The 72,089-nt window shown below is 36.8% G+C and overlaps 5 protein-coding genes and 1 pseudogene across 5 annotated transcripts; 1 reads left to right on the top strand and 5 right to left on the bottom strand.

The window, feature by feature from the left end:
- Window positions 1–1,048: 1,048 nt before the first annotated feature.
- Window positions 1,049–2,540, bottom strand: LOC126789805 (EG45-like domain containing protein). The gene is made up of 3 exons (XM_050515861.1): window positions 2,427–2,540; window positions 1,350–1,626; window positions 1,049–1,258 (listed from the first exon to the last, which is right to left on the bottom strand). The coding sequence occupies exons 1-3, from the start codon at window positions 2,536–2,538 to the stop codon at window positions 1,252–1,254; spliced, it is 396 nt and encodes a 131-aa protein (XP_050371818.1). The 5' UTR covers window positions 2,539–2,540; the 3' UTR covers window positions 1,049–1,251.
- A 1,609-nt stretch (window positions 2,541–4,149) lies between these two features.
- On the top strand, window positions 4,150–4,621 carry LOC126789807 (putative EG45-like domain containing protein 1). The gene is made up of 2 exons (XM_050515864.1): window positions 4,150–4,252; window positions 4,350–4,621. Exons 1-2 carry the CDS (start codon window positions 4,150–4,152, stop codon window positions 4,619–4,621), a joined length of 375 nt encoding a protein of 124 aa, XP_050371821.1.
- A 3,507-nt stretch (window positions 4,622–8,128) lies between these two features.
- Window positions 8,129–8,611, bottom strand: LOC126789806 (EG45-like domain containing protein). The gene is made up of 2 exons (XM_050515863.1): window positions 8,497–8,611; window positions 8,129–8,409 (listed from the first exon to the last, which is right to left on the bottom strand). Exons 1-2 carry the CDS (start codon window positions 8,609–8,611, stop codon window positions 8,129–8,131), a joined length of 396 nt encoding a protein of 131 aa, XP_050371820.1.
- A 3,477-nt stretch (window positions 8,612–12,088) lies between these two features.
- Window positions 12,089–25,750, bottom strand: LOC126789792 (probable linoleate 9S-lipoxygenase 5). The gene is made up of 10 exons (XM_050515844.1): window positions 25,509–25,750; window positions 24,911–25,200; window positions 24,566–24,806; window positions 24,106–24,456; window positions 23,919–24,004; window positions 23,676–23,783; window positions 23,290–23,597; window positions 22,944–23,207; window positions 22,035–22,573; window positions 12,089–12,303 (listed from the first exon to the last, which is right to left on the bottom strand). Exons 1-10 carry the CDS (start codon window positions 25,702–25,704, stop codon window positions 12,089–12,091), a joined length of 2,598 nt encoding a protein of 865 aa, XP_050371801.1. The 5' UTR covers window positions 25,705–25,750.
- A 12,466-nt stretch (window positions 25,751–38,216) lies between these two features.
- Window positions 38,217–42,183, bottom strand: LOC126789791 (probable linoleate 9S-lipoxygenase 4). The gene is made up of 9 exons (XM_050515843.1): window positions 41,948–42,183; window positions 41,435–41,724; window positions 41,082–41,322; window positions 40,640–40,984; window positions 40,441–40,526; window positions 40,211–40,318; window positions 39,785–40,089; window positions 39,421–39,684; window positions 38,217–39,200 (listed from the first exon to the last, which is right to left on the bottom strand). The coding sequence occupies exons 1-9, from the start codon at window positions 42,141–42,143 to the stop codon at window positions 38,447–38,449; spliced, it is 2,589 nt and encodes an 862-aa protein (XP_050371800.1). The 5' UTR covers window positions 42,144–42,183; the 3' UTR covers window positions 38,217–38,446.
- Window positions 42,184–54,917: 12,734 nt separating this feature from the next.
- On the bottom strand, window positions 54,918–64,036 carry LOC126792126 (probable linoleate 9S-lipoxygenase 5; annotated as a pseudogene).
- Window positions 64,037–72,089: the final 8,053 nt, after the last annotated feature.

Raw genomic sequence — 72,089 nt, 5'->3', positions numbered from 1 at the left:
GGTTGTTGTGGTCTTGTTTTTGATTGAGTGATGCGATGGGCCTGTGTGTGAAGTATCAGAGTTACTATATTATTGTGTTGACTGCTTCTATTTTTGAGAGCGAGGGTGGTAATTATTAGTCATTGTCTGACCTCATATTTGATTGTGTTCCTTGGAGAGAATCCTTGGGAGTGATACTTTAAATTTCGTATTTATAACCTTAAATCGTATGCATCAGTATTTCATAGTATAAAAAATTGGGGAAGTAATTTTAATCGATAACTTTATTTCGGTATTGATTATTCGTCCACTCACTCTAACAGAGTTTTTGTTTTTAAATTACTTTCCCCTGGACCATTTGTTTTGAACCGCCCAGATTGTAGGAAAAGGTTGAGGAGGTCAAGGGTACTTGGAGTGAGGCATAGTCATCCTTATAGCTTCCGTTAAATTTAGTTGTGAGATTTTAGTACTCTTATGAGAACCGTAAGTTATTTAGTATCGTGAATTCTGATTATTTGTTGTGGTTGTGGAGTTTGTGGATTTATAGGAAACATGGTGGCTCCAGAGTAGAGGTTGGACTTGAGATTATAGAAGTGTCGCTTTTATGTATGTATGGTTGGCTACTTTCAAGAGAAGCTATGCTGAAAATTTAGTATACTTCATGAGATAGTGGTCTTCACACGACTTACCCTAGATATAGATTGTTATTTAGGGCGAGTCGTGTCAATTTCTCAAAGACTTCACGTACTTTAGATAATTTGTAACATGTTACAAATTTAGATTTTTTTTATTTTTGAAAGAGATTTACAGCTTTCTATGGTTTCTATGTTGTTGCACTTTGTTCCTCGAGATTCCTTGTCCCTTAAATTTTCATTAGCTTCCCTACATATATATTCAAGTGGATGATTATCACTAGGCATTCCACATTTTTTTATCATCCTCTTGTTCTGCTGTGAATTGAATTGGAATCGATGTACATTTTTATTATAATATTTTATTAGTTTTTACAATTGTTTGCTTGTCACATAGATGATAAGTACATGTATGCATGCAATAGTCACTAGGAAAAGTAAGGGCCAACTTTATTTAATAACAATAATGAAGTAAACACATACGGTAACATCAGCTAGCTTGTGAAATGTGAAACATGGAGTTCCAAACTTCTAATGCACTGAGTTGCCAAAAAAAAAATAAAACTTCTAATGCACTGCTGGTTTTTCCATTGCAAGTGGCCTCTGGATGACATCATTATAATGGCTTAGAAAACTAGCTTCAAACCCTACACAGAAAAAGAGAAACAAATAAAAGACTTAGAGCAGAGAAGGAAATTGAATAACTGGGATAACATTTATTGATTTCTATATGCTTACTCAGTGAATTCAATTTTGATTTTGCCAGCATCAGGGTTAGCAATTGCAGCAAAGGCTTCTTGAGAGAGATCGATGGTTCCTCGACATCCGGGAGGACAGAAATCTACGATTTTGACCACAACGCTGTTACCTTTGCAAGGTTTTGGCACACCTTGGTTTGTGGCTCCTGTACATTTCACTCTATACCTTCTTCCACAAGCACCTCTGTTGTCCCAAATGGCACTGCTTGCTGCAGCTATCATCACACCGTCATTTTTTAACCCGTTGCACGAGGAGGCTGCAAGTAAACCAAGAATTCACTTACGTACTGTTCCAAGTAGATAGTGAGTTCTGTGTTTTTCATTTTTTCTTTCAAGAAATTTAAAAAGGTGGTTTTCAACTCTGGATCAATATTCAGACCGATAAAGGGAGTGGTTAATTACTACTATCACTTGGTTTGAGTTCATTTATTAAGTACCTGAAGGTCATTCGGTCAATAATTATTTCCTAAGCATTCCTACAACTAAAATACTCACCTCACTCACCAGAGAACATACAGTATTAGAAACTTACACTCCATGCTTTCAGTGGTATATATATATAGGGCTTCCATTTTCTGTTGCATGTGTTTATAATCGACTTCAGGTAAGAATGGCCTAACCGCCTAAGGGTCATTTTGTAAACAATGATTAACAAATATTGCTTTCTCGAGTAACAGTTGACACGCAAACAAGGAGCCGGATCATCATTGTTAATCAGTAGTTAACTAGTTATGTTTTTCTTTGCTCATTACTAGCTTCTATAACTCTATAAGCTAACACCAACTTCATTGTAATCACTTTCAGTGCGTATGCTTTCATCCCCAAACTTTGAGTCGCCATTCAATATATATATTTTACATCTTTGTTGACAGTATGTTCCACACTGCAAAGATATAACAAACTCATATATATATATATATATATATATATATATATAGCGTCGGGAAAGGCAAAGATATAAATAACTCATAGAGTCGACGATGATCGTATAACTGGACATTACATATATCACACACTTTAACGTAGGAGAAATATTCAAAACGGAGCATGTACTTACGAACGTAAGGAGGTGTATAAAAAGTTGCAGTCCCCTCGTCCGCATACGCGACTAAGGGAAGGCATGCAACCATGGCCACTACCACACACACCAATTGCATTTCAACTCCCATAATTTTACTGAAGTCGATGCTCTGCAATGTTTTTTGTATGCAGCAAACTGAAGACCCCTCCTTCCATTTTATAGTGAAAGATAACCAGCTAAACAAGAAAGACTGCCCCTACATAGTTTTCACAAGCAGTACGCAACTGTCTTGTTGTGCCCCGCTTCACAATGTAGCTCCAAAACCATGGATTTGGGATATTCCATCATCCACCCCGCAAATAACAGTGCAATTTGAATTATTGTTTAGTCTGCATGAGTTTCTCTTGGGTAAAAACAATTAGCGCCAACTTATATCACGCCTTTGCACCCCTGGGGTGTTTGTTTATAATTTTGGCAGATCTTCCTAAACACATAACGTCAAGAAAGTCGACGATACTTCGGCACAAGAAGCAGCCAGTTCAGAATCAAAACAAAAGAAACCAGCGCAGAGCCGTATCAGCTAGAACAACCAAATGAAAATTGTTTGTAGCATATGATAACTGCCACTAACTACTGCCATTAACTAGCAAACATCCTGTCAATCTTCTACTGACGCTCTGACGGTAACAACTTCAACTCCTGTAGATAATTAGTTGCAATTTGCGAATGATAAGTTGTTAATTGACCATATTCCCGAACCCACAATCAGATCACACAATCCTTCATACAATTGTATACACATGCTTGAGGAACGGGTAAGATTCAATAACAAGTTATAGTCATAAAAGAACAAAAAATAGATCGATGAGAGGCCATAGATCATAAACAAAGTCTTCTCTACCTGGTTGCGATTTAGGATCTGAAAATAAATATCAGCCTTATTTTAAATGTAGATAAATTAAGCAGTGAAACTAATTAAGAAGATATCAAGTTATGCTTATTCCCATTATAAAGCAGAAATTTTGTGGCAGACCGCCTAGCTTAATTATTATTAAGCTCATTGCTCTTATTCTTCGTACACTATGTCGGTTTGGATTCAGTGTCTTCCCTTTTCTTTATCCTCAGCATTCCAGTTGGATTAGCGGGGAAGGTAGCAGATTGTGGTTTCACGTTGTAGTCTTTCAACCTTTCTTTTTTTGGAAACAAATACATAATGGTCAGATTGTATTTCGCAGTGAACTTTTGCCCCCATTAAATAATGACCGGAGCGGGACCTATCTTGGAATCAATATTCGAGTGAGAAGAGGAATTACCTACACAAAATGAGTATAATGACACGAAAATCCCAATTTGATTAGAGGTTATGTTACTTATGTATAGTGTCATCCTAACGTAAATCTATTAATGAAATATAACATCCAAATTCAAAAGGAATTTAAATTCATTTGGCAAAGCAAAATTTCTTGTAACGGAATATATAGTCCCTAATTATTTCTTTCCAAAAGTTGTGGAATTTACACCTGATAATTTAGTCTTGGTCAGAATTAATATGTGTGATTGAAGCAAAGGATTTATTACTATTCCATAATTAAAATATGTCTTTGACCATATACAGTGAAGCTACGAGGAATTTTACTAATTTTTTAGTACTGTATAAAAAGGGATGAAGGAAGCCGATATGACCATATCTCTGAAGTTTCACAATAAACATATATTCATATAACCTCTCTCATAGTAATCATACAAGATAAAAAAACAAATGGGGTTGGAGAAGATTGTGCTCACCTTGAGCATCGTCGCCTGCCTTGTCTCGATCTCTACGGCCAAACCAGGAATTGCTACTTTCTACACAAACTATGTTCGTGAGTACTTATTTGCCCATGGCTTGCTATGAACTTCATTTCGTCGTTAAGTCACCTCAACATTCTCAAAGGTTAACCTCGATGTTTTTGTTGGCAGCTTCAGCATGCTACGGTAGCACCCAAGAGGGCGTGATGATTGCAGCAGCAGGGGACGCCATATGGAACAATGGTGCAGCGTGTGGGAAATATGTCACTGTGAAATGCACAGGTCCGAGGAATCCAGTACCACATCCTTGCACTGGTGAGAGCGTTAAAGTAAAAATTGTGGATCATTGTCCAGGATGCCCATCAACTCTCGACCTTTCTAAAGAGGCTTTCACCAAAATTGCCAACCCTGTTGCTGGAATTATTAACATTGATTATTGGTAGTAAGCTTCACAATCACCGATTAGATCATTACAAATCAAGAAATTTGGCCAGGTTTACTATGCAGAATATGATGATCTGTCTCACCAGATCAATTGAATTGGTAGAGTAATAGTTAATGTAAGACTTTCAAAAATAACGGTGACAAATTTTATGTTGTCCTTTCAATTTTAAAGGTGTACATCATTTTTTTTATCAAATAGGATGCATGTATATTATATTTTTTCCATACGACAAACTTATTAGGGTAAACTAGAGAAGTACGAAAACATTTCATCACATTCATTGCTCAACAAGCTACACTAGTAGCCTAAAGAAGGTGGTGCAAAATTTGAAATCAATATTGAAGGAAAATGCAAAAACTATAGCCCAAAAAGTCACACATATCACTGAATTTGTTCTATGCACAACCCTAACACCATATTTACGTAATGCACCTTAATTATTTTAGGGCCTTAAGACCTTCTTGATGTACCCACAACCCGTCAATGCACTGAATAACCTTAAATTACTAAAATTAGGGTCATGTAACAGTCAAAATCACGTCCAGCCCAAATGAGAGTGGAGAAAAGAAAGTTACGCCAAGAAGCCCAATTTGGCAGGTTACAATGTTTACATTCAACTTAACCTAACAGTGGGCCTAAGCTAAACAGTTGCCGAAGACCCATTGTCAACTGTCATCTGGAACTTTGGAGATAAATTATTGTGGGAGAGATAATCTATCTCTATTAATTAAGGTAATTCTCCATATGGAACCACCAAACATCTCTTTCCTTAATTGCCCTTATTTAATTAAATCACTCTAACTGTAAATAAATCATGATGCATGGACATTACGGTAAACATAAAAGTAAAATAATTTTGTTTAATTGGCTAAAAACTGAAGTCAAATAACCGATGCGCATATATTGATACTGATCGACAACCGTCGTGCGCATGATTGGAGACGGCATGAGAGATGATGTTTCGGAGAAGTGGCAGAGCGAATTACAGAACCCATACATATGATCACTTTGATTTTTACAACTGAATATTACGATCTGCTACCCACCACCAACCTCATTTTGTGTATAGTTTTTCGTTTGCAATTTATTAGGCAAAGATCAATGGTTTCGTTGGTTAAACATAGTTGGGCTATAAAGTAGGCAATTAATTTTCATTTTTATTGATTGTAAATGTCACATAAGGGGTTTAAAGGTGATTTACTTTTTGCAGGCAATTGAAGAAGAAATTTTTGCATCAAAATCTCAACCTCTTTATGTTGGACATCTAATTTTTAATGGTGTTTCTATGATCACTTATGTTGTTTTCAATCTTGGTTATGAACTATGTTGCAAATATAAGTGATCAAGACAATACAATTACAATAGAGAGCTAGGAAGGAAACTCATAGTTCAAGTTTCAATTTGTACATTTATGTGTGTATGATTTCATTGCTATTTTGGCAAGGGCTTACAATGCAAAGAAGTAGTAAACATTTTATAGTGGTATGTGTAGTCTTTGCTAGCTTTTAGGCATTCATCGCTTCATGCTAATTCAATTGGTTTTTTTCTCACTTTTATTGGATTTTTAGTTCTGCCTATGGTAAAAGTTATCAATCTCCTTGTAATAACCCGAAAATTCGATTCTCAACTCTTGTAATTTCTCAAAAATTAGTGGAACGGTGTTTTGAATAATTTATGATTTTACACATTCGATTTCGATCTTGTTCGAAGTCGGATCAATTCCGAGAAATCAAAAACTTGAAAAATGTTTAATCTTAAGGGCTCAAGAGCTGGCTTTTGACTCGTCGCTTATCTCTGAAAATTTTCTTCATGAAAATCGTAGAGCTCGTCAATATGAGTTCTAAACATGCAGCATGCGTAAAACGGATGTTGTGCGAAAAAGTTATGAATCAAATACGATAAAGGACATTTTAAGAAGGAGTAAAATATGGGTAGAAAAAAAGAAACCCTAAAGTGCAAAAAAATCAGAAATCAAAAACAAATCGCGTGCCTCTCCTTTCTCTCTCTTCCTACGTCCTTCTCTCTCTCCTCCGTATCAAATTCTTCAGCCTATTTCTCCACCGTCCGACAACCAAAACCACTGTCATCAGTCACGTTAGACACATCTCTTCATTCTCTTTCACCCCATACCAGTTTCAGGCGCCGCCAACAGCTGTGTGAGGAGCTGTGACGCCCGCAAGGTTCGGCCACCGTGGAAGACATGGCTACGGCATTTTCTAGTGCTGGCTCGGCCTAAGGTCACTCCTTACCGACCTTAATCCTCCCTCTGTGCATCTTTCCATCAGTGGTAGGACTCGATTGGGCCTAAAATTTCTCAATCAAAATTCAAGACCACCGTCGGCGTCATCGTCGTTTTTTTGCCACATCCGACCGACTTGAGTTTTGCTCCAAGTATAAATGTTGTCTAACTCTTCATGATCTATAAGTTTCGTGTTTGGGTTGTGGCTTTTTTAGGAGGTTTGAAAATTTTGATTTCAATAATTACATTTTGGATTAACTGATGTAATTACAATTCGGACAAATAAAGATTATTTTGGATGAGAATGTTTGAATAGTTTGCCATAAAAAAGTTTTTTTTTTATAACTGTGAATGAGTTTTCAATGGTTCGTGGTGAATGAATATTACATTTGTATATTAGATGTCGAGACCTAATGTTAAAAACCAACACCGAAAAATAAATAATCACACGCGCGAGCATAGCCTTTACGCTTGCGCATGCGTGCAGAAAGTCTAGTACTATTATAATAAAAACATGTCTTGCTAGCGAAAATGCCACATAGGGTCGCCTCTATATGTCTAACTGCCTCCAACTGTTAAGCAAAAAACTTTCTCCAACTTTTTCGTCTTCTTCCGGTGAACATGAACCTGGCAAAGCTGAGAATGGGAGATGAGAATATCCACCATGAAAGTCAACTTCCAAATACGTAGATAACTTGATTGATTAGGGAATTGCGACAAACTAGAACCATGGCAGAGCCCTAAATCACCTTGCACTACATCACCATGATCAAACATAAACACAAGGGAGAAAACCATATCTCGAACCTCAAATCAGCCGGATATTATTGGAACATAAGTTTTTCGTATATGGTATATTATTGGAAAAGTAAAAGATAAGAATATTAAAAGTGAATGGAATAGGAAATTACCGTAAATTGTTTTTATAATTTTAAAAAAAAATTATTGAAAACTATTAGAGAACATCTCGTACCATACAACTACGTTAAGGCCTCTCCATTTATTTCATCATTCAGAAAATTTTATTATTAAAATTCAGTAACTGTGAAACATGACATTTCCCAAGTGTACTCTGTTTTCTTATTATTTGTTGGCCCCTGATCGACGTCAAGATACTAGAAGGGCTGCCTTCAAACCCTGCATGAAATAAAATGGTGAAACCATTAAACTCTCTGTCTCTCTACTAATTACTTCAGCGTTCTATTAAGTGATTTAAGTCACATACTCAGAGTTCAAACCATTAAAGCAAAGGTGATAGGCTGGTGCTTACCTAGTATACTCGATCTTGATTTTACCAGCATCAGTATTAGCAATTTTAGCAAAGGCTTCCTTGGAGAGATCTATAGTTCCATGGCATCCAGGAGGGCAGTAGTCGACGATCTTCACGACAACGCTGGTACCCTTGCAAGGTTGTGGTATACCTTGGTTAGTGGCACCAATGCATTTCACTCTATACATTCTTCCACAAGCTGCTCTTTTATCCCAAATGGCATCGCTCGCTGCAGCTATCATCACCCCATCGTTCTTGTATCCGTAGCATGACGAAGCTGGACAGATACGAATATTTCATTTCTTGAATGTTATATTTGTATTGCGCATTCTCATAAAAAAGAAAAGAAAACTCGTATACTTACGAACATATGGAGGTGTATAGAAGGTGGCAGTTCCATGGACAGCAAACGTGACTGTGGGAAGGCATACAACCGTGGCCACCATCACCACCATGAGAACACGGAATTCGAATCCCATTCTTTCTCTAACAGATGGTTGAGTAATTGATATATAGGCAGTAGTACTTCAATCTCTAGTGAAAATAATGGAACGGTTTTTCCATATTATATAGGAAACCAAGATAGTTGAGTACATCATGTTGCCTTCATTATACTGAATATTTGGCTAGATGAATCATGAATGAAATGGTTTAATTTTTTTCTTATACGAAAAAGACTAAAACAAACTATACAGACGATCATCTGTTGAAAAATAGCCAAAAAAATATCCTTATGACTTGGAAATGTAAGAATTCTTTACCTCCGTATTACGTTGTTTGATAATTACATGCACAAAAGTCAAGTCTAAACCCTAGAGTCGTCATAGGGTTGGCAACATGCCAATAAAAAGTAAAATCAGTAAGCTAAAAACTAAATTGTTAAGCCAAACTAGATGATTACCTTCGTCATCTTTCAATAACTAAGGACTCGTTTAGTTCAAGGAAAGGAACATAATGAAAACGAATTATTTCGAGCAAATTTTCATGAACATGAGAAATTTTAATACATCAATTTTCGGTTCACGTGTTCGGAAAGGCTAAGCAAAAACAAATCCTATTAATTTCCCTATAATACCCTCATATTCATGAAAAAACCAATAGGGCTGCTTTAATCCAAAATTTTAGTAAGAGTAGGAATTCCAACGTCATTCCATGGAAAGCACAAGAGCAATGGTAGTCAAATTCTATTTAGAAAAAGCCGCTATGACTATTTAGAATTAAATTTTATTAAAGCATACCTAATCTATACTATTAAGTAAATTATGGTGTTATGTCAGTAAAATAATAATAATAATAATAATAATAATCTTATGCCAGTAAATTGATCACAACATGCACACCATGTTAGCGCCTGTAAACTCTTATTTAAGGGTTTAGAATAATAAAAGAATTATTAGAAAATATTTTAAAAAAATAACAAATAAATTCTAATTTTCAAATATTATCGATCGACACCAATAGATGTGATCAATATATATATTTAGGGACCCTGTAAAGAATTCGTCCGTTTATAACATGGTTTGACCGTCCGTACCTACGGTCAACAAAAAAAGAGGCGTTTTGACATAATAAAACGTCATTGACCAGGGCTTTGTCAAATGGGTTTCTTTGTTGTGACCACGTACGATCGGTGACAAATATTAGGTGATTTCAAATATGTAAACAGCTTTCGGCATTCACATCTTGGTAATATGTCCTCCCTTATGGCATATTAGTGGTGTTTTTGGTTTACCAGAAATTTTAACGGTCAAACAAAATCCGAATTAAATGAAATTTTAAATTGATCACTAAATATATATACCGATCACATCGGATTGTGTCGATTGATTCCGAGAAGTTTCTTTCATATAGTCGCTTCATAATGCGATAGTTTTATTATAAACCTAATATAAAGGTTATGATATATTAGTGGATACTTAGGCGATCAACAACTCCAGTTCGAAATATGGTTGATTAACACTAGCAGATGTGATCGGTATGTATATTTAGAGAACCCGTAAAAATTTCATCTGTTTTGGACATGGTTTGACCGTCCGTACCTACGGTCTACAAAAAAAGGTGTTTTGACATATTAAAACCCCAATTGATCGGAGATTTGTCAAATGGGTTATCTCGATGCAACCGCGCACGATCGATGACAAAAATTATGTGATTTTCATATGTGCAAACGGCTTTCGGTGTTCACATCTTGGTAATATGTCTTTTCTTATGACATATTAGTGGTGTTTTTAGTTTACGCAACATGTCGATGGTCAAACGAGGTCCGAATTGGATGAATTTTTTACAAGGTCACTAAATATATATACCGATTACATCGGCTTGTGTCGATTGATCCCGAGAAGTTTCCTTCATATATTTGTTTCATAATACGATAGTTTTATTATAAACCTAATATAAAAGTTATGATACATTAGTGGACACTTAAGCGATCGACAACTCCAGCTCAAAATATGATCGATCGACACCACCAGATATGATCGGTATATATATTTAGGGACCCTGTAAAAATTTCGTCTGTTTTGGATATGGTTTGACCGTTCGTGCCTACGGTCAACCAAAAAAGAGTCATTTTTGACATATTGAAACCTCATTAACCGGGGCTTTGCTAAATGAGTTTCCTCAGTGTGATCACGTACGATAAGTGACAAAAATTAGGTGATTGCAAATATGCAAACGGCTTTTGACATTCGCATCTTTATAATGGGTCATCCCTTGGAGCATATTAGTGGTGTTTTCGGTTTACCGGAAATTCCGACAGTTAAACGAGATCCTAATTGTGATGAGGTTTCCTTATATTTAGTATCCCTTAGGGCATACTAAATATAAGTACCGATCACATCGGCGGTGTCGATTAATCCCGAGAAGTTTCCTTCATATAGTCACTTCATAATGCGATAGTTTTATTTTAAACCTAGTATGAAGGTTATGATACATTAGTGGACAATTTGGCGATCGACAACTCTGGTTCAAAATACGGTCGATCGACACCAGTAGATGTAATCGGTATATATATTTAGGAATCCCGTAAAAATTTCGTCCATTTTGGATATAGTTTGACTGTCCGTACCTACGGTCAACAAAATTATAGGCATTTTGATATATTAAAACCCCATTGACCGAGACTTTGACAAATGAGTTTGCTCGGTGCAACCGCGCACGATCGGTGATAAAAATTAGATGATTTCATATATGCAAACGATTTTCGAAGTTCGCATCCTGGTAATGGGTCATCCCTTAGGGCATATTAGTGGTGTTTTCGGTTTACCGGAAATTCTAACGGTCAGACGAGGTCCGAATTAGATGAAGTTTTTATAAGGTCCCTAAATATTAGTACCGATAACATCAGTTCGTGTTGATTAATCCCGAGAAGTTTACTTCATATACTTTATATAGTTGATTCATAATGCTATAATTTTATTTTAAATATAGTATAAAGTTATAATATAAAAAATATAAAATTTTAAATCTAGTATTATTAACATATATAATATTTTATGTATAATATTATAAAAAACATATAATTGATAGATGTATAATATATTATATGCATGTATAATATTTTATTTCTTGCCGGGATTTTACGGGTCTGGCCTTGCGGGCTTTTGGCGGGTTGGGGCCATGGGCCGGGCCGGGTTTTACACCTATAAACTAAGCCTGGCCCTCTACCCATGGAAACGGGATTTGTCGGGTTTTCTTGCGGGTTGGGCCGGGTAAAAGCCCATCAGACTTGCAGGCCTCCACGGACTTTTCGGATTCGGGAGCTAAATGATAAGGCCTACACCATGTACTCTTTGTCATCTATTAAAAAACTTCAAGCAGTATTTTTATTTTGAGAGGAGGGAGTAATTTAAGCAAAATAACCCTCAATTAAAGCAGAGAAAAACAACGACGACAGCAACAACAACGTACAGCAGCAAGAACAACAACAACCATAGAGAAGTAAAATACATGCTTAATTAGATCGAGATACTATTAGGGATTCCTTTGCCAGAAAGTCCAGCTTCACTGGTGGGATAGAGCAAAGTATAAGGCACCTTAACCGGTCCAACTCGGTTCTTCAGCTTCCCGTCATTGTTCATTCGCATAATACCATCCTCAATTCCAGCTAGTCTCTTTCCGAACCTTTCGAAGGCTTCCAAGACTTTTGTGTCCGATGTCCATCCAGGTGTGTCTCTCTTGTAATAACCCTAAATTTCAAATACATTATTTGAGTTAATTTGAGTTCTATAAAGACTTGAATTTTAGTTTAAATGAATGTGATTGTTTGCGATGTTTCGAAACGAAAAACGGAAACGTTTTCAGAACGTTTATTAAGAAAAACGTTACGTTTCCGAACGTAATTATCGACTTTTATTCCGTCGATCGGTTGCGAAAACTTCCTTCATGAAAGTTGTAGAGCTCATCGATACGAGTTCGGGGGTATGTGACGCGTTCGAAACGGACATCGTACGTAAAAGTTATTCACGTCGGAAGTTAGTTTCCGATTTGGAAACTAGTATAAAAAGGAATGGTTTTCTTTCTAGGGTTTCCATAACAGGAAACCCTTCATTTTCCGCCGCTCACTCTCTCTCTCTCTCTCTCTCTCTCTCTCTCTCTCTCTCTCTCGGCCCGACTCTCCTTCTCCCCCTTCGAATTTCCTCTCGCCGATCTACCACCCCAGCCCTCCGTGGTCCTCACCGCCGCTTCACACGACACCGCAAGGACCTCCGCGTCGGACCCCGAGCCAATGAAGCCATACCTCGTCGTCGTGAAGCAGTGAGCCACTACCGAACCTTCTGCAGATTTCCTCCGCCGCTGCCAAGCTACTCCGGCGCTCCCCACGGCTCGATCGAGGTAAGGGATGATGGAATATGGTTGTGGTGATGATTTTGTTTGGTTTTTGATTTGATTTGAGGGAGTTTGTGGTGGAATGGGAGAGAGGGTCACCGCCGCCTAGAGGCGGCGCGTGAAGGGGAATGGGGCAGCCTAGGGGTGGTCTGCGACCATAGAGAGAAAGAGGAGGAGGAGAGGATGGGTTTCGGGCCGGCGGTGGCGTGATACGCGCCGTGGTTAGCCTCGGCGCGTGGGGCCCACGCGCAGCCCGCCGGAGGTGGCGCGTGTGCCACACGCGCCGCCACGTGCGGCGGTGGGACAAGTTTTGACAGAAGGGTATTTTTGTAATTTACTGTGTACGGTAAAAGTAAATGTAATTTTTATTTACTGCGGTAAATGTAATTAAATTTTACCTTCGGTAAATGTAATTATAAATTACTTTCGGTAAATGTAAAAAGTAAATTGTAAAAGGGTAATTTAGTAAATTTTATTTACTGAGTTGTATTTACATTTAAATCGTACGTATACGTACAAAATACGTATTAATATTTATACGTACAGAAATACGTATATAATATTTATACGTACAGAAATACGTATCTAATATTTATACGTACAGAAATACGTATATAATATTTATACGTACAGAAATACGTATTTAATATTTATACGTACATAAATACGTATTAATGTTTATACGTACAGAAATACGTATTAATATTTATACGTACAGAAATACGTATTAATAGTTATACGTACAGAAGTACGTATTAATATTTATACGTACAGAAGTACATATTTAATATCTATACGTACAAAAATACGTATATAATATTTATACGTACAGAAATACGTATATAATATTTATACGTACAGAAATACGTATTAATTGAGTATTGTACAGTAACCGTGAACAGTGAACAGTAACTTCGTATAAACCAAAATTGCTGAACAGTAACCGTATATTACTGTTTTGGCATTTAAAGGTTTACGAAACGATTCTAAATTCTTTTCTTATTCTTTTAAGGTGATCGTTAAATCGAGGAAAGGAATTAGCATCGCGAATTGTGGAATTACGCTCAAGTCAATAAGGTGAGTAAAATCTCACTGAATTACGAATCTACCCTCGTGGTGATTCAACATTTTTGCAAGTGTGTTTATTAAATGAATTACAACATGTATATAATTTAGTGAGCTACATATATACAGTATAATGGTAATAAGTACATATATATATATAGTTCATTAAATTACTTACTGTTATTAATTCATTGAAAATAGTCATTTCGGTGACAGAAAAAAATGGGCATGTGTATGTGATTTCAATGGTACGATATGATGTGAGATTATCGTACGTAATTTTTCAGGTGTTTATGAAATATGACATGTATAGGATATAGTGGACTATGTATATATTGTATAAATGGTAAATAAATACGAATGTATATAGTTTGCTATATAATATACTGTTATGATTTTTATTGTGGATATATCGTGAAAGTTTTAAAACGTACAATATGATGTGTGATTATTGTACGTGATTTTATCACGAAAAATGTGAACTATTGTGATTTGTCTTCGGACGTGATGTGTGGTACAATATGATGTGAGATTATTGTACATGTGAGGCAAGTCGGAACCTAGCCTTTGGCCGGGCGAAAGTTACGATACAGTTAGAGCTCTAGTCTGTCTGCCATAGTACTGCATGAGGTAACGGGTGGTTATCTGATCATGGGTACTCAGCTTGTTTTGGATGTTGGGTGGCGGGTGGTTACCCAACATCAGCGGTATACTAAGTGAGGGGTAACAGATGTGTACCAGCGCTCATTAGTTACCATTTTGTGAAAGTATTAGAGTAACCAGATGGGTTGCTCGTTTTCTCATGATTTTCATTATACTGTGTTGATGTGGAGTTGTGTCTTTTATGAGACGAGAGTTATTTTAATATTTTACTCATACGAGCTGTAAAGCTTACCGGGTTTGTGTTGCAATCCCGGTGCACCAATTTCAATGGTGTAGGGAATACTTCCGCAGGTGCTGAGTAGTGGTGATTGAGTGACGACTCCGAAAACTCGAAGTCGATCGCATCCAGTCGTGGTGAGGTTCCAGCGTGGATTGTGTGTGAGATTTGGTGTGATTTTATTTGTGAGGTTGTTGTGAGGATTATACAATTCCATTTGTTATATGTTGAATTATCATTTGGGTTTGTAATAATCGGCTTGACTGAGTTATATTTTAAACTCAGATGTGATCCGCTGCGACATTAAAATGATTTCGATTTCATTGAGATTATTTTTGTGTTTAACGATTCTAAGATTTTGAGTTTTGAAGCTCGAAATTTTAGGGTCGTTACAGTTGGTATCAGAGCCTAAGTGCGTATTTGGCGATTATCTATACCATCCGGGAGCGATGATCCGACTGCAGGCGGGCACCCATCACATGCTCCTCGGTATTGATATGTTGTCGGGTACGCGAGAGTGTTAGGAGCCACACCTTATGGTTTGGTCCTGTAGAGAGTATTGTGACGATACTCCGATGATTCACCTTCTTCTGAAATTTCATGATTGATATTGGTTGGATCTATTTTATTGAATTCGAGACTTCACATGTATGACTGAGTGTTAATTGTTGAATGGTGATGAATTTAGAAAATGGACGTGGTCAGGGTCGATGACGGACGAGAGGTTGAGGCCGAGTTAGGGCTGCAAGCCGAGTCCGCAATGTGGAGAACCTTTATGAGGAGGCTGCTCCACTGGAAAGACGAGTTGATCTTGTTGCTATCGTTATAAACGATAGTCGTGGGTTGAGGTTGATCGAGGACATGAGTGAGCTGCTAGTGCTGTCATTTCATGACGCTTGGATCATGTGGTAGGGGACCATCGGATCGAGAGTATTGGGACTTACTTGGTAATGATTGAGTACTCTGAGTTAGAGAAGACGATGATAGCCACATTCATTTATTGATAGTTGGCAGTGGAGGGGTTAAGATTGATTCCTACGCCCATGGGAAACTCTTTATGTGTCACTTCACTTTTGGAGTGTCCCTCGAAATTGGAGACAATGAAAGGCTTATCCTATTGTGATTGGAAGTAGAGAGTTCTCTGCTTATTTGATAGTGATTCCGGACCACACCATGATGTGATCTGAGGAATCGATTGGTTGAGGCTGCAGTACGCGGTGATTGATTGTTTTGACATGGGGGTTCTTTCGTAGACCCAGGAAACCAGAGTTTCGTATCTCTGACTCGAGTCGGATAATGCCATGAGAGTTTGAGTCATAGCATATGTTGAGTATGGGGATCTGAAGCAGCTATCACAGACATCGTTGTGATGTCTGAGTAAAGTGAGACGTTTCCGGAGATACTGTGTTATCGCACCTATAACGAAGACGCCGTATGGATGGGACAAATGAATTCAAAGACTTAATGACTGGTGATCAGTTTAGAGAGGCTACAATACTCTCTGAGTTTGACATGCGATCCAGATACTGGAATGCCAACAGGTTGGAGTATATAGTTTCCTATCAGGGCAGAGAACTGTCAAGGAGACTTGATGGAGAGCGTTGACCCTATGTTGAGGGATGTTCAGTGTTTAAATGTTGAGGACTAGATTTTAGTTATGCAACTAATCTAGAGTTGTGTAGACCATAGGTTGGGAGTGGTTAACGAAAATTTTCGTGACTAGCATCTCTAACGCTATTGGTAACAGAGTGGTAGGGCGTATGATACGTCCATAAAGTGGTAATGCAATTATTGAATTGAGATTCACTTTTTGTCGACGTGACATTCCAAACTTGTTTTGGTTCGACTATAGACAATTGATGTTACACAGTGTTCTTGGCTGAGCGAGAAATATAAGGTGATGGAGAAATCTCAATGTGGCGATATGAATTAATTATTTGCTAGATGAGCATTTAAATGAGAACGCCGGTCTTTCAGGATTTAATTATTTTGGTGTTGGGGATTGGAACTTCACAATGCCATAGGTCCAAATGAGACGCAATGGCGGTGAAGTAACTCTGTTGAAGGTAAGGTATGAGATGACCTTAGCTTAGTGGTGTTTTAACGAATTGGTCGTGACAAGTACCTTCTAACTGGTAAGGAAATGGTTGAGGACTAAATTTTCTTTTCAACTGTAAGTAGCGTCAGTGTTGGAGACTTAGAGGTTCTTTTCCTCTATGCATCAGATTGTTTATTTTTGGATAAGGGGAAGTTGACTGAAGTGTTCAACAAGGAATACATTTTACAATAAAGAGTAATCAATTATATTGCTGTTTGCGGAGAAGTTATGTTGGCCGAATGTGTCGACCATGAGAGTTCTTAATGAAAGTAAAGAAACAACTGTTTATAGTGGTGGTGTAGCAACCATTTTTGGGTTGATTTTGAGGAGACAATAGACCCAATAACCAGCTTCTGTTGTTGAATTAATTGCAGAACTTATTAGTACTACGACGGTGGGGGAAATCAATATGTTAGATGATGCCACTGGGGCGTTTGTGTGGGACCGTATGTCATGAATTTGAGGCATGTATGAACCAGGGGGTAAAGTATATCTCGGTCGCGGTCTTGTAGGTTTTTGCGCTGTAAATTCGCTTAATTTTCATGTTTCACCGTTGTGGGATAAATACCACCTTGGTCTAACTTGTAAATTGTGGCACACCACTCAGGGAAGCAAGAAGCATAAATTAATTTTCGATGGTAAGTTTTGATGAGAGGGGTAGGATGCGTGATGCATCTCTCTTGTGGTGGTGGTAGAATTTTCTACAGCCTTTTGCGTATATTAGTCGATTCTCTGGTGAACTGTTTGAGAGTAATTCATAGTCCAAGATGGTGTTCTGTGATGGTTGTGAACTCGATGAGTTAAGATTTCCTTATAGTGATACCGATACAAATAGGGTACTTGGGTGGGTATCATGCACGACAACTTTTATGGTTATAATAAGATGATCTTGAAATGAGATTATTTTGTTGATTGGAAGGATTGGGATATTCGTTATTCTAGCGATGCATTGTGGTGAAGTCATGAAGTTATTGTCGTGATAAAGCGTGTTTATTTGAAAATCACTATGTGTAATGTAAGTAGGAGGCATGTGTTAACCATTGATTTGACTCATGTTAGATGTTGAGAGTTTTGACCCTGCTCAGTGGTAGGAGCTACCTCTTGACGTGAGGATAGTCTGTCAAATCGCAAGAGAGGGGTGAACTAGACAAAATAGGGCGTCAACGCCTCCATGCTGAAAACATCATTACGTTTCGAGAGGATGATTATATTTTGAGTAGCTCACTTGCAACTATTATTGTTAGGACATGTGACAAATTGTCTAATGGAGGAAGTTTGAGGTAACAGCAGATAGGTTGAGAGCTCGTATGCTGGATTGTAAGGTAGCTGTGAAATCATTTGAGATTGATTGAGTTTGCCTACAACAACAGCTACCATTCTAGCATTGGCATGGCACCGTATGAGGCACTTTATGGTAGGCCATGTCGATCTCCGATCTGTTGGGCCGAAGTTGGTGATGAGGCACTGATGGGCCCAGAGGTGGTTCAGGAAACCACTGAGAAGATCTCGATCATTCGGGATAGAATCCGGACCGCTCAGAGTAGACAGAAGAGCTATGCAGACCTGAAGAGGAGACATGTGGAGTTCGAGATTGGTGATCATGTGTTCTTGAAAGTTTCACCTATGAGGGGTGTAGTGAGATTCGGCAAGAAGGGAAAGTTGGCACCGAGGTATGTTGGGCCTTTTGAAATACTTGAGAAAGTGGGCGAACTAGCATATCGACTAGCCTTGCCTACTAGCATGTCGGGCGTTCACAACGTCTTCCACATTTCCATGCTGAGGAAGTATGTACCAGATGAGTCACATGTGATCGATCATAGCACCATTGAAGTGAAGGAAAATGCCACTTTTGTTGTCGAACCGGTTCGTATCCTGGATAGATCCACTAAGAAGCTACGGAGGAGAGAAGTTGGGCTAGTCAAGGTGTTGTGGAGTCACCATGATGAGGGTGATGCATCTTGGGAGCTAGAGTCAGATATGATGATCAGATATCCGCAGTTATTTGTTGAGTGAGCTTGAATTTCGGGGCGAAATTCCTTTAAGGGGGATAGATTGTAATAACCCTAAATTTCAAATACATTATTTGAGTTAATTTGAGTTCTATAAAGACTTGAATTTTAGTTTAAATGAATGTGATTGTTTGCGATGTTTCGAAACGAAAAACGGAAACGTTTTCGGAACGTTTATTAAGAAAAACGTTACGTTTCCGAACGTAATTATCGACTTTTATTCCGTCGATCGGTTGCGAAAACTTCCTTCATGAAAGTTGTAGAGCTCATCGATACGAGTTCGGGGGTATGTGACGCGTTCGAAACGGACATCGTACGTAAAAGTTATTCACGTCGGAAGTTAGTTTCCGATTTGGAAACTAGTATAAAAAGGAATGGTTTTCTTTCTAGGGTTTCCATAACAGGAAACCCTTCATTTTCCGCCGCTCACTCTCTCTCTCTCTCTCTCTCTCTCTCTCTCTCGGCCCGACTCTCCTTCTCCCCCTTCGAATTTCCTCTCGCCGATCTACCACCCCAGCCCTCCGTGGTCCTCACCGCCGCTTCACACGACACCGCAAGGACCTCCGCGTCGGACCCCGAGCCAATGAAGCCATACCTCGTCGTCGTGAAGCAGTGAGCCACTACCGAACCTTCTGCAGATTTCCTCCGCCGCTGCCAAGCTACTCCGGCGCTCCCCACGGCTCGATCGAGGTAAGGGATGATGGAATATGGTTGTGGTGATGATTTTGTTTGGTTTTTGATTTGATTTGAGGGAGTTTGTGGTGGAATGGGAGAGAGGGTCACCGCCGCCTAGAGGCGGCGCGTGAAGGGGAATGGGGCAGCCTAGGGGTGGTCTGCGACCATAGAGAGAAAGAGGAGGAGGAGAGGATGGGTTTCGGGCCGGCGGTGGCGTGATACGCGCCGTGGTTAGCCTCGGCGCGTGGGGCCCACGCGCAGCCCGCCGGAGGTGGCGCGTGTGCCACACGCGCCGCCACGTGCGGCGGTGGGACAAGTTTTGACAGAAGGGTATTTTTGTAATTTACTGTGTACGGTAAAAGTAAATGTAATTTTTATTTACTGCGGTAAATGTAATTAAATTTTACCTTCGGTAAATGTAATTATAAATTACTTTCGGTAAATGTAAAAAGTAAATTGTAAAAGGGTAATTTAGTAAATTTTATTTACTGAGTTGTATTTACATTTAAATCGTACGTATACGTACAAAATACGTATTAATATTTATACGTACAGAAATACGTATATAATATTTATACGTACAGAAATACGTATCTAATATTTATACGTACAGAAATACGTATATAATATTTATACGTACAGAAATACGTATTTAATATTTATACGTACATAAATACGTATTAATGTTTATACGTACAGAAATACGTATTAATATTTATACGTACAGAAATACGTATTAATAGTTATACGTACAGAAGTACGTATTAATATTTATACGTACAGAAGTACATATTTAATATCTATACGTACAAAAATACGTATATAATATTTATACGTACAGAAATACGTATATAATATTTATACGTACAGAAATACGTATTAATTGAGTATTGTACAGTAACCGTGAACAGTGAACAGTAACTTCGTATAAACCAAAATTGCTGAACAGTAACCGTATATTACTGTTTTGGCATTTAAAGGTTTACGAAACGATTCTAAATTCTTTTCTTATTCTTTTAAGGTGATCGTTAAATCGAGGAAAGGAATTAGCATCGCGAATTGTGGAATTACGCTCAAGTCAATAAGGTGAGTAAAATCTCACTGAATTACGAATCTACCCTCGTGGTGATTCAACATTTTTGCAAGTGTGTTTATTAAATGAATTACAACATGTATATAATTTAGTGAGCTACATATATACAGTATAATGGTAATAAGTACATATATATATATAGTTCATTAAATTACTTACTGTTATTAATTCATTGAAAATAGTCATTTCGGTGACAGAAAAAAATGGGGCATGTGTATGTGATTTCAATGGTACGATATGATGTGAGATTATCGTACGTAATTTTTCAGGTGTTTATGAAATATGACATGTATAGGATATAGTGGACTATGTATATATTGTATAAATGGTAAATAAATACGAATGTATATAGTTTGCTATATAATATACTGTTATGATTTTTATTGTGGATATATCGTGAAAGTTTTAAAACGTACAATATGATGTGTGATTATTGTACGTGATTTTATCACGAAAAATGTGAACTATTGTGATTTGTCTTCGGACGTGATGTGTGGTACAATATGATGTGAGATTATTGTACATGTGAGGCAAGTCGGAACCTAGCCTTTGGCCGGGCGAAAGTTACGATACAGTTAGAGCTCTAGTCTGTCTGCCATAGTACTGCATGAGGTAACGGGTGGTTATCTGATCATGGGTACTCAGCTTGTTTTGGATGTTGGGTGGCGGGTGGTTACCCAACATCAGCGGTATACTAAGTGAGGGGTAACAGATGTGTACCAGCGCTCATTAGTTACCATTTTGTGAAAGTATTAGAGTAACCAGATGGGTTGCTCGTTTTCTCATGATTTTCATTATACTGTGTTGATGTGGAGTTGTGTCTTTTATGAGACGAGAGTTATTTTAATATTTTACTCATACGAGCTGTAAAGCTTACCGGGTTTGTGTTGCAATCCCGGTGCACCAATTTCAATGGTGTAGGGAATACTTCCGCAGGTGCTGAGTAGTGGTGATTGAGTGACGACTCCGAAAACTCGAAGTCGATCGCATCCAGTCGTGGTGAGGTTCCAGCGTGGATTGTGTGTGAGATTTGGTGTGATTTTATTTGTGAGGTTGTTGTGAGGATTATACAATTCCATTTGTTATATGTTGAATTATCATTTGGGTTTGTAATAATCGGCTTGACTGAGTTATATTTTAAACTCAGATGTGATCCGCTGCGACATTAAAATGATTTCGATTTCATTGAGATTATTTTTGTGTTTAACGATTCTAAGATTTTGAGTTTTGAAGCTCGAAATTTTAGGGTCGTTACATCTCTGCCCCAAATAAACTTCGTCGCTAGCATGCTTAGATAAAATTTCCAGCAACGAAACACCAAGTAGAGTATGAAGCTGATCAGTGATAGTTTTCAAGAAAGCCAAATCAGGGTTGGTCTTGAGCTCTTCAAATTCTGGGGTTCCAATCTCAGGCATGAATCTTCTGCTTATAGTTGGCCGGTTCGGATTGTATCCTGCCAAAGGAAACTGTCCGAAGTTGACGGCTGCATGGAGAGCCGAAGAAGTCCAAATGACAATAGTGCATGTTTCGATGAGCTCGTCAAGAGTTTGCATTTTAGGCCACCAAGGTTCATTCTTTTTGTCACCATGACCCTTCTCCACAAGTTCCTTCCACCATGACTGAAGTTCAATATCTTGTTGGACCATATCATCAGTCTTGTAGTAGAAGGAGCAATAATCTGTCACCCAAGTTTTTATTGCAGACCAAATATTCAATCCATCAACAGCAAATGGGTAGTCCTCTATCAGTAGGCGAATACCGTGTGGAGAATTGGCGTCTTCAACAGCCACCCCTCTGTATATAGCCGATGTATACGCATGGTTAGAGAATGGTAGCAAACCCCATAAAAAAAAGGCATCTTTGAACTATGTTTCATCTTTGAACTAGCTAGTTGCATGTAGTGATCCAAATACTTGAGAGTTATCAATATCTAGGATAGTTACGTAATTTTTTATCTATTCATGTGCATGTAAATTAATACTATACTTGAGGTGTTCTTTCAAGAGCCAAAATATTTCGTAACATGGTAAGTGAGAGTGTATCCTATATATATATATATATATATATATATATATATCATGTTTAGGAGCGCATATATCATATCTTGTTAGATATGATGAATGTGTTCTTTTCGTTTTTTGTTGTTGTATCAATTGTATCGTACCTCTTGATTAGATCTGCAGGTAGAGCTTGGTCTGGGAAAATCCAATTCTTATAAGCTGTAGCTGAAAATTCCAAGGCATACTTATCTGCAAAGATTGTAGCCTCCAGAACGCCACCAGCATTAACGAGAACTTGCCTAGCCTGTGCATTTATATTCATGGTGTCACGGAAGTGAGGATGCAGAAGTTTGTGAACTGGATGAAGCACGCTCAGCTGCCTGTTGGTGGCTATTATAAACGGCTCAACGACAGCATGGGTATTCAACCTGTGACCGAAAGACAAAGCATATATCATGAACATATTCTCTATGCTATTATTCTTTGACAAGCTAGAGTGAACTAGTATACCAGTGACTGACAAGTTGATGAGATCCAGTGTCATTTACAGCCACATAGGCCTTAGCTAGTTGCCATATCGAGCTCTGAACACCATGTTCAGCTTGTGTGTACACTTTACTAGTGCAGCCAAATTGATCTCCTTCGGGATGAGGCAAGCTCAGTTCGATCACCAATGGCTTCAAAGTCCCATCTTTTTTCAAGAAAAGGAGGGTTCTACTGCCATAGATCCTATTATCTGTTGATGAGTTTACCTTCCTCAGGTAAGGCATGAAGGCATCATGATGGTCTAGTATGAATAACCTGTTGTCTTTGAGTGCCTATGTACCCAAACGAATTCAAATATATATACGTGATATGCCTTTTTAAATTTGTAGAAAATTAATCTGAAATATTACCTGGTGCACCGTTAGCCCATCCAAGTTATGCTTGATGTGTTCTTCTGTTATGGTACTTCTGTGATCACCATAAACTCTTGGGTCTAGTTTGCTCGCTGGTGGAAACACCTGTGGTAACATAAGTTGTATATAAAATGATTAATGAACATAAATTAGGACTGACTAGCCTTGACCATCTTTGATGCTACTATTTTTTTTCTCTCAATAATTATAGACAAGACAAATGCATGGTATAAAGTTTACTTGGAGTCGACGGATATTGATAGGGTTGACCCCAGCCAACATTTCTCTAGCAAATTCTTCGTCCGTCCTCCAAGCAGTCTTATCCTCTGTTCCAAATCAATAACTCATCACAGTTATATTAATTCATGAATGAAGGATTATATGAAAAAGAAATTAGTTTAATTTGCTCATATATATAGTTATATACCTTTGATCACACTAGGCACTGGAAATTTAAGGAATCGTTCACCGTCAGTTCGGAAAATTTCCTTGATCATTGGCAAAGGAATGTTGTCCCTAATATTCTTCAGAAAACCTTCAGGTAATGGAAACCCTCCTTCATACAGGTTGAGAACCTCTTCAAAGCTATCAAACTCATTGGGAGTTAACTTTAAATCGAACATAGCTTGTAGTGCTGGTCTAACGGAGTGAGCCAAAGCTTTCAGTGCATAAGCAAGGAAGTCGGACATCTTCAAATGTCCAAATCTTTCATCTCTTGGCACATAAATGTTTAAGCGCATCGTATCAACTAGAGGCAGCTTACTCTCACTGTTGGGATCTGTTAACAACGATTTGCGTATATCACTAATGTCTTGAAACTTCACCTTTTATCAGTTTATGTACAAATTTGATCAGATGATATAAATTCGAAAGGCCATCTAATGTACCTGTTCTTGTTGGTGGTCGACTAGTTCTTCCTCGACGCGGGTAAGGGAACTGGCTAGACCCTCCAAGAATTGGACGGACATATTTTGAACCCTTGTCTGGGTCACCGAGATCATTGTACAAAGCATAGTCGTAAACCCTGTCCCATTCCTTAAGCTCTCCTTTTCCGTTTCCTCTTAACTGTTCAAGTTCCTGTTGTCTGTATTGACGCAGCGGCAATGGAGTGTCACTTGGAAGATACGTCTGCAAAAGTTTCATAGATCCCTCATTTTCATTTTTAAGTATTAATTCACAAAACTGCATGTTCTTATAAGAATTCTAATTAAGTACATAACATCAGTATTTACCTTGTTAGCAAAGAAAATACGGTCCTTCTTGTACTTGGAAGCAGGGTATACCCATGAGTTGCATACAAAGAGGATCTGACCAGCACCAGGAACCTCATCGAGTGTGACTGTCTTAAGGAAGAACTCACTGTTATGATTGTTTCTTATTATGAATGCTCCTGGAACTCCAATTTCTCCTTCAACGTCAAAGGTAACCTTGAATGCAGTCTCTCCTGCTGTTACGGGACCGAGTGTAGTAATCCAGTTTTCCAAATATGCTACTTTTCCGAGTTTCCCTTGCGATCCATATGCTGCAACAATTTACAGAGCATAGTGTATGAGAAAAACATAGAACAAAACAAGAAACAGACGATCCGCAAAAAACTGTATATTGATGATTACAAACATGTTTACTTTTTTGCAGTGTGTAGTCTATATTAATTCTAGCAAGACTATCAAGAGTTTAAAACCATTTGTTCGGTTAGTGTGCTGTCTGACTTCAAAGTTCGGCAACATCATAAAATCTTTATAGAAGTTACTGCACTTGCGAGTGTGAAAGAACATCGATCAACCAGTACATATATAGGCCTGGGATTGAGATGGGATTAGAAAAACTCACAAGAATCACCACTAATGAGTTGCAAAGAAACGCCTTGACCCAACAACTCATGCACACGGTCGACAACAGAAGCATGAAAGTCGTTGAAATCCAACACATTATTCTTCATCAGCACCACGGTTCCTTTGATCTTCTTACTGGAACCATTTTTGAGGTTGTCAATGATGTTTGGGACAATATGGGGGATTTGAAACATCTTGTATATGCGGAAATATAGCTAAACCAAGGTTATGGAAAAGGAGTTGGGGAGAGTTGGTTTGTGAAGAGGGAGAGAGGGGCGCTCGGGTATTTATAGGGAAGCAAGTGATGAAGGAGGTTCTATTATGAGAAGCGAACTCTTACAGTAACGTACGTGCATTGTCCATAAAAAATTAATTAATTAATTAAATTTTGTTTTTTGTGTTTTTGTTTTTTGCTGAACCTGTTCCATGAAACTGTGAAACACATGTAGGAGGTGTACGGGGGAAGAGATAAAGAATGGTTGATGGAGAAAAACACATGTAAAAAGAAACTCAGAGAAAGATAACATTATATGGAAGTCCATTTCGTTCAATCGAGTAAAGATAATATTGATTAATTGACATGTTAATATACATGTATGCAACGCTTGAAACCATGTATGAGTTTCTTTAATCCTATTTGTTACGATCCATTCTTGAGTATTTATCTAAGAAAGAACAACTTTTATATTCGTTCTACGTAATAATTTATCTCAAAAGTAAAATTCTTCGTATAGATTTTTAAACTAATTAACTACAATAAGAAAAACAAAACATGTAATGATACAAATGACCAGGGCGAAACCAGAAACAAATAGTGGGTATGACTGGTTTTAGAGGCCTAAAAAAATTGTTGCAGAAAACGAATAAATTAAAACAAACCTAAACGTAAAGAAGATGTTGCGGTAAGGTCATATATGAATACAAGTATATGGTACATAATTACGTTAAGCCGTATTCACACACACACACACACATATATATATATATACTTGCCCGATTTATTAGAGTAGTGACTACTGTAACTATAAGGTCATTTTGTTTTTATTTAACTAGTTATACGTTTGATTACAAACATTCTTAGTGTGTGTAAATAACTTCAAAACTAGCTACCTATTATGTTCTAGTTTGGTTCTATCGATATATCTTCATTTGGTCCGACTCTCATAACTTAACTTCGCACAAATATGCAGATGTTTTTTGTAATATCTTGACACGAGTAGGGACCAAGTCTCATATGAACAAGGATCGCACATATGACATCCTATGCCCGCAATACAATTGACTCCTTCAAAATCTTTATTAAAAACCCAGATTGTGAAACACATGCATGCTTGGTCGCCACCATCGTTTAGCATCTATGATAAAAATCATAAAAAAATTAAAATGCTGGCCTCTTTCGGTTCAAAAATGAAAGAAAATGGTTTAGTTAATTACTCTAGCTAGATTGAGCCTTTTGATTTGGCCCTCACAGTACAGTTTTAATTATCACCTTATGACAAGATTACTATTATAGCATCTTAATTGAGGCATCTAGTAATTAATTTTCTTCATGTATATGTGAGTTTTGTAATTGTGTCGAGCAGGGGACCAAGGTCGTATATGAACAAAGGGTAGCTTTCAAGCTCGTTAATTTCATCAAAAATTTCACACGTACATAAGGTTATGACTATTTTGTGAAACACATGGTTGTAACAATATTATCGTTTCAACTAATAAGTATATAAATTATTTTATATACTCGGTACATAGTTCATGTGGCGTACCCATTTAATATTATTGGTCAATTTTTTCACTGTGTATTGTTTTTTTATTGGTTACTCATATTTAAATGGGCTGACATTTGTTTAGCCTATATACTTTTGGTCAGTTGTCTATTTAGTCATTCTGGTTTCAGTTTCATCTAAATAATTATTGAAGTTGCAACTTTTAATATAAAATATCTATTTGGTCAAATCTTCAGTTAAAGTGATGAGATAACAATTACAAATAAAAAAGGTGTAATTACTAAAATACTCATATATCAGTATTTTCTTTTATTTTTTTTTAATTAATTATAGAATATTTATGACTTTTGTTTTATGTTAATTTTATATTGTGCAAATATAAAGAAATAATGAATAAATTACTTTGTTCAATAAAAACATTCACATCTATTAAAAATAAAGGGAAAATAATGAAAAAGATATGTATTGATGAAACTTTAAATATAATGACATTTTAGTAATTACACAATTTTTTTAAGAACTTTAACTGCCGATTGATGGAATAAACTTTACATTAGAAGTTGTAAGTAACTTCAAGAACTATTTAGATATCAACTAGGACTAAACAAACACTTTTCCTATTTAATTAACTTTTTTTTCCTTTTCAGCGTGCATCTTTACCACACAATTCATTAAATGCTATGAACAAAAGTTATATTTTATATCTTTCTTAGGGCCAGAAGACTCCACCTTGAGAGTAGCATCCTTAAAGTTACATAGAGATCGTTCTCTCTTGCTGCGTCCAAACCCATGACAAAATTCTCTTAACCATAATACTAGCATCACGAACCACTGGTTCCACTGGAGATCGACAAAAACTAGGCAATATGGGCTTCTAATTAGGCAGCAGACATAAGCGGGATATTGAAAATGGTCGTCGCAAATGAACCTGAAGAAGAACTAATACCGGCACAAATACGGTCATCTATGACACTTCAAGCATGATGTTTAGTTATAAAAACGTCATTAAAAGTACATACCCATTGATTTTTCAAGTCTAAATTTTAGAAGTATGGTTATGGCGTTTTCTAAACGCCATCAAATATTCAAAACCTTAATGATGTTTAATAAACTTCATGAGAATGTACATCATTTTAAAGATTTTTTCTATGGCGTTTTGGCAGACGTCGCGAGTGTAGCGAAGCCAATGGCGTTTGATAAATGCCACATACATGTTGGTCACAACTTTCTATCAGTTAGACCCATTGTTCGCTCTTGCACGGGTGGATCCACTATATAGCTTGGGGTGATTCCAGCATCCCCAACTCAAGACAAGAAAAAAAAATTTGGTTTTAATTCTTTTGTTTTTGGGATTCTCCTTAGCCAAGCATCCTTAAATAACCAACTTTAGTAATTTGTTTTCCTTCCAAATTCTATATCTTCTTCCTCAATAACGTGTCATCAGCCAAATATCTATTATTCTAGAATGTTAGCTAAATTAATTACTAACTAGTACGTTGCTTATTTACCCAAACTAAAATAACAATTTGAGTCCAAATCAAAGTGTTCAAAAAATTGCTTCATGATTTTCAATGAAATGTCCTATCTACAAGTACAAATCTGAATTTTATTCATTTTTTATTCTAAACTTTATTGATCAATTGTGATATTTAATTTAGTTTTTATTGGTCATTTCTTAACCTTTCGAACTACTAATAAAATGTTCTTATAGATAATTCTAAATTATAATGTGTTACATGAATATTTATTTAGTTAGTTTATATTATTTACATATATGCATTAGAAAAGTAATCCTCGTTACAGTCACTAACTAATTACTAATTAGATGAATTTTGATTTTAATTAATAAAATTCTTTACCGTCGAAATTCTCCACAGTCTATTAATAATTAAGTTCAAACATGCCTAGTGATTGTAATCTGGATCCGCCGCTGCGATCTTGCCCTAATTTCTACTCCCGCGCTCGAAACTGGAGACATTTTAGTTAGTCTCCCAAATCGTGGATCTCTCTTACTCTCACTCTCAGAGAAAACCCAGACTTTGGTATTCAGTCTCATAATCTCATCTCCTTCGTCTCTCCCAAAGTTTTCGTGTACCTCAATAACCCAGCCTTTTCTTCCACTACGGCAGAGGAAGCTGAATCGTCCGACCCGTAAATGTAGATTCAATTTTGACGTAACTCATTGATTTTGATTCTGTCAATTGAGATTTTATTTTCTGATTTTCGTTATGCCGGCGGAGTTATCGCGGATGCTGACGTCGCGGGGAAGGGGATGGCGAGTTTGAGGTGGTGATGCTCCTGTTGGTAATTTTATACTAATCTTCTAAGGGGTAGTGGCGGTGGGTGAAAACAAAAGGGGATCAAGTATGGAGTTCGTAGTTTGTAGTTGATTTGTTTGGAGTAGCTTATCAGATATTGCCGTTGTTTGAGGTGCCGGTAAGGCCATGAGCCCTTGGTGATAATTGATGCTTATGGTACTAATGCTATGCTGCATCTTGAAATCGCCTTCTTCTCTGCGTAGTTTCGAATTTTACTTTTTTTTAAAATTGTTTTAGCGTGTTCAGTTTTAAAATTTTTTTGTTATTGGCTAATCGAGGTTTCTGCACCGAGTAATCTCATCGTCTTTCCCTTGCTGTTTTATTTTCATTTTCTTTCGGTATAATGAGAAATTGTGGTGCTAATGCTCTGGCTCTGATTGTGCAGATGCGCTCAGTTTCTCTAGAGCTTGAGGTTCTTGGCAGGCATCGGCACCCTGAATTAACAGTTTCCTTTATAAAGGTAATTTTATCATTCCTTTGCACTGTGTTACTGGGGGGAAGCCAGAGGATATTAATTACGTCTTGGATATTTTCATTTTCCCTATCCTTGATTTGATCAAAATGATGGGGTTCAGAATGATACTCTTTAGTGGTCTTCATATTCTTTTTTACACTTCTATTTTCATGTAAGCAGATTGCTGATGTTGTGCTATTTATGTGTAAAGCTGTATAAGTAGTAGTAATAGGTGCAAGTGAGTTTTGGCAAGAGAATGATAAAATAGCTATCTGTAGTGTAGTTGCTACCTTATTTAATTCAAAGTATGTTCTTCTATATGTTACGGCCTAGAGACTGATCCAGTGCTGTCTGTTTTTTTTTTACTGAGCTTCAGCTCCATAATTTATATATATTGCATCAAATGTACTAGGCTGCATAGAACCCAGTTTTTGTGAAAGAGGTTTGAGTTACATCCTACCCCCTTGTTCTGATGATCAGTAGCGTGGGTTCCAATTTGTAATGCAACTATACAAATGTTCGAGTTTGGAGCATTTTGGCAGTAAATAAAACTGCTGTGTTGGTTTTATAATGTAGTTCTAGGATTGGATTTGTTTCTTTGTAGATATTACATGCCATGTCGAAATGGGATCAGGGCACTATTTTCTTTATTTTAATACTCTTATGTTAATATACATACATTGAAATAGTAATCATATCTTTAAGTTAATTAATTATTCTAACTCATGGCTACTTTCAATAAAATCTATGTCAGTATGGCTGATAAGATCCACATGCAGTTTTTTTTAGTAAAGTGAAATAGGTGTTATGTGTAGAGTTATGGAGGAGCTCCTGAACTTATCTTCTTCTTTAAAAAAAATCATCTTTGGAGTTGCCGGTGTGTATGTAGTATGTAACGACCCTAAAATTTCGAGCATAAAAACTCAAAATTTCAAAGTCGTTAAACACCAAACAATCTCAATGAAATCGAAATCATTTAAAATGCCACAGCGGATCATCTCTGAGTTCAAAATACAACTCAGTCAAACCGATTATTACAAACCAAATTATAATTCAACATTATAACAAATGGAAATGTATAATCCTCACAACAACCTCACAAGATAGTCACACCAAATCCTCACACAAGTTGGAGATAAATAACTTCAAGTCCTCTGAGCGGTCCGTCAATTCCCGCTAATCCACACCTGCGGAGTTATCCACTACACCATCGAATTGGTGCACCGGGATTGTAAACACAAACCCGGTAAGCTTTACAGCTCGTATTAGTAAAATGAAAATATAATTCGCATATCAATATATACGAAAAATCACAAATCAACAAATATAAATGTCCTCATGAGTCAATGGACGGCCCATCTGGTTGTCCCAAAAATATATGAAATGAAAGTGCTCATGAGAAATCGGGCAACCCTTCTGGTTACCCAAAAACATTTATAATACGGATACTAATGAACGCTGGTACACATCCGTTACCCCTCACGTAGTACACCGCCGATATTGGGTAACCACCCGCTACCCAACATCCAAAACAATATGAGTACTCATGAGCCGATAACCACCCGTTACCTCACATGCAGTACTCCGGCAGCCAGACTAGAGCTCTAACTGTATCGTAACTTTCGCCCGGCCAAAGGCTATGTTCCGACTTGCCAAACACGTACAATAATCTCACATCATATTGTACAAACATCAAGTCCGAAGACAAATCAACATTTTAACAATCTCCATGTTAAAATCACGTACAATAATCTCACATCATATTGTACCAAAAATCAAGTCCGAAGACAAATCAACATTTTAAAAATCTACATGTTAAAATCACGTACAATAATCTCACATCATATTGTACCAAAAATCAAGTCCGAAGACAAATCAACATTTTAAAAATCTACATGTTAAAATCACGTACAATAATCTCACATCATATTGTACCAAAAATCAAGTCCGAAGACAAATCAACATTTTAACAATCTCCATGTTAAAATCACGTACAATAATCTCACATCATATTGTACAAATCAAAATCACATGCTCGATATATAAATCTCGTCATCAAAATGACATAATCACGATAAAATCATAACAGTATATTATATAGCAAACTATATATATATGTACCTATTTACCATTTATACAATATATATATATATAATCCATTATATCATATACATGTCATATTTCATAAACACGTCCGAAGACAAAAACTCGTCCGAAGACAAAACATTTTAACAAACTCCATGTTAAAACCACTTACAATAATCACATCTCATATTGTACAAAAATCAAATCACTTGCTCAATATTTAATTCTCGTCATCGAAATGACCAATTCCAATAAATTCATAACAGTATATAATATAGCAAACTATATATATATGTACTTATTACCATTTATACAATATATATGTAATCAATTATATTGTATACATGTCGTAATTCAATATTAAAAACTCTTGCAAAATCTTGAATCTCCACAAGGGTAGATTCGTAAATATGTGAGATTTTACTCACCTTCTTTCCTGCGTGCAACTTCCACGACCCTGAAAGTAATTTCTTCACTCGTTTCGTCAGTCACCTAATAACATGATAAATGCTTAGAAAATGATACTTAAAATATCAGGTGACGATTTTCAGCACAGCTAAATGTTGTTTATAAAACATTGTTCACAGAACACTGTTCATGTTTACTAATTAATGTTTTTACTAAACACTGTTCATAGGTGCTGTTTTTGCCAAAACACTGTTCACAGTTACTGTTTTACAATGCATTGTTCACAGTTACTGTTACAAATCACTATTCACATGCACTATTCATGCGGCGTCACTGTTCACAGTTACTGTTACAGATCGCTATTCACAGTTACTATTCATACGGCTTTACTGTTCACCGACCGCCACCAATCATCACCAAATTTCACCACCACAACCTAAACAATATTTCCAACAACTTTCTAGTTGACACCAAGGTCTAAATCCGAGCCTAAACAGTCCAAACAACGAAGAACATAAATTCGGCACTATTCACAAACCCTAGAAATTGAAAATTTGATTCGGGTACTTACATTTCGATTTGGCTGGATTCGTTTTGTGGGAATGTTGCTGGGACTGAGACAAGCAAAACCCCCAAGAATCTCGAGCTATGGTGGCCGGAGGAGGCGACGCCGACACAGCAGCAACTTCCGGTGGTTGCTGCACCGTGTGTGGTTGTCGCCGGAGTGCAAGGCGTTGCCCAAAAGATGGAGATCGTCGAGCCCGTCAGTTTGATAGGTGGCACGACACGAGGCGACGTCGGATGGTGGAGAAATCGGCCGGAGAAGATTTTTGGGTCGGGTGAACGATACCCGAGCTCGGGTGAACAGTACCCGAGCTGATTTTTGGAAAAAAACTGATTTTCTGATTTTTAATCTCCTCTCTTTCCTTTTATACTATTTCCAAAATCGGAAACGAACTTCCGACGTTAATAACTTTTACGTCCGATGTCCGATTCGAACGCGTCACACGTCCACGCACTCGTATCGACGAGCTCTACGACTTTCGTGAAGAAAGTTTTCACAAACGATCGACGGAGTAAAAGTCGATGTTCACGTCTCGGAAACGTAATGTTTTTCTAAATAAACGTTCCGTTAACGTTTCCGTTTTCAATTTCCGACTTCGCAAGGCGGCACAAACACGTTTAATGAATTTCACATACTTTATAAATTCAAAAGTGATCCAAAAATCATTCCGAAAAATTGGGTTATTACATAGTAGGCATTATAGTAGGCATTACCCATTTTACCCTTATTAGATTCATAGTTCTTTGGAGATGTAGCCATTTTGTAGTTTTGTTTCTTGTGATGAAATGCATTGTGGAATTTGGTTTATCGTTGATATTTGAGTGTCAAATGTCATTCATGCTTATTTAATTTCTCCAGTTTGTGTATTGATTGAGCTTCTTTCTCTTTTCAGTTACAATGCTGATGTACTTCCATAGGATAGTAGGAATAAATTTGTCGCTATTTGGTATTCCTTTAATTTGATGATGGCTATTGTCATAAAAAATTGGCTTAGGTTTAGTAAATAGGTTGTGTTGGCCACTACATTACTCGACTATGTGTTGCCGTACCAACGTGCCATATGGGACATATGAATGGAACTTTATATTCTGATATTATAAGGATTCTAGTTGTAGTTTTTAGTCAGGGACCTCCTCTTCTGCTAAGTCTATTAGCTTAGTGCTAATATTGGCCTATACCAAAGTAGTTCTCATGTTACTGAAAGGGAGTAACCATTTTGAATTGTCAAATAGTTCATCATCTTAGTTGGCTTGTGAGTTATCATTTTTATTTCAAACTTCACAACTTGAATTGAATGTCCTTTATCCGTAGAGGAAGTCTTTATTCAAATGTTTTTTTGGCGTTTGTTTTTGGTGAGTTTTGATCATAGTGTCCTATTACTTTGTTTTCTCAGCGATATCTATGAGCCTTGTTTATGTTTATACCACTTGTTTAGCTGGAAACTAATACTTGTTCAATTTTATTCTAATTAAAGGATGTAGGAGCTCCAGCGAAAAAGTTGTAATACTTGTGAAAAATCCAGCAATTCCGGATATTTCGGGGATCGAAAATATCCAACGAAATAAAGGTGGTAGGCTAAGATATTATCGGATCACAAGAAAAACGAAATTTTCGGTAAAATATAGCCAAAAATATCAATTTTTCAGTCCTTGTAGACAAGTACTTGGCAATATTGCTACACGTTGCATGGGTTAAGTCTTACTCACATTATTTTTTATTTTCCTCATCAATCTTTTTCGTGTTTCATCATCTATCCGTCTTGAAGGTATTTATTATTGTCAATTTGGAAGCAGTTGCAGGTCTCCACCATGCAGGTTTTCAAGGAATGAGATGACCGGGAAGAATTTGTAAATTGAAATTCAACATTTGAAATTAAACGAATGCAACTAATTAGAGAGGTAACGTAGAAGTGCAACATACAATAATTATATATTACTAATAGCAACAACAGTAATCTAATCTATAACAACGTTCTACTTTAGTGGTCAAGTACTTGACTATTCCCAACTTCATTCTATGACGGCTAGGAGTTAAAAGGTTGAAATACATGAATGTTACGCAGCTATAGTAACTGCGAGTTTATTATGTCTTCTTCAGTGTGGAAATGCTCCAGCTGATGTTTTCGCTAATGTGGATCGAATTTGGGGCTCATAGTTTCACAGCTATTTTCGGCAGTTTTTGGTTCCGACTTTTGGACTTGTTGTGAATGTATAGGTTCTATGACATAGGATTTTCAATTGAGTTCTTGATGTTGCATTATCAGTTCCTTTGGTTCGTTCATGCCAAAATCAGTTATATATAGTGAAGGGTGGAACCTTACTTTTTCCGGGAATAGGTTGGGTCAAGTATGGAAAGTGTCAGCATGAGTCATGCATGGAACTAATATATGAATTTAAAATCATGTAATTAGTATTTATTTATTATGTATATGGTAGTACGTAGTACATAGGGTCATCGTAGAATTGTATACTCAATACTAGATATTTTCGAACCCATATGATGCACATGTTATTTGTGAATCGTACCAGTGCGTCACACCAGTTATTTGTTAATAGAAGAAAAATCTAAGTCATTTGTAATATTTTTTCATGAAGGATTGATTCTTTGTGTAATTAGATTCGTACCGGTACGATACATATGTTATTTGTGAATTTTTAAGCAAATCACTCTCTAGTGAATTTTTGGGTTGTTAATTTTATAATATTACAGATTAGAGATATAGCCTTGAGTGTGAGATGAATAAAAATCAGACTAGGGGCGGATTAGGGGGTCGGAGTCTAGGCAGCTACCTAAGCTCGAAATCTAAAATAAGCCATAAAGACTTGTGTTCTTGATGGTCTGCATATATTATTCAATTGAGAAAGGGCAAGAGGGTTGAAGATGGTGGGTCTATCAGGAAACTAGCACTATTAGACTAAACCGGTTTGAAATCTTTGATTATGAGTCATAATTAGACTTTAATTTCTTCTTCTTCCTTAAAAAAAATAGTTTTATGCATTTAAATCTAATAAGTAAATAGTTTTAGTTGTTTGAACTTTTTTTTTCGCCCCTTTGCAAACATTGCATTTTGGGAGTTTCTATTCATACCTCTAAGACACGATATTTAGACTTTTTTACTCAGTAGATCTCTATTTTGTTTTTATAGATACCTAAAATACCATTTAGACTTCCATAATTTTCCTAAAATGCCTATTATTTAATTTGATATATCAAAGCATACTATTATCTATTAATTTCATTCATACTTTATTTCAAATTCATTTATTATATACAACCTGAAAAATACATAATAATCACACAAATTATCTTTTAGAGTTAATTCGATCAATCTTCTACCCGTTTTCTAAATTCATGATAAATTAGTAAACTATATTTTTCATTTATTGATAATAACATCAACGTATATGAAATATTTTAACCACTAATTAACGAGTTTTGTTCATCAACATATATAAAATATTCTAACCTCTAATGAACGAGTTATAATTTTTTGACTCAAATCAAAAAGTATAAATAGTTTATACATTAAATCGTCCACATTCAATTTGATGTTTAACTACATTAAATTTTTGACTAATGATGTTTATCAAAAAAGAAGTTAATCAATTAAATCACTTAATGCAAATTGATATCCTATTTTAGATTGTCTAGCAATAAATATAAAAGATAATTATATACATTTATAATTTATAATAGATAAGTAAAGAATTATTTTTATTTTTTTATTTTTATTGTTATATGTTTTTTGATAATTTCATATGCATTAACTAAGTCAAAACTATTTAGGAAAAAGTTTGAGACCAAGTGCTATTTTAAAAGGAATGAATAGAAACTCCATTTATTTTTTTGTTTGCCTTTGTTTTCCATAAATTTTTTATAGAAGTCACATCTACTTGTGCTCCACTTTACCATAGTATAAGAAAATTTTATATTGATCTTGACCTACCTAAAGAACGTTTCTGGATCTGCCACTGCATCAGACAATTAGATCATTCTACTAAATCATGTCACATTTGACCGGTTTTTTGTGTTCCTTGGCTAGCGTCGAAATATAACCCTGGCTTTTTGTACCCTTACTTTTTATTCAATAAAATGTCAGGGGAAATGATGATCGAGTTTTATTTTAATTTTATTTTTCTTAAACTGAGCGGACAACCGTTTATTAAATACAAATAAAATCATTGACAGTTACATCAGAATTAATTGAAAACGTTACATTATTAAAAGAACTAAAGAGTTTGAAAAATGGAGTCATTGAATTGGCTTGATGAACAATAGGGACAAAAGAACCAGTTCGTACTATGCGAAACCTCGCCGGTAATGTCATCATGCGCACTATATTGAAGAGTATATGAAATGATGATCTGCTATTAATGTGACAAGATGTGGATTTTAATCAAAGACATGTTCAATGGAATATTGGTAAAAATAATTATTATCTTAGAGCCGGAGGTATACAATTTAGAAAAAATTTCACCATTGATACTCCAACTATTGTAGTAAGGTCAATATGGTACCTCAACTCTGAGTTGTACCAATATAATACCTAAACTTGTAATTCGCTATCAACGAAGGGTTTGAGCCCAATTTCTATTACGACTCCGTTATCTCAGTCACGTGTCTTGCACGTGACCATAAAAAAAATTCAACAGCGGTACCGAAACTCTTATGGCAAGGTCAATGTAGTACCCTAACTCTGAGTTGTACCAATGTAGTACCCAAACTCGTTTTTCGCTATCAACGAGGAGTCTGAAGTCAATTTACGTCACAACTTCGTTTTATAGGCAAAATAAAAAGGGTATTTACTTAAATAACCATATGTGGGTTCTAAAATCCTAAATACGAAACTCTTACAGTAAATATCTAGAATTCAAAATCAACTTACAAATTGGGCGTAGCACCAACCAATTCTCATTACACTCCGGACACCTCACCACCACGGTGCGGCATCGAGGAGCTCCACCTCCTCTCATCCCCACCGCCTCCTCCTTCACCACCAACACCATCTTCGAACTCATCCATCTCTCTTTGGGGGTTAAGGTCATATGTCTCCCCCTTGTATTATGTGATATCAGTTATAGTAACGGTTTAAGAGCTATCGTTTGGCCCTACTTCTCAAAAATAAAAAACTTTGGACAACAATTTACTGGCAGTCTGGCACTTATAGGAGTTATAGCACAAAGACTTGCGATATAAAACCTTAATGCAGTAATTTTATTTCAGAGGCATTATTCCCACTATTAAGTATACTTGCATGGGGTTTTATGGGCGACATATACGTCAATTTTACAAGAACGCAACATAAAACAACAACAACAAGAAGAAGAACAACGTACAAACAACAACATTTTCAACTTTAGAGAAATAAATTACATAGTTGGTTTAGATCGAAATACTATTAGGGATTCCTTTGCCAGAAAGTCCAGCTTCACCGGTAGGATAGAGCAGAGTATAAGGCATCTTAACCGGTCCGACTCGGTTCTTCAACTTACCGTCATTGTTCATACGTATAATACTATCCTCAATTTCAGCCAGTTTCCTTCCAAACCTATCGAAGGCTTCCAACACTTCTGTGTCCGATGTCCACCCAGGTGTGTCTCTCTGCCCTAGATAGACTTCGTCACTAGCATGCCTAGACAAAATCTCTATCAGTGAAACCCCGATCATAGTCTGTAACTGAGCAGTAATAGTTTTCAAGAAAGCTAAATCAGGGTTGCTCTTGAGCTCTTCATATTCCGGAGTTCCGATCTCAGGCATGAATCTCCTGCTTACAGTTGGCCGGTTTGGAAGGTACCCGGCAAAGGGATATTGTCCAAAGTTAACGGCTGCATGGAGAGCAGAGGAAATCCAGATGATGGTAGTGCATGACTCAATAAGCTCATCGCGAGTCTGCATCTTAGGCCACCAAGGTTCATGCTTTTTGTCACCATGACCCTGCTCCACAAGTTCCTTCCACCAGGACTGGAGTTCAGTGTCTTGTTGAATCATGTGATCAGTCTTGTAGTAGTAGGAGCAATAGTCTGAAACCCAAGTTTTTATTGCAGACCAGATATTAAGTCCATCAACAGCAAATGGGTAGTCCTCTATCAGTAGGCGAACACCGTGTGGAGCATTAGGATCCTTGAGAGCCATTCCTCTGTATTGAGCCAAGGCAAACACATAGTTAGAGAAATGTGGCTAGCAAACCTTGTGTTCCAGTAGATGTGAACTTGTGAAGTTGTAAACTAGAACTATGGTTTAGCATCTTTCAATTATAAAACTTATATCAAGCATGCTTTCAAGAGAAAAATATTTCGTTATATGTCATGTCACGTTCCAATGCCTCATACATGGCTAGTACCGAGAACGCTTTGTACCTCTTGATGAGATCTGTAGGGAGAGCTTGGTCTGGGAAAACCCAATCCTTATAAACCACAGCTGACAATTCCATGGCATACTTGGCCGGGAAAACAGTCATCTCCAGGATGCCACCAGCACTAATGAGAATTTGCCTAGCCTGTGCATTTATATTCATCGTGTCACGGAAGTGAGGATGCAGAAGCTTGTGAATTGGATGAAGCACGCTAAGCTGCCTATTGGTGGCGATGACAAAAGGCTCAATGACCGCATGGGTCTTCAACCTGTGACAAATAATATGAAGTATATGTTATGATCGAACTGATAAACATCCACGAACATATTCTTCAAGCATTAATTCTTTGGCAGAAGTAATATATATACCAGTGACTGATCAGTTGATGAAATCCAGAGTCATTTACAGCCACATAAGCCTTGGCCAGTTGCCATATGGAGCTCTCAACACCATTTTCAGCTGGTAAGTATACTTTGCTAGTGCAACCCAAATGATCTCCTTCTGGGTGAGGCAAGCTCAGTTCAATCACTAGTGGCTTCAAAGTCCCATCAGATTTTAAGAAAAGAAGTGTCCTGCTGGCATAGATCTTGTTTTCAGTTGCGTTGATCCGTCTCAGGTATGGCATGAAGGAATCATGATGGTCTAATATGAATAGTCTGTTGTCCCTCAATGCCTATCCAACCAAACATAGTCGTTAAATTTCAGCCATATACAACATAAAAGATCAACAGTATTAGTACTCAACACTATGAGATGCCTTTTAATTTTGATAGGAAATTAATTCAATGTATTACCTGATGCACCGTTAGCCCATCCAAGTTATGCTGAATGTGTTCTTCTCTTATGGTACTTCTGTGATCGCCATAGACTCTTGGATCAAGTTTGCTTGCTGGTGGAAACTCCTGTAGATACATTAGACTTAAATCACGTACATGATTTATGAGCAAAAGTGATAGAAGACTAGCCTTGATGTAACTAACTATTTTTGTGGACCCTAATTTAGACAAAATTGTCTGAAGATTACTTGAAGGCGACGAATAGTCACAGGGTTGACTCCGGCTAGCATTTCTCTTGCAAATTCTTCATCAGTTCTCCAAGCAGTCTTATCCTCTGTGTCAATATATCACAATTAACTTGGTGAATATGGATGAAGGATAATACTCGATATAGTATGGTATTATGGTATATGTATTGAAAATAAATAAATTGAGGCTGATACGTACCTTTGATCACTTGAGGCACTGGGAATCTAAGGACTCGTTCACCATCAGTTCGGAACATTTCCTTGATCATTGTCAAAGGAACGTTATCGCCAATATCCTTCATTAAACCTTCAGGCATCGGAAACCCTCCTTCATAGAGGTTGAGAACATCCTGAAAGCTGTCAAACTCGTTGGGAGTTTTATCAAAAGTACGCTGTAGCTCTGGTTTAACAAACTGAACCAGAGATTTCAGGCCATAAGCAATAAAGTCGGACATCTTCAAGTGTCCGAATCGTTCATCTCTCGGAACATATATGTCTAACCGCAGCAGATCAATTAGAGGGATCTTACTCTCGCAGTTGGGATCTATTAACAAGAAAATATATCAACGATCCTCATCAAACTTAACTAATAGTGTAAAAAATTAATTAATCAAGGCAACACATGTAAAAGGTTAATGTACCTGTCCTTGTTGGTGGTCGGCTAGTTCTTCCTCTACGAGGGTAAGGGTAATTGCTTGACCCTCCAAGAGTTTGACGGACATATTCTGGACCCTTGTCCGGGTCACCGAGATCATTGTACAAAGCATAGTCATACACCCTGTCCCATTCTTTTAGCTGTCCAGTTCCATTTCCTCTTAACTGCTCGAGTTCCTGCTGTCTATATTTGCGTAGTGCCAATGGAGTATCACTCGGAAGATACGTCTGTGCAATTTCATAGATCCATCATCTTCTTTTTAAGGTTACTTTACGAAACCCATGTTTGATTTTGAAAGCATTTGAATTAAGTTATAAATTATATAACACCATCACATACCTTGTTAGCAAAGAATATGCGGTCCTTCTTGTATTTGGATGCAGGATAGACCCATGAGTTGCAAACAAAGAGGATCTGACCGGCACCGGGAACATCATCGAGTGTGACAGTCTTTAGGAAGAACTGACTGTGATGATTGTTTCTTATTATGAATGCTCCTGGAACGCCTATCTCGCCTTCCACATCAAAGGTAACCCGGAATTTAGTTTCTCCGGCTGTTAGTGGACCGAGTGTGCCAATCCAGTTCTCCAAATATGCAACTTTTCCGAGTTTCCCTGCCGACCCAGTAGCTGCATATATTTACAGAACCAAAATTAATCTATAAGAAAACAGAAAGAGCTACCGAACAACTACGTATGTATTTTTCAGTAAAAGTGATGTCTGAATTCAAAGTCCGGCAAGTCGGCAACATAACATGATATGCTTATGTAATTAAGTTGCTACATTTTGGAGTGGGAAATAACATCAGTACCCCATACTTAAGAGTTTTGCCCGGGATTGAGAAATACTCACAAGAATCACAGTTGATGAGCTGCAGAGTAACGCCTTGCCCCAAAAGCTCATGCACACGGTCGAGAACAGAAGCATGGAAATCATTGAAGTCCAGCACATTATTCTTCATCAGCACCACGGTTCCTTTGATCTTCTTGTGGGAACCATTCTTGAGGTTGTCAATGATGTTTGGGACAATGTTGGGAATTTGAAACATCTTGTCCGTTCTAAGCAAAAGGTTCCGCTCTTCTATTAGGTCGAGGAAGTTCGTTTGTGAAGAGGGAGAGGGGCACTCGTCTGGTATTTATAGAAGAAATAAAATGATCGAGGAGGGCTGGAGTTCTTCACAGTAATGCGCACGTTCCTTTTAGATATTTTTTGTTTCGTCTGGACGTTCTGTATGAAACACATGTTGATTTGATATACAAGAGATAAAGAACGGACGATGGAGAATAGAAAATGCATCATTCTGTTTAATTTGGTAAAGACAAGATTCATATATTGGACACGTACGAACATCTTCTCTCCTTGACCGAAAAATCCCTTCTAACTACTTTTTTTTTTAACGAGAGCACGTATAAACTTTGAAAGTGGCTTTTCAAGATTTAGCAGGATTTTCTCGGAGAAATGAGATGAACGAGTATTGCAATAATTATTGGAAGCTCATGCTGTGCAAGTGGGCAACATATCAAATACAACTTACATGAAACCACAAGTTTGGAGGTTATACACTATTTCTAGCGCCAAATGTTACTGTGATATTCTGATGGGGCTAGAATTTTGAGTATTACCGAAAAAACATAATCTCAGACAATCCTAAAAATTATGAGCAAACATCATTTAAGGAGAAGACCGGACTTGCCGATAAATTTGTGAAGTTGAGATGTCTATTTATAGGAGAAAATGAGTGTGGTGACTGAAATTATCAAACTGCCTTTACATGGCTAATAATACATGTAGTGGGTATTTAGGCCTAATTAGACTCAATGTAATAGAATATGGCTCCGAAAATTAAGTACAAGACGAGTAATTCCGATATTTTGGCCCTAACAGACATTATTAACCACTGGAGTATCTAATTACGTATCATACTATTATAAACAAACTATATATGATCTCAATAATATCTATCATATAATTTTGTACGTTCAATCTTTTCATACTAACCAACTTTTCAGTTTTGTTTTTTTTAATATAAAACATCAAATTTCTCTTCATTTGGCCTGACTCCCATAACTTCACATAAATGCAGATGCCGGCCATGTGCTTTTGTCGAGTAGGGACCTAGGTCTCATATGAAGTTATGAACAAGGGAAATTTTCACAACATACGAAACTAAGTTAGCAGCTGGCTTACCCTGGCTAAATTGCGAAACACATGCAAACCCTATAGTAAGGGTCGGTAATGGGTCGGGCCGGATCCACTACCATCGGATTCGGACCGGGTCGGGTTTTAATGATTTTTTTAATTTTTCGGGCCGGATTTACTAATAAAATCGAGGTCCACGGGCTATTCACGGGTCCCGGGTCTTACGGATTTTTCCGGGCCGGACTCATTATTTTGATGTGTAATGTATATTTTTATTAAAAATTAAAGAAAAAAAATAAGATATGGTAATTATTTAACTAAATATAGTAAAAAATAAGAAATATAACAAAATAATTTAATTAATTAACATATATAATAAATAAATACATATGAAATTATTAATTTTAAAAATAAACGGACTTTAAACGGCCTTTTGATCGGACTTTTTAGGATCAGGTCGGGCCTAAGACTGGACCGAGACTTTGAACCTTCGGCCTCTACCCGGTATTGAGCCGGACTACCCACGGGCCGCTCACGGGCTTTTAGGCCCACGGGCCAAATGATGACCCATACCCTATAACAATCATGCATTAATTTAATCACATTCTTATCCGAGCCATGCATCCATATATGACAGACAAAATAACCATTTATGGACCGGTTAAATCTAATATTCACTAACGTACCGTACCCCTTTTTTTTTTTTTTTTGCGCTCCAGTACGTATAATTTCCGACACTCGTCCATGCAAACGTGAAAAACACAGCAGCAGATAACACGTTTTATTAGAAACAAACAAAGTGAACCGGAGATAACGAATGGTGTCTTATACTCACACATTATGAAGATGAAACAAATATGCAATGGACCACAGTTTCGGCCATGCATGATCTCCGTTGCATGGGCATTCCCTTATTTTCCACCCTTTTAGTAAACGTACCGACGTACGTCCCCTGCAGCATTATTTATTTCTGTAGCAACGCGTTTCATTATTGAAAACCACGTACAGGCTTATCTTCATCGTATTCTATGGACCAGTTATATCGATATCATGATCTCTCTGGTATGGCATTATGCTTCCTTGCTCTTCACATGATCTTTTAACGGCATAAAGTTCAATAATTCACAATTTCACATGTCTATGTGGTGTCACTGGTGTGAAATGCTGGATCTGATTAAGCAGCTCAAAACGACATAGTCACGAATGTAGACTTTTGTTTGCTACGATTCACAGGATTAATCAAATGAAGAAAGAAGAAGAATCGAAGAAGAAGAGTTTAGGGTTTAGGGTTTTTTCTACATTCGCCCCTTAGAGTGACTAGACCAACTGTGAATTCATAAATAATATTGGTAGTTTATCGCTATTTATCACTAGACACCAGTGACAGGGTGACTATCTATAATGGCGGCCTCAAAATTAATATCAATGAGGCTTAATTACAGAGACAATTAATATCTATTGTAGCGGCGGGGGTGCGGGTGCGGTAGTTCAAAGAGATGAAGCCGCGCGCTGCCAGGCAGGAATGTTGAACAGCTAACTGACATTCATGAAGGATGGGAGGGTCGGAGGTGGTGGATATCGAAAGTTTTTTTTTTGAAAGGAGTGGATATCGAAAGTTATCAAATTATATTCATTATTTCATACATGCACATACTAGAGTTTCAGGTATTACCTAGTCCTAGATGCCACACATCATTTTCATAATTACATGACCATATAAGAATTTCCTATTAATATATCAGTAATATATTGAGATAGAATTGTTGAAGAGGGTTATTTCAAGGTTAAAATGTAAAAAAAAAAAACTCATTCTTTATCACTTGATAAAAAAGTCCCATATGAAGGGTGTCAATGATAAAAATGTCAATGTCTTTTTTACAAATTGATAAAATAGGGTTGTTTGTAATTTTTGGTTTGACTTTTATATCTTTTTTTCTTCTTTTATTTACATCACTCCTAACTAATCTCGTTTCTCTATGATTTCCAAATCATCTCCGACTCTCTCTCTCTCTCTCTCTCTCTCTCTCTCTCTCTCTCTATGATTCTAGTTTCGGTCTCTCGCCGCCATTGGTGAGGCACACACCGAAAAGCAACACTAGGATGACGCCGACGTCGGATCTATAAGGACAACACCAACGACGCCCTCTTTCCCCTTGACGTGGAGATCTCAAATCCTTTTACGTCATTGCCGCTTTTCTGGTGTCGTCATCGATGATTACATCCATATCGACAAGCATGGTGGTGGTGAAGTGAGTGAACAACGTTCAGTGGGACGGTAGAGAAGTGAAAAGAAATTGATTTGAGGACTTTTGGAGGAAGTGTTTGGGTGTGTGGTTTTGGACAACGAGAATAAAAGAAAAGAAGGAAGTTGTTAGTGAGGTTGACTTGAAGGTGCAAAAAGTTAATGTTTCAAATGATAACGTTGCAATAAAAAAGTCAATTTTAGTTACCTGATGAGTTACTTAGTTACATGTTACTTCACAAGTTACATTGCCAATTACTTGAATAGTTTTCAGCTTTATGACAAGTTACTTTAATAGTTACCATACTTGATAGAGTTACATGGTCAATTACATGATTGTTACTTACGTAGTTACCTGACTATCTTCAGTAGTTATATGACCAGTTACTTTAGTAGTTATATTTATAATAGTCACTTCAATAACTGTTCTAGTCTTCCAGACGTTGCGAGTTGCGAGTTACGTGGTCAATTACATAATTAGTTACTGACGTAGTTACATGATCAGTTACTAAAATAGTAACATAGTAGTTACTTTAGTAACCGTTCCGATAACTACATTGGTATTAAGTAACTATCTGAGTAACTACATTGATATTAAGTAATTATTCTGATAACTGTATGAGGATTAATAAACTGCCTCAAACTAGTCATGATCAGTTTTTTTGAGTAGTTACGTAATTATTACTCTAGCAACTATACTGGCATTAAGTAACGGTCTCGGTACCTGTATTGACATTCAATTATTTGGTAACTTTCTTTGTAACTATATGAGTAACAGTTTGGTAACTGTGTTGATGACGGCTTGAACTTTTTGTGCTTGTTTGGTGCTCTATGGTTAATATGTAGTTCAAAATGGTTTAAGTGGTGGATGCAAAAAATGTGTTTGATAAAATGCGTGAGAGAAAATCAATTTTGTGTGGATGGTCATTGGATCCTTTTGGGTTGATGAGGAGACATGTATAGATAGTTACTAAGATCGTAAGCAAACAATTATTAACACAATTACCTAGCCAGTTACCCATATAGTTACTTAATGTCAATATAGTTACCAAGACAGTTACTTGATGTTAATACAGTCATCCAAACATGCTGAAGTAACTATCACTCAATCTGGTGTTGTAATTATCATGTTGCTCGTTGTAATTGTTGTGATTATACTATTGTGACTAACCTAATGTCAATTGTCAAGTAGATTTATGATTTTTATTGTAACTATGTAGATCATTATATTTACACTTGTATGTAAGTATCATTTACAATAATAATTACATGCATGTAACTATCATTTACAAAAAGTTTGCAATTACAAAACCAGTTACATCAATAGCGCTCAATTACTTGAATAGTTTTATAAGAAATAATTTAAGTAATCTAGTTACATTTCTAGTTACTTGACTAGTTAGGTAGTTACTTATATAGCTAGTTACTTGACTAATTACCATATAACTTTCACATAACTCGTAAACTAGTCACTTGAAGTAACATTATGAGAGCTTAACAACATATACATGTAAATGTTGGGTAACAGTTAAAATCTCAGTACTCCAAGTAAGGAAAGCATTGTAGAACGGTTGCATTTCCTCTACTTTATTGTATCTCCCAACATCGCACCTATGAAGAAAACAATATCCACAATTACCAAACAGTTATTTAATGGAAATACAATTACCAACACAGTTACTAATAAGAAATGAAAGGGTAAATCATTTCTTTCAGAAAAAGATCCTACATAACTAGCCGTGTAACTAGATAATATCATGGTTAACCATATGATCATATACTCAATTTCTTGAATATATATATACACTCGTTATATATTCACCTCATCATCAACCTCTAATATTATGTCTCTGTTTTATCCTGATAATACCAAAAGTTACCAACATAGTTACAACGACAGCTACTCAATTTTAAGAGAGTTATTAATATAGTTACTAAGATAGTTACGCAATTCTACCAGAGTTAGGCCCTGTTTGGAAGCAATTTCTGGGCTGCTTTTGGGGTCAAAAGTGATTATGAGCAAATCACATAGCGTTTGGTGAGACAGAAATTTTCAGCTTTTAGGACAATCTGATTCTCTCCACAACAGGATTTGAGAAGCAGCTCTACGGTTGCTTTCCAGAGCCGATTCTGGAAATTCCCAATTTTTTCCTCCTTTTAATCTAAATATCCACCTAACAGTTATACCATACAAACTTTTCTCATTTCTCCTTCTCATCATCTCTGCCATCAAATGGAATAGACGAAACCGATCTCATCACCAACACTCAAATCGACCAAGTTCTCTTCAGACTTTAAAGGTAATATCTATCTCATGATTCTTTTTTATTCTTGTTTCCGGGTGTGAATTTGTGGTTTGAAGTTGTTGTAGTGAATTGAAGCATGGTCATTTGGAATTCTGAATTGGGTGGGAATCATTACTATTTTCTTAGATCAACTTCCCAGATCATGTACCTTTACCTTTCTTCTCCTTTGTTTTCCCTGCCTTTCCCTACCCATTTATTACCTTTTCCACAACCCCTTGCATCCTTTTTCATTCGAGCATCAACACGGACTTTACCCGAGCAACCACGTTAAGATATGTCAAATGGTGGCTAACACAATTATTATTTTGGTATATGTGTTATATATGGTGGGAGTTAAATTATGATGAAGTTCTCTCATGCGGTCCCGAGTTTTATAAGTTACATGAATATGAGAAGTAGCAGGTTTGAGTTTTGGCTCTGATTTGTATAAATATTCTAAATACTAAACAACATATATTTAAATCAGCTAATGAGGTGAGTGATGAGCCTGCCTGCTTGAATTTTATCCTCCAGATGGGCTATATATATGTATATATATATATATATATATATATATGCATGTCAAAGTCCACTAGAGTTCTGCTTATAGAGCTACAGACAACCGATCATTTAGATGAATTTAGGTGAATCTAACCCTTTTTTTTTCATTATACTGATGGACTCTCTGTTTCACTTTTTTTTTCCAAGTTTTTTGTGTTTAGAAACCAACATTTCACTCTCTTTGGAATCCTGATCTGGTCATGCTTCCCATATTCTTAAAAGAGTCCTTTGCAACCTATGAGCAGAAAGTAATTCATTATTGTCTTTGTAATTTTTCTGAAGGACTAAAATATTGAGTCTCATGTTGTCTCATTGTAATTTTTCATATAGCAATCGATGTTGGCAGTTAAAATCAACCGATGAAGTTAAGGTGTCTCATCATTTCATCTAATTCATTCTTACTCTAATTATCTTGATATATACTCATTCACAGAAATAGAGATGGTGTGAGGGAGTACATGTTGTACTCAGATGGCCAAAAGCATTTATGGAGGATACTTATTCTTTTAAACTAGGTCCATTACAGTTTTCAGAGCTTCAGTAAAGACTAGTTAACTTCTTTCTTGAATCATTACATGCATACTCCTTTTTAGGTGTCTTTCGCATAGCCTTCTTATACAATTGGTTGATTTGCTTGCTCTTTGAACGATCAGAGATATCTGCTTGATCTGCTATTTGCTTGTTCTTTGGTGTTTTCATAATGTGCTAAAACAAATAGAGCAGGAACTGATGTAGCATAAAACAATTTTAGGAATATGTTTTGTTATGTGTGATTAGGGTGCTAGCACACATACTTTGTTCTCCATGAACAGTTGCAGCTTTATTTTTTCTTGTTTGTTTTTTCCCCTTGCCTGGAGGTCATTTGATATTTACATACTTTGTCTGCATTATAATGAATGTATGCATTATATGTCTATTATATGTCATATTTAGTGCTGTTATGCTATCATCAATTTGGGACATGTCCTTGTTACTAAAATTATTACACTGCTGAATTTGAGATGTGAATCAAAGGTTTAATATATATAGTTTAACAGTATGGGAAAGAAGAAAGCAAAGGTTACTTAAAATGAAGATAATTATTGCTACAATGGCCATTCATAACTACATAATGAGATATGCTCATCAAGATCAAGATTTTGATGAAAGTGACGGTTACTCAAGTGAATAAATTGGTAAGGATATGGAGGATCATGAACTTCAAGAAGATCATATGGAAAGACAAGAAATGGAGGTGCTAAGAAATATGATTGCACAAAGTCTAGTAGATGCATCTAGTTAGTATTTTTAGTGGCAACTTCAAATGACTAATATATTTTGTGTAGTGGTTCCCTTTAAGTTGACTATGCTGAGAAATTATTTTGAGTGATTAAGTAATTAATTGGAAAAAACTCAAATTTGGTACATATGTTGAAGAATTAACAAAGTTATTGTCTATTGATAAGACAGTTCTAACATCATGTACATTTTAGTAATTATTCAACTCGAAAGCACTTTTAACTTATAACTTACTAAATACGTACAATTGATTTTTGGTCTCACAACAATTTTCAAAATAGTTTACCAAACACATAAACTGGTTCCTGTCACAGCAGCTTTAAAACAATTCTGCTCACAACAGTTTTAAAAACATTTATGCTCACATCACAACTGTGCTAAACTGGGCCTTACTAATATAGTTACCAAGACAATTACTCAATTTCAACAGAGTTACTAATAGTTACTTAATTTCAATAGTCACTAATATAGTTACCAATACAGTTACCAATATAGTTACCTAGATACTTACACAATGTTAATCTCAATACTAACAAAATTACTAACATGGGGGTTATCAATGTAACGACCCCAAAATTTCAAGATTTAAAAACTCAAAATTTCAAAGTCGTTAAACACTAAACAATCTCGATGGAATCGAAATCATTTAAAATGCCACAGCGGATCATCTCTGAGTTCAAAATACAACTCAGTCAAACCGATTATTACAAACCAAATTATAATTCAACATTATAACAAATGGAAATGTATAATCCTCACAACAACCTCACAAGATAGTCATACAAAATCCTCACACAAGCTGGAGATAAATAACTTCAAGTCCTCTGAGCGGTCCGTCAATTTCCGCTAATCCACACCTGCGGAGTTATCCACTACACCATCGGATTGGTGCACCGGGATTGTAAATACAAACCTGGTAAGCTTTACAGCTCGTATGAGTAAAATGAAAATATAACCCGCATATTAATATATATATATACGAAAATCCACAAATCAAACAAATATAAATGCACTCATGAGTCAATGGACGGCCCATCTGGTTGTCCCAAAGAAATATGAAAAGAAGCGCTCATGAGAAATTAAGTAACCCTTCTGGTTACCCAAATGCATTTATAATACGGGTACCAAGAACGCTGGTACACATCTGTTACCCCTCTCGTAATACACCGTCGATATTGGATAGCCACCTGCTACCCAACATCCAAAACAATCTGAGTACCCATGAGCAGATAACCACCCGTTACCTCACATGCAGTACTAAGACAGACAGACTAGAGCTCTAACTGTATCGTAACTTTCGCCCGGCCAAAGGCTAGGTTCCGACTTGCCAAACACGTACAATAATCTCACATCATATTGTACCAAATCACGTCCGAAGACAAATCAACATTTTAACAATCTCAATGTTAAAATCACGTACAATAATCTCACATCATATTGTACCAAAAATCATGTCCGAAGACAAATCAACATTTTAACAATCTCAATGTTAAAATCACGTACAATAATCTCACATCATATTGTACCAAAAATAATGTCCGAAGACAAATCAACATTTTAACAATCTCAATGTTAAAATCACGTACAATAATCTCACATCATATTGTACAAATCAAAATCACATGCTCGATATATAAATCACGTCATCGAAATGACATAAATCACGATAAAATCATAACAGTATATTATATAGCAAACTATATATATATATGTACATATTTACCATTTATACAATATATATATAATCCATTATATCATATACATGTCATATTTCATAAACACGTCCGAAGACAAAAACTCGTCCGAAGACAAAACTCGTCCGAAGATAAAACATTTTAACAAACTCATGTTAAACCACGTACAATAATCACACCTCATATTGTACAAAAATCAAATCACATGCTCAATATTTAATTCTCGTCATTCGAAATGCCTAATTCCAATGAATTCATAACAGTATATAATATAGCAAACTATATATATATATGTACTTATTACCATTTATACGATATATATGTAATCCACTATATTGTATACGTGTCGTAATTCAATATTAAAAACTCTTGCAAAATCCTGAATCACCGCAAGGGTAGATTCGTAAATAAGTGAGATTTTACTCACCTTATCGACTCGAGCGTAATTCCACAATTTCCGAAGATAATTCATTTCCTCGATTTATCGATCACCTTGAAAAGATAAGAAAAGAATTTTAGAAACGTTTCGTAAACCTTTAAATGCCGCAACAGTAATAATCAGTTACTGTTCAGCAATTTTCGGTTTTACGAATTTACTGAGTACTATTCACGTATGTACTATTTACTGAGTACTATTCACGTATGTACTATTTATGTATTTCTGTACAAATACTCATCCATTACGTATTCCTGTACGAGTACATACTAATTACGTATTTCTGTACGTAAAAATACTATTCAAAAATACATTCTGTTTCAGTAAATATTAATTACTGATTTATACTTCTGAATTTACTTTTTACATTTACTGAATGTAATTTAAATTTACATTTACCATACGTAAATAAAATTTACTTTTATTGTACGTGAATCACATTTTTACATTCACCGTCCGTAAAAATAAATTACAAATTTACCCTTCGAAATCACTGTTCACGCGCCGCCGCACGTGGCGGCGCGTGGGGTACACGCGCCACTCGCTGGCGACCGCGCGTGGGGCCCACGCGCCTACTCCGACACCGGAGCGTATCACGTCACCTCCGCCCAAAAACCATCCCCTCCTCCTCCTCCACCTTCCTACGGTCTCCGACCACCCATAGCCTGCTCCATACTCCCACACGCGCCGCCTAAGGCGGCGGTGTTCACCAATTTCCCCCCCCTCCGATCTCCTCCACAAATCATCCACAACATCCACAATACACACAACAACATCACAACAACCCTATTCAATCAACCCTTACCTTGTTTGAACCGTGGGGAGCACCGGGGAGGATAGGCAGCGGCGGGGGAAATTTGCAGAAACTTGGCGACGTCCTAGCGACTTCGCGACGGCGGGGCACGGGCTGGCGAGCTGGAGGGTGGTTGTGGGAGTCCTTGCGACGACGTTGAGCCGGGCGGTGCACGTCACGGTGGCACAGAGGGTGGCAGATCGACGAGAGGAATTTTCAGAGGGAGAGAGAAGTAGAATCGGGGATAGAGAGAGCTGAGGGAGGCGGGTGAGAGATGAGAGAGTGTGGTTTCCAGAAATGGAAACCCTAATCACAAAAATGCCCTTTTTATACTCGTTTCCAAAATCGGAAACTAACTTCCGACGCTAATAACTTTTACGTACGTCGTCCGATTCAAACGCATCACATACTCACGAACTCGTATCGACGAGCTCTACAACTTTCGTGAAGAAAGTTTTCGCAACCGAGTAACGGAATAAAAGTCGATATATTAGTTCGGAAACGTAACGTTTTTCTAACTAAAACGTTCCGAAAACATTTCCGTTTTCGTTTCATAAAGTCGCAACCAATTCAATTCATTGTAATTAAATTTCACAACTTTATAGAATTCGAATCAAACCAAGTATTGTTTTGAAAAAAAACTAGGGTTATTACAATCAAATAGTTACTAATACAGTCACATAGAGAGTTACAATACAGTTATGTGGATAATTATATGATTAGTTACTTAAATAATTACATGATAATAACAAATACATTGACACGGTTCCGTTCACAGTTTCATACACATTTACTTTACACTCACACAATAACCTACTTGACGAGTTCTTAGAGATAAAAGGGTACCTAATCTAGGAGAAGAGTTACTCACTGCTTCGTTCAAAGAGAGCTTGTGTGAAGTTAAGGACTTCCAGTTACTCACACAGTTACCTATTACGCTCGAGGTGTCTGAGTCTTCGGTTGAGGTTTCATTGCGTGAGTCATCAAAACGTTTTGCCATTTTTGCATTCCTACTATACAAAGCAAGGCTATAGCTATATAACAGTTCCTGACACAGTTAATTACATAGTTACGTGTATGAACAATCATAAAATCAAATCAAGACTGTATAGTGTATAACTTCAGTTACTAAAATAGTTACTTACATAGTTACGTGTATGAACAAACAGTTATTTACATAGTTACGTGTATGAACAATCAGTTACTTGAACAAAATCCCCACCAAAATTTTAGATGTTCAAAATGCGCAAAGGAGACTATATAGCATTGCTCGTTCATTAATCATACTCACAGCACAATCAAACTCGTACTGCAAGTACTATGATATCAACACTAACACAGACTAATCAAAATCAAGTTTAATCACAATTTCATGCAACAATCTCTCATAAGCCTAACATAGAGATCTGAATCCATGACATGAAGATAGGTTCACATTCAATGAAGAAGAAAAATTAGTATATCTGGTATAGAGATTCAAACAAAGATGGAGATTTAATTTTTTTAACCCAAAGATTTAAGTCTCTCACATTTGAAAACGTGAGATAAGCACCGCAGCGGACGCGAGAGAGAGAGAGAGAGAGAGAGCCCCGAGGGGTGTTTTGGGTATAAAAATTGTTAAAGTGAGGGCACAATGGAAACTGAATAATAAAATGCTGGATTTTGATTGGGTTGCCCCATAGCTACGTGGTGGGGGAGTCTCTTTCTAAGAATTTTTCATCTAACTAACCATAATACGTGTTCATGTCATCATGTGAACAATTCTTTTATTTTTTTCTTGGAGAGATAATCTTTTTTTTTTCTTTGAAGTGTAAATTTTCCATCCAAATCAAATTTAGAATGAAATGGAGAAATGGTTGGACTAGAAAAAACCAAATATTTTCTAAAACTCATCTCTTTATGAATCTATTGGAGATGCTTTTAATAAACACTATCTTGATTAATTATGAGTGGGACAATAATGAACTTTGGAATTTGAACAAAATGGAGAACATGTACCTCGATCAAGAGAAGAGCTAAATGCACAACGAGTTTAGAGATTTCTTTTTTGGCTGAAACCAAATAAGAGACTAGGCATAACCCTTGCCTATATTATTTGAATTTATTAAATAGAAGAAGAAAAAGAAATAAAAAAACAACAAAGGAGGAAGATCAAACCAAAACCTCCCTATAAAGCAAACAAAAAAGAAACAAGCTAACGAAACCGACATTGAGGAATACTCAATAGATCATAGTATAGTAGAGGAATATCCCACTAGACCATATCAAGAGAAGACATACCGTAACTCGCCAAAGCCAGTCACTTTATTACTGCAATTAAACGGGCTAATCCGAAGTTGCCATGAGAACAAATGAACAATAAAGGAGACAACAGTTTTATTTGAGACTTTCTCATTAGATGGAGACACTGTTGGGGATTCCCTTGCCAGAAAGTCCAACTTCCCCGGTAGGATAAAGCAAAGTATAAGGAACCTTGACCGGTCCAACTCTGTTCTTCAGCTTGCCATCATTGTTCATACGTACAACTCCATCCTCAATTTCCACAAGTTTCTTCCCAAACCTCTCAAAGGCTTCCAACACATTTGTTTCTGATGTCCACCCAGGCGTGTCTCTCTGCCCCAAATAGACTTCATCACTAGCATGCCTAGACAAAATTTCTATTATAGACATAACAAGCACAGTCTGAAGCTGAGCAGTAACAGTTTTCAAGAAAGCCAGATCAGGGTTAGTCTTGAGCTCTTCATATTCCGGAGTTCCTATCTCAGGCATGAATCTCCTGCTTACGGTTGGCCGGTTCGGAAGGTATCCACCAAACGAATATTGTCCGAAGTTGACAGCTGCATGGAGAGCAGAGGCAGTCCAAATGACGATGGTGCATGTTTCGATGAGATCCTCACGAGTCTGCATCTTTGGCCACCACGGTTCATTCTTTATGTCACCATGACCCTGCTCTACAAGTTCCTTCCACCATGACTGAAGTTCATTGTCTTGTTGAACCATATCATCAGTCTTGTAGTAGAAGGAGCAATAATCTGTGACCCAAGTTTTTATTGCAGACCAAATATTCAATCCATCAACAGCATATGGGTAGTCCTCTATCAGTAGTCGAACACCGTGTGTAGAATTGGCGTCCTCAACAGCAACACCTCTGTACCATTCAGAAATCCCATTAAAAAGAATCATAATTCAGTTTATGTTTCAATATGTGACTGAAGTGTAGCAGTCCAACAGTAATCGTAAAGTAAAGGCTTAGAAAAAATCTTTAAATTATGTTGCTTAATTCTTCTACAATTTAAGAATTTAAGTTTGATCCTCTTGCAGTCATAACTTCTAAGCAGTATTCTAGTTTCCAAAGATAAAATGTTTCGTAATACGCTAACTTAGGTTCCAAGATAGATGCTTCACTTAACTCACTGTCAAAGTGGGTGGTTGATTTGTTTGACAAATAAAGAAGAATGCATTGATGAGCATGCCAACATTGAGCATGAATCAAGGAAGAAGATTGACTTTGCTTCCATGCATGTTACATGCAAATGCATGAATTGCACAAAGATGTTTGTCTAGATAAAGGCATGAGAAGTGGTGCAATAAACATAGAAGAACAATAAGGGAGAGATCATCTTGTGTGTGATCAAGAGTGAGAGATAGAGAGAAAACTCAAAGTACATAGTTTTGTGTGTGTAGCAAAATAAAGTGTGAGAGTGTATCCCTTCAAGTGTGAGTCTTGAAGTAGTGTTTCTCTTTGTGTAACATTTTTTCGTATATGGGAGGTTTTTTATTGTTACTACCCGTGGACGTAGGCACTTTGCCGAACCACGTTAAATCCCGGTGTTCTCTATCATTTTTATTTTCCGCTTGTGGATGTGAGTTATTTCTATTTCCATTCTACAGTTCATTCTTCCGCATTCCCCAACAATGTGTTTATCATCAATAATTTTGTATGTTTACCTGTTGATGAGATCTACAGGGAGTGCTTGATCTGGGAAAACCCAACTCTTATAAACCACAGCTGACAACTCCATGGCATACATAGCTGGGAAAAATGTGGTCTCCAGAATGCCGCAAGCATTAATGAGAACTTGCCTTGCTTGTGCATTTATATTCATCGTGTCACGGAAGTGAGGATGCAGAAGCTTGTGAATTGGATGAAGCACGCTTAGCTGCCTGTTGGTGGCTATTATAAACGGTTCAATGACTGCATGGGTATTCAACCTGTGACAAATATGAAGTATATGTGATGAACATGAACTGTAACGACCCCGAAATTCTGAGCATAAAAACTCAAAATTTCAAAGTCGTTAAACACCAAACAATCTCGATGAAATCGAAATAATTTAAAATGCCACAACGGATCATCTCTGAGTTCAAAATACAACTCAGTCAAACCGATTATTACAAACCAAATTATAATTCAACATTATAACAAATGGAAATGTATGATCCTCACAACAACCTCACAAGATAGTCACACAAAATCCTCACACAAGCTGGAGATAAATAACTTCAAGTCCTCTGAGCGGTCCGTCAATTCCTGCTAATCCACACCTGCGGAGTTATCCACTACACCATCGAATTGGTGCACCGGGATTGTAAACACAAACCCGGTAAGCTTTACAGCTCGTATGAGTAAAATGAAAATATAACTCGCATATTAATATATATACGAAATTCCACAAATCAAACAAATATAAATGCACTCATGAGTCAATGGACGGCCCATCTGGTTGTCCCAAAGAAATATGAAAAGAAGTGCTCATGAGAAATTAAGTAACCCTTCTGGTTACCCAAATGCATTTATAATACGGGTACCAAGAACGCTGGTACACATCTGTTACCCCTCTCGTAATACACCGCCGATATTGGATAGCCACCCGCTACCCAACATCCAAAACAATCTGAGTACCCATGAGCAGATAACCACCCGTTACCTCACTTGCAGTACTATGGCAGACAGACTAGAGCTCTAACTGTATCGTAACTTTCGCCCGGCCAAAGGCTAGGTTCCGACTTGCCAAACACGTACAATAATCTCACATCATATTGTACCAATCACGTCCGAAGACAAATCAACATTTTAACAATCTCAATGTTAAAAATCACGTACAATAATCTCACATCATATTGTACCAAAAATCATGTCCGAAGACAAATCAACATTTTAACAATCTCAATGTTAAAATCACGTACAATAATCTCACATCATATTGTACCAAAAATCATGTCCGAAGACAAATCAACATTTTAACAAACTCAATGTTAAAATCACGTACAATAATCTCACATCATATTGTACAAATCAAAATCACATACTCGATATTTAAATCTCGTCATCGAAATGACATAAATCACGATAAAATCATAACAGTATATTATATAGCAAACTATATATATATGTACATATTTACCATTTATACAATATATATATAATCCATTATATCGTATACATGTCATATTTCATAAACACGTCCGAAGACAAAAACTCGTCCGAAGACAAAACTCGTCCGAAGACAAAACATTTTAACAAACTCATGTTAAAACCACGTACAATAATCACACCTCATATTGTACAAAAATCACATCACATGCTCAACATTTAATTCTCGTCATCGAAATGACAAATCCCAATGAATTTATAACAGTATATAATATAGCAAACTATATATATATATATGTACTTATTACCATTTATACAATATATATATATAATCCACTATATCGTATACATGTCGTAATTCAATATTAAAAACTCTTGTAAAATCTTGAATCTCCGCAAGGGTAGATTCGTAAATATGTGAGATTTTACTCACCTTTCCTGCGTGCAACTTCCACGACCCTGAAAGTAATTTCCTCACTCGTTTCGTCAGTCACCTAATAGCACGATAAATGCTTAGAAAAGGATACTTAAAATATCAGGTGACGAGTTCAGCACAGCTAAATGTTGTTCATAAAACATTGTTCACGGAACATTGTTCATGTTTACTAATCACTGTTTTTACTAAACCACTGTTCACAGTTACTGTTTTACCAAAACACTGTTCAAAGTTATTGTTTTACCATGGCGCTGTTCACATTTACTGTTACAGATCACTATTCACAGTTACTGTTACAGATCACTATTCATGCGGAGTTACTATTCACATTTACTATTCATTCGGCGTTACTGTTCACCGACCGCCACCAATTATCACCAAATTTCACCACCACAACCTAAACAAAATTTCCAACAACTTCCTAGTTGACACCAAGGTCTAAATCCGAGTCTAAACAGTCCAAACAACGAAGAACATGAAATAGGCACTATTCACAAACCCTAGAAATTGAAAATTTGATTCGGGTACTTACACTTCGATTTGGCTCGATTCCTTTTGTGGGAATGTTGCTGGGACTGAGACAAGCAAAACCCCCCAAGAATTTTGAGCCATGGTGGCCGGAGGAGGTGGCGTCGGATGTTGGAGAAATCGGCCGGAGAAGGTTTTTGGGTCGGGTGAACAGTGCCCGAGCTCGCTTTGAAGTTAATAACTATTTCTACTTGTAGGCGATCAACAAATGATTTGAATTATTACTTGGAGGCGACGAATAATGACAGGGTGGACTCAAGCCAGCATTTCTCTTGCAAATTCTTCATCAGTCCTCCAAGCAGTCCTATCCTCTACTCCAAATCGATAATATATCATTGTTAAATTAGCGAATAAATGAAGGGATAGAGTATGATACAGACATGCGCGCACACAAATGTGAAATGTGTATATGTAAAGTTATAGACACTCATGCACATATTGTGTAATGTTATTACATTGTAATGATAGTATAAACTAGCTAGGAACTACTCACACCCATGACTCCATGAGGCCATGACCCATAGGCTGTGAAGAAGTACACATTGCCTATCTAAAACTGGCTAGTTACGTTTTGGAACATAATATTGTTAATCATGTATTTCATTTATGTGTTTTTCGTCCCTAATCCAACTAGTTAGATATATATACCTTTGATCACTTGAGGCACCGGAAATTTAAGTAATTGTTCACCGTCAGTTCGGAAAATCTCCTTGATCATTGGCAAAGGAATGTTGTCGCTGATATCTTTCATTAAACCTTCAGGCAATGGGAACCCTCCTTCATATAGGTTGAAAACATCTTGAAAACTGTCGAACTCATTGGGAGTCTTATCAAACACAGCTTGTAGCTCTGGTTTAATGAACTGAACCACAGATTTCAGCGCATAAGTAAGGAAGTCGGCCATCTTCAAGTGTCCGAATCGCTCATCTCTTGGGACATAAACGTCTAAGGTCATTAGAAGAGGAATCCTACTCTCGCATTTGGGATCTGTTAACGAAGAAAATATTAACTATCGTCATCAAAGTTAACTAGTTACGCATGAAGTATATTAACACATAGGCTGAAGTACCTTTTCTTGTCGGTGGTCGACCAGTTCTTCCTCTACGAGGGTAAGGGTACTGGCTAGACCCTCCAAGAACTGGACGGGCATAATTGGAGCCCTTGTCTGGATCACCGAGATCATTGTACAAAGCATAGTCGTAAACCCGGTCCCATTCCTTACGCTCTCCTGTTCCATCTCCTCTTAACTGCTCAAGTTCCTGTTCTCTGTATTTGAGTAGTGGCAATGGAGTATCATTTGGAAGATACGCCTGCAATCAAAAACATGCATGGTGGAACTGTCATCTTCAATTTCAAGTTCATAATTAAACAAATTACCATGTTTTCCAAAAAGATTGATATATGAGGTACATCATCAGTAACTACTAACTACCTTGTTAGCAAAGAAAATACGGTCTTTCGTGTATTTGGAAGCAGGGTAGACCCATGAGTTGCAAACAAAGAGGATCTGACCAGCACCTGGAATATCTTCGAGTGTGACCGTCTTAAGGAAGAACTGACTGTCATGATTGTTTCGTATTACAAATGCTCCTGGAATTCCTATTTCGCCTTCAACGTCAAAGGTAACCTTGAATGCAGTCTCTCCTGATGTAACTACTGGACCGATTGTGCCAATCCAGTTCTCCAAATATGCTACTTTTCCAAGTTTTTCTTTCAACCCGTTAGCTGCAAAATATTTACAGAACAAACTTTATTTGAATACAAAAAAATGAAAAATAATTAAAATAAGCTACACATAGATGGTAACTTGAACATTATGTACACTCTTGCTTTTAATCTCGAATGACAATCAAGATCATTTATTCTTCAGTATTGCGATGTCTACCTTCATATTCTGGCAAAAACATATTCTAAGATGCATGTTCATGTAAGTTACTACCTACACTTTTGAGTGAGAGAGAACATCGCCCCATACATATTTAGTTTGTGTAACGACCCTAAAATTTCGAGCTTAAAAACTCAAAATTCTAAAGTCGTTAGAACACCAAAAACAATCTCAAAGAATTTGAAATCATTTAACGTGCACAGCGGATCATCTCTGAGTTCCAAATACAACTCAGTCAAACCGATTATTACAAACCAACTTTATAATTCGACATTACAATATGATGGAAAATGTAATAATCCTCACAACTCACACAAAGCTTACAAATAAATTCACTCAAATTCTCACACAAATCCACGCCAGAAATCTCACCACAACAGGGTACGAACGACTTCGATTCTCTGGAGTCGTCACTCAATCTCCGCTAATCAGTACCTGCGGAATTATCCCCTACACCATTGAATTGGTGCACCGGGATTGTAAACACAAACCCGGTAAGCTTATAGCTCGTATGAGTAAAATCACAATACAGTTCATATATCAATATATACGAAAGATCACAAAACAACAAATATAAATGCCCTCATGAGTCAATAGTCAGCCCATCTGGTTGACCCAAAGAAATATGAAATAAAACGCTCATGAGGAAATTAAGTAACCCTTCTGGTTACCCAATGCATTTATAATACGGGTACCAAGAACGCTGGTACACATCTGTTACCCCTCTCGTAATACACCGTTGATATTGGGTAGCCACCCGCTACCCAACATCCAAAATAAACTGAGTACCCATGAGCAGATAACCACCCGTTACCTCACATGCAGTACTAAGGCAGACAGACTAGAGCTCTAACTGTATCGTAACTTTCGCCCGGCCAAAGGCTAGGTTTCGACTTGCCAAACACGTACAATAATCTCACATCATATTGTACAAAAAATCAGGTCCGAAGACAATTCACATTTTAACAATCTCAATGTTAAAAATCACGTACAATAATCACACATCATATTGTACCACACATCACGTCCGAAGACAAATCACAATTTTTAACATCCTCCGTGATAAAATCATGTACAATAATCACTCCTCATATTGTACGTTTTAAAACTTTCACGATATCACCACAATAAAAATCATAACAGTATATTATATAACAAACTATATATATTCGTATTTATTACCATTTATACAATATATACATAGTCCACTATATCCTATACATGTCATATTTCATAAACACCTGAAGAATTACGTACAATATTCCCACATCATATTGTACCATTTAAATCACATACTCATGCACAATTTTCCGTCACCGAAATGACTATTGTTAATGAATTAATAACAGTACGTAATTTAATGAACTATATATATATATATATATACTTATTACCATTATACTGTATATATGTAGTCCACTAAATTATATACATGTTGTAATTCATTTGATAAACACACTTGCAAAAATGTTGAACCACCACGAGGGTAGATTCGTAATTCAGTGAGATTTTACTCACCTTATTGACTTGAGCGTGAATCCCACAATTTCCGAAGATAATTTCCTTTCCTCGCTTTATAGATCACCTTGAAAAGATAAGAAAGGAATTTAGGATCGTTTCGTAAACCTTTAAATGCCGAAACAGTAATAATCGGTTACTGTTCAGCAATTTTCGATTTTTACGAAGTTACTGTTCACTGTTCACTATTCACTGTTACTGTACAATACTCAATTAATACGTAATTCTGTACGTATAAGTACTATATACGTATTTCTGTACGTATAAGTACTATATACGTATTTCTGTACGTATAATTATTACATACGTATTTCTATACGTATACATACTATATACGTATTTATATACATATACGTACTGTTTAAAGGTAAATACAATCTCAGTAAATAAAATTTACTAATTTACCCTTTTACAAATTACTTTTAACATTTACTGAAAGTAATTTATAAATTACATTTACCGTAGGTAACATTTAATTACATTTACCATACGTAAATAAAATTTACATTTACATTTACCGTACACAGTAAATTACCAAAATACCCTTCCGTCGAAATTGCTCACACCGCCTCACACGGCGGCGCGTGCGCTACCTCCGGCCGGCCACGCGTGGGGCCCACGCGCCGAGCCCAAAACTGGCGCGTGTGATGTCACCACCACTCCAAAACCCTCCTCCTTTCTCCCCTCTTCCTCTCTCCGGTCCTAGGCCGCCTCCTACTCCTCCCACGCTCCTCCACGCGCCGCCTCTAGGCGGCGGTAACCCTCCTTCCACCTCTCCCTCCGATCTCCACCAACAACCTCCCATTTCATCCAAAAAACATCACACAACATCACAACCATGAATTAAAAGCCTCCTTACCTAGATCAGTGTCCAAAACCGTCAGGAACGCTTGAAAGGAGCTTCCTCTTCGTTGTGGCTCCTTGGCGGCAGGAAGAGGCTCGGCGTGCTCGAGGTGGTGGTAGGGGTCTCGCGATTCCCAGGGACGGTGGTGAGGTGCAGCTGCTCAGTGAGGAGAGGGAGATGGAGAGGGAGAAAGCCGAGAGAGGGAGAGGGAGAAAGAGAGAACCGAGAGAGTGAAGAGAGAATGAGAGAAAAGAGAGAAAAAAGAGAGAAAAGAGAGAAAAGAGAGAGAGGGGCGGCGGAAGAGAGAGGGGAGAGAGAAGAGGGTTTCTGAAAATAGAAACCCTACTTCACAAAATGTCCTTTTATACCCCCCCTTAAAATCGGAAACTATCTTCCGTCAATAATAACTTTTACACACAACGTCCGATTCGAACGCGTCACATATCCACGAACTCGTATCAACGAGCTCTACAACTTTCGTGAAGAAAATTTTCGCAACCGAGCGACGAAATAAAAGTCGATAAATTCGTTCGGAAACGTAACGTTTTCTTATTAGACGTTCTCGGAACGTTTCCGTTCCCGTTTCGTAACGTTTGCAAACAATCATATTCGGTTTAAAACAAACTTCACAACTTAATAGAATTTAATTCAATTCAAATATTGTTTGAAAACGAGGGTTATTACAGTTTGGGATGGAATAGATGAAATGATCAAACTTACAAGAGTCGCCACTAACACAACTAATGAGCTGCAGAGAAACGCCTTGGCCCAACAACTCATGAACACCGTCGAGAACCGTAGCATTGAGATCATTGAAGTCCAGCACATTCTTCTTCATTAGCACCACGGTTCCTTTGATCTTTGTGTTAGAACCATTCCCATTCAGATTGTCCAGAATGTTTGGGACAATAGTGGGAATCTGGAACATCTTGTGTATTCGGAAGACTAACTAAGCAAAGGTTATGAAAGAGCAGAGATGGGGAAGTTGATTCGTGAGGAGGGAAAGGGCCGCTGTGGTATTATTTATAGGGAACGTACATGAGTGATCGATGAGGTCCTATTGTCAGTAATCTGAAACGCGAAAAATGTTAACACTTTCACGTTCCATTGAGATTAACATGATTAGAAACTCAATCATAAATATAACAGATTACAGAATGGTGTCCCATACCACATTATTATGAAGATAAAACGATTATACAGTGGACCACAAGTCCACAATCCTGGCATGCATGTCTTATATTTTGGGTGCATATATCTATCTTTGACCGAAATTCCTTATCTACATTTATAGCTCCATCTTGGTAAACTTTTTTACGTTTTTGATCTTCTGCATGCACTACGTACATGGAGCAACGTACGCAGTTAAATATTTTCTCCAAATGCCTAAATTAATTAGGGTTTATGCATATGGGAACAAAAAAATGGAAGAGCAGGCGTTATCTTCACTATGGGCTTGTTTTGTTTTGTTAAAGACCGGTCTTTGTACCATTATGCTTCCTTGCTTTTTAGGTGGATCGATATCTCCAAATTAAATGATTCAATTTTCTTGGAAAATAAATATTTGTTGTATGACATAAATAAATGAAACAAAAACATACTACAATGAGAAATATCTCATTAGCAACTCCTACACCGAGCTGATCCAACTAGAACGCTTAGAACATGGAAAAAGGAAGACAGTTATGTTAAATTACAGAAAAACGGTTATGTAGATCAAAATTAGCTAGTTTGTCTGTCAGAAAGTTGGCTCCTCAAAAGATATGTCAAAATCTTATAGAACAGAATGATGAATCAATCTTCCAAATATCTTCTAACAAGGTTTTGATTCTCTGAGTATTTACCTTCCTCAAAACGCAATCCATGAATTGTTTAGAATTCCCTTCCACCATCACTCTAGAAAAATTATATTGTTGAGCTGCATGTAGAGTATCTCTGAGACCAGTTTCTTCAGTGACAAGGACTGATGCAGTTTTTAGCCATTTGGTAAATAGCAAATAGAGGTTGGCCTTCTGTATTCCTGAAGACAAAGCTAATAGAAGGACAATCATGTCTAACAGAGCCATCAAAATTAACTTTAATTTGATCATGCTTGGGAGAAATCCATTTAATATGAGGGGAGGTCTTAGTATGACAAAATTTTAAATGAGAGCGACAATAATTTAATCTCAATTATAAATTAGCTGATATCACCATAAAAGAAAATTCTACTATCGAATATGCATGAGCATGAGCTAAGAATCGGTATACGGGGGAGATTAACAAACTCCCTGCCCCCGTGCCCCCGCCCCCGCATGTACCCACTCCCGCGCCCCCATCTCTTATGCGGATAATTTTTCTAAATGGGAGATTTCCTGCCCCGCCCCATGTTTTTTTTATATATATAATTTGTCTAGTTCCAAATTATTTATAATTTAGTTGGGAATTATTTTTTGTTTTATTTTATTTTATTTTCTAAATATTCTAGTGTGATTGTTGGAGATTATTATTTTCTCTCTTTTCGTCTATATATTGCATAAGCAATTTAAGTCTTAAAAGGTATTATACAAGTCAACGAAAGAGTCCTAAGACATCAGTTGTTACCCGAGCTCCTAATTGGCAGAAACCTCTTGTTGGCTTTGTAAAATTAAATGTAGATGCAGCTTTTAATTTACAAACATGGGCTACAGGTTTGGGAGGGGTCTTTCGTGATCATACTGGCGGGAAGTATAGGAGTATTTTCCTACTTTGTTGAGCAGTCCAAATCGGCTAGGCATGGAGAACTATTAGCATTGATAGCAGGTTTGAGTATTGCTAACTCTAATGTGTTATACCCTCTTATTGTGGAGTCGGATTGTCAAATTATGGTAGATGCTATTCATAGTGGAGCTCTTGACAATTCAGAGCTAGGTTTTCTAATTTCGGATTTTAAAGAGTTACTTGTTGTATCCCCTCTGTCGTGGTTAAGTTTGTGAAGAGAGCGGCTAATAGGGTAGCTCATGAGATGGCTCAGATAGCCACGAGTACAGCTTTAGGCTTTATTGGTGTTATACCTCCGCATGTGGAGGTCCATATTTTGAATGAATGTAATGATTCTTAATCAATGAAGTCATTCATTTTTCTTAAAAAAAGAGGTTATTATACAAGTGAAAATTCAACTAATAGTAACAAGAAACAAAAAAAAAAGAGAAATTTAAAATATACACCCCTAAAAATCTAAATACACACCTATATTCAATACACAACCAATTTACATTCTTATTCCAATACTTTTACTTAATACACCACATAAAGTACCTAAAATACCCTTAATTAAAAAAAATCATCAAATACCCTCTTAGTGTGATTAATATGTTGATTGATTTACATTGACATCTTCTAAATGTTCATGTCGATTCAGTCTAAAAAATCATAGGTAATTCATATATGTTACGGTTAGTTCTTGTGAATAATAATAGGTTGTTCTTTTCATATTTTTCATACATGAAAATGAAAAAAAAAAAATATATATATATATATATATATATCGTCGATCATCAATCTATTTCGATGAAGAAAAAATGAAGAAGATGAACTTATTTTAATTTTTGGAATGTAGGAAGATGAAATCTAATAAAATGAAAAATTAGAATTTTCGTACACAAATTACATTGTTCAAAATTCTAAAAAACAATTTGGGTGAAAATTAAGAAATGAATTGATTGTTTGGATTAATTTTCAATCAAAATACTTGCTAAATTTAATTTTCATGTAAATTTTCATATTTTATTTGTTTCTAAAGGTAAATATTGTCTTTGATGATTTAATTTATTTTTAATTTTCTTAAGTATTATGTATGCCTCTTTTGGTCATTTGACATTTGTGCAAGGGCTAACATTTGTTTACTCCCTCGACTTTGGACTACTCATCTGTTTAGTCAATCTCTTTCAGTTTTGATATATATAGTCCTCATGTTTCAAATTCAAACCCGAAAGTCAACTCCGGCAGATTCCATCGTTAAGTTAGATGATGTGGCCGTCAACTCTTCCAAGTCAGTGCCATGTCACCTGAAAAATAATGGTAACTGACCAAATTACCCCAATTCTCAATCACTATCTAGGTCTAAAACTCATACCATCAGTTTGGCTACCAGACCCGCAACCCCCAAACTCCAAAGTTGGTCTATTGTTTCTAATCTATGGTATCCCCTAACCCAATTACGGGGTGACTCGAAATTGGTAGCCGAAAATAACTCATTCTGACCAAGATAGTAGCTTTTGAATTAGAACTAGGCCGTCGAAGACAAAGCAACAATTGTAACGACCCCAAAATTTCAAGTATAAAAACTCAAAATTTCAAAGCCGTTAAACACTAAACAATTTCAATGGAATCGAAATCATTTAAAATGCACAGCGAATCATTACTGAGTTCTCAATACAACTCAGAAAAACCAATTATTACAACCCAAATTTATAATTAAACATTACATAAGATGGAATGGTAATAATCCTCACAAACTCACACAAAACTCACAAATAACTCCACTCAAATTGTAACGACCCTAAAATTTCGAGCTTAAAAACTCAAAATTCTAAAGTCGTTAAACACAAAATAATCTCAAATAAATCGAAATCATTAAAGTGTAACAGCGGATCAATTCTGAGTTCTCAATACAACTCAGACAACCAATTATTACAACCCAAATTATAATCCATACACAAAATGGAAATGTAATAATCCTCACAAATCACTCACAAATCTCACAAATGAAAATACACAAATCCTCACACACGAATCCATGCTAAAATCTCACCACAAGTAGGATCCGAACAACTTCGAGCCTCTGTAGTCGTCACTCAACCTCCACTAATCAGCACCTGCGGAATTATCCCCTACACCATCGAATTGGTGCACCGGGATTGTAAACACAAACCCGGTAAGCTTATAGCTCGTATGAGTAAAATCAAAATATAATTCGCATATCAAAATATACGAAAGATCACAAAACAACAAATATAAATGCCCTCATGAGTCAATGGACAGCCCATCTGGTTGTCCCAAAGAAATATGAAAAGAAACGCTCATGAGAAAATTAAGTAACCCTTCTGGTTACCCAATGCATTTATAATACGGGTACCAAGAACGCTGGTACACATCTGTTACCCCTCTTGTAATACACCGCTGATATTGGATAGCCACCCGCTACCCAACATCCAAAATAAACTGAGTACCCATGAGCAGATAACCACCCGTTACCTCACATGCAGTACTAAGGCAGACAGACTAGAGCTCTAACTGTATCGTAACCTTCGCCCGGCCAAAGGCTAGGTTCCGACTTGCCGAACATGTACAATAATTTCACATCATATTGTACCACACATCACGTCCGAAGACAAATCACAATTTTTAACATTCTCCGTGATAAAATCATGTACAATAATCACTCATCATATTGTACGTTTTAAAACTTTCACGATATCACCACAATAAAAATCATAACAGTATATTATATAGCAAACTGTATATATTCGTATTTATTTACCATTTATACAATATATACATAGTCCACTATATCCTATACATGTCATATTTCATAAACACCTGAAGAATTACGTACAATATTCTCACATCATATTGTACCATTTAAATCACATACTCATGCACAATTTTCCGTCACCGAAATGACTATTTTTAATGAATTAATAACAGTACGTAATTTAATGAACTATATATATATATATATGTACTTATTACCATTATACTGTATATATGTAGTCCACTAAATTATATACATGTTGTAATTCATTTGATAAACACACTTGCAAAAATGTTGAATCACCACGAGGGTAGATTCGTAATTCAGTGAGATTTTACTCACCTTATCGACTCGAGCGTAATTCCACAATTCCCGATGATAATTCGTTTCCTCGATTTAACGATCACCTTGAAAAGATAAGAAAAGAATTTTAGAATCGTTTCGTAAACCTTTAAATGCCGAAACAGTAATAATCGGTTACTGTTCAGCAATTTTCGGTTTTACGAAATTACTGTTCAGTGTTACTGTTCACTGTTACTATTCACGATTACTGTACAAATATACCATTAATACGTATTCATGTACGTATAAATATTATATATGTATTTCTGTACGTATAAATATTATATACGTATTTCTGTACGTTTAAATATTATATACGTATTTCTGTACATATACGTACTATTTAAATGTAAATACAATCTCAGTAAATAAAATTTACTAATTACCTTTTACAATTTACTTTTTACATTTACTGAAAGTAATTTATATTTACATTTACCGAAGGTAAAATTTAATTACATTTACCGTAGTAAATAAAATTTACATTTACATTTACCGTTACACAATAAAATACCAAAATACCCTTTCTGTCGAAACTATACACACCGCCGCACGTGGCGGCGCGTGGGGCACACGCGCCACCCGCCGGGAGGCGGCGCGTGGGGCTCACTCGCCGTCGCCACCACGGCGCGTGTCCCGCCACCGCCGTGCCCAAACTCTCCCCCTCCTCCTCCTCTACCTTTCTACGGCCTCCGACTACCCCTAGGCCATCCCTAGCCTTCTCACGCGCCGCCTCTAGGCGGCGGTAACCCTCCTTCCACCTCTCTCTCCGATCTCCACCAACCTCCTCCCAATTCATCCAAAAAAATCACAAAAACATCACAACCATGAATCAAATGCCTCCTTACCTAGATCGGAGTCCAAAACCGTCGGGAACTCTTGAATCGGTGAAGAGCTTCGTTCCCTCTTCGTTGTGGCTCCTTGGCGGCGGACAGAGGCACGGCGTGCTTGAGGTGGTAGCAGGGGGTCTCGTGATGCCCAGGGGACGGCGGTGAGGCGCAGCTGCCGTCGGTGAGGAGAGGGAGGGTGCGAGAGAGAGGGAGAGAGAGAGAGAGAGAGTTCGGGTCGAGAGGGAGAGGGAGATGGGAGAGAGCTCGGGTTGAGAGGGAGAGAGGACTGAGGGAGGCGGGGTGAGAGGGGAATGAAAGGGTTTCCAATTATGAGAACCCTAACTGATAACATTTCCTTTTATACCCCCTCCCAAAATCGGAAACTAACTTCCGTCGTTAATAACTTTTACGTACGTCGTCTGATTAGAACGCGTCACATATCCACGAACTCGTATCGACGAGCTCTACAACTTTCGTGAAGGAAGTTTTCGCGACCGAGCGACGATATAAAAGTCGATAAATTCGTTCGGAAACGTAACGTTTTCTTATTAAACGTTCTCGGAACGTTTCCGTTTCCGTTTCGTAACGTTAACAAACAATCAATTTCATTTTTAATTGAATTTCATAACTTTATAGAACTCAATTCAATTCAAATATCGTTTAAAAATCTAGGGTTATTACACAAATTCTCACACACACAAATCCACGCTAGAAACGTCACCACAAGCTGGATATGAACGACTTCGAGATCTCCGGAGTCGTCCCTCAACCACCACTAATCTGCACCTGCGGAAGTATCCCCTACACCATTGAATTGGTGTACCGGGATTGTAAACATAAACCCGTTAAGCTTTATAGCTCGTATGAGTAAAATGAAAATATATGACTCGCATATCAATATATACGAAAATCTAGAAATCAAACGAATATAAATGCACCCATGAGTCAATGGACGGCCCATCTGGTCGTCCCAAAGAAATATGAAATAAAACGCTCATGAGAAATTAAGTAACCCTTCTGGTTACCCAAATGCATTTATATTACGGGTACCAAGAACGCTGTTACACATCTGTTACCCCTCTCGTAATACACCGCCAATATTGGATAGCCACCCGCTACCCAACATCCAAAACAATCTGAGTACCCATGAGCAGATAACCACCCGTTACCTCACATGCAGTACTATGGCAGACAGACTAGAGCTCTAACTGTATCGTAACTTTCGCCCGGCCAAAGGCTAGGTTCCGACTTGCCAAACACGTACAATAATCTCACATCATATTGTACCAAAAATCACATGCTCGATAAAATCTTGTCATCAAAATGACATCATCACAATAAAATCATAACTAAATATTATATAGCAAACTATATATATATGTATTTATTTACCAATTATACAATACATATATATAATCCACTATATCCTATACATGTCATAATTTAGAAACAAGTCCGAAGACAAAACGTTTAACAAACTCCATATTGAAATCACATGCTTGTCATCGAAATGACCTATTTCAAATGAATTCATAACAGTATATATTATAGCAAATCATATATATATGTACTTATTACCATTTATACAATATATATATAATCCACTATATTGTATACATGTCGTATTTCAATATTTTAAACTCTTGCAAAAATCTTGGAATCACCGCAAGGGTAGATTCATAAATATGTGAGATTTTACTCACCTTATCGACTCGAGCGTAATTCCAAAATTTCCAAAGATAATTCATTTCCTTGATTTATCGATCACCTTGAAAAGATAAGAAAAGAATTTAGAAACGTTTCGTAAACCTTTAAATGCCGAAACAGTAATAATCGGTTACTGTTCAGCAATTTTCAGTTTTTACGAATTTACTGTTCACTGTTCACGTATTTACTATTTGTGTATTACTGTACAAATACACATCCAATACGTATCTCTGTACGAGTACATATTGTTTACGTATTTCTGTACGTATAAATACTATTCAAATATACGTACTGTCTCAGTAAATAATAATTACCGTATTACCCTTCCAAAATTACTTTTTACCTTTACTACAAGTAATTTAAATTTACATTTACCGAATGTAAATAAAATTTACATTTACCGTATGTAATTCACATTTTTACATTTACCGTACGTAAAAATAAATTACAAAATTACCCTTCTCGAAATCATTGTTCACGCCGCCGCACGTGGCGGCGCGTGGCGCTCATGCGCCACTCACTGTGGCAGCGCGTGGGGCCCACGCGCCGAGCCCGAAACCGGCGCGTATCACGCCACCGCCGTCCCAAAATTCTCTCTTTTCTCCCCC

The sequence above is a fragment of the Argentina anserina genome, chromosome 4 (assembly GCF_933775445.1).
Source record: "Argentina anserina chromosome 4, drPotAnse1.1, whole genome shotgun sequence".
Classification (NCBI taxonomy): Eukaryota; Viridiplantae; Streptophyta; class Magnoliopsida; order Rosales; family Rosaceae; genus Argentina; species Argentina anserina.
Note: the sequence above shows the minus strand (reverse complement) of the source record. Positions and strands in the feature narration are given on the sequence as shown.

What these genes read in the sequence shown, in the direction of transcription:
- LOC126789791 (XM_050515843.1), bottom strand. Translation starts at nt 42,143, where the DNA reads ATGTTTCAAATTCCCAACATTGTCCCAAACATCATTGACAACCTCAAG. An exon ending in ATGGGCTAACGGTGCATCAG is followed by an intron (nt 40,090 to 40,210) that starts GTAATACATTGA and finishes TTGGTTGGATAG; the next exon opens with GCATTGAGGGACAACAGACT. An exon ending in CCTACAGATCTCATCAAGAG is followed by an intron (nt 39,201 to 39,420) that starts GTACAAAGCGTT and finishes GGCTCAATACAG; the next exon opens with AGGAATGGCTCTCAAGGATC.
- LOC126789792 (XM_050515844.1), bottom strand. Translation starts at nt 25,704, where the DNA reads ATGTTTCAAATCCCCCATATTGTCCCAAACATCATTGACAACCTCAAA. An exon ending in ATGGGCTAACGGTGCACCAG is followed by an intron (nt 23,598 to 23,675) that starts GTAATATTTCAG and finishes TTGGGTACATAG; the next exon opens with GCACTCAAAGACAACAGGTT. An exon ending in CCTGCAGATCTAATCAAGAG is followed by an intron (nt 22,574 to 22,943) that starts GTACGATACAAT and finishes GGCTATATACAG; the next exon opens with AGGGGTGGCTGTTGAAGACG.
- LOC126789806 (XM_050515863.1), bottom strand. Translation starts at nt 8,611, where the DNA reads ATGGGATTCGAATTCCGTGTTCTCATGGTGGTGATGGTGGCCACGGTT. An exon ending in CTATACACCTCCATATGTTC is followed by an intron (nt 8,410 to 8,496) that starts GTAAGTATACGA and finishes GTATCTGTCCAG; the next exon opens with CTTCGTCATGCTACGGATAC.
- LOC126789805 (XM_050515861.1), bottom strand. Translation starts at nt 2,538, where the DNA reads ATGGGAGTTGAAATGCAATTGGTGTGTGTGGTAGTGGCCATGGTTGCA. An exon ending in TTATACACCTCCTTACGTTC is followed by an intron (nt 1,627 to 2,426) that starts GTAAGTACATGC and finishes GTTTACTTGCAG; the next exon opens with CCTCCTCGTGCAACGGGTTA.
- LOC126789807 (XM_050515864.1), top strand. Translation starts at nt 4,150, where the DNA reads ATGGGGTTGGAGAAGATTGTGCTCACCTTGAGCATCGTCGCCTGCCTT. An exon ending in TTTCTACACAAACTATGTTC is followed by an intron (nt 4,253 to 4,349) that starts GTGAGTACTTAT and finishes TTTTGTTGGCAG; the next exon opens with CTTCAGCATGCTACGGTAGC.